Source organism: Catharus ustulatus, chromosome 5, assembly GCF_009819885.2.
Source record: "Catharus ustulatus isolate bCatUst1 chromosome 5, bCatUst1.pri.v2, whole genome shotgun sequence".
Lineage (NCBI taxonomy): Eukaryota > Metazoa > Chordata > Aves > Passeriformes > Turdidae > Catharus > Catharus ustulatus.
In genome coordinates, this window is record NC_046225.1 from 30,166,403 (window position 1) to 30,238,491 (window position 72,089).

A 72,089-nucleotide genomic window follows, 5' to 3' on the forward strand; every position below is an offset into this window, starting at 1 on the left:
GGCAGCGCCGACCTGGGGTGACCGAGCCCAGTGGCAGATGCGGCCAGCCCCGGGCCCAGTGGCAGCAGCGGGTGGCGCCGAGCCCAGTGGCAGCGGCGGGCAGCGCCGAGCGGCGGGTGGCCCCGAGCCCAGTGGCAGTGGCAGCCAACCCCGAACCCAGTGGCAGTGGCGGGTGGTGCCGAGCGGCGGGCAGCCCTGAGCCCAGTGGCAGCAGTGGCCGGCCCTGAGCGGCGGGCGGCCCCGAGCCCAGTGGCAGCGGCGGGCAGCGCCGAGCCCAGTGGCAGCGGCGGGCGGCACCCAGCAGCGGCCGGCCCCAAGCCCAGTGGCAGTGGCAGCCAGCCCCGAACCCAGTGGCAGTGGTGGGTGGTGCCGAGCGGCGGGCGACCCTGAGCCCAGTGGCAGCAGTGGCCGGCCCCGAGCGGCAGGCGGCCCCGAGCCCAGTGGCAGCGGCGGGCGGCACCCAGCGGCGGCCGGCCCCGAGCCCAGTGGCAGCGGCGGTGGCCCGCCTCGAGCGGCAGCGCTGGGCTGGGCCACCTGGCCCCGTCAGCAGCCCCTAGCGGGCCGAGCCTGCACAGCCTTAGCTCAGCCAGTAAACCCCGCCCTCCCGCGGTTCTGTTACTAATTGGCAACTTTGTTGCATGTGGGTCCTTGCTGCGAACAACAGAGCGGCTTATATTCGGGTGCGGCTTATTTATGGACAAAAACCGAAATGTTTACCAACACCCAGAGATGCGGCTTATACTCAGTGTGGCTTGTATTCGTGAATTTACTGTAATTATTGAGACCTGTGGGTTAATCTATTTGACTACACCAGTGGAAAGCACAGCATGACCAGCCAGGATAAGAGCATCACTTGCTTGCCTCTTCTATCTGTCACCTCTAGTATTTCCCTAACAGGAACTTCAGTGCTAAGCTTTTCTGCTTAGCTTCATCCAGTTTAGCTGACCCAGCTGGATTAACAGCTTGAATAATTTAAAAGCAAAGCCAGTTGCAAATCCAAATAACAACTTTCAGCTCCTCATCTTCACCAAGCCACAAGAAGACAGCCTTTCTCCAGTCATCCTGCGCAGGAGCTCACTGAGAGCAACCTCAGCATGTCTGTCTAACTCTGAAATGAGGAGCTAAAAGCTCTCAGGATATTTGCAATGACAGCAACCACAGCAGAAGGGTGAAGGCTGGGGTTTTTTTCCACGGAACTTAGGACAAAGCAGTAAACATTCAATCTTCTCATAGGAAGCTTTTCTTCACATGACTGTTGTTTTGTTCACCTTGGTGTGATCTTCCTGAGCAAACTGGATCGCAGCTCTATCTAACCCAGAAAATCTAGTTTTTTCAGAATACGTTTCCAAGTTCCAGCCACTTGTGGTTGGAGGATGTCCTGAAACAGAGCAATGTCTTTCTATGAAGATCTCTGAGCAGGGTTTTCTTCCACAAATTTTTGCAGGACCTTTTTAAACTTTTCGTACAAACACAGGCATATATATGTGGCACATTTTTGTTGCTACAGATACATTAGTTTAGAAGAGACTATGTATCATTGATTAGCAAAGTTATTGTTAGAATAGTTGCTTAGTAGGGGCCAAATGGTTACAAAAGCAAAATGAATCCAGTTAAAAGTCAATTTTTCTCCCAACCACAGTCTTCTGAATCACTCATTGTTCAGCTGAAGTTTTCCACGCCTAAAGAGAGAGGTTTTCTTATCCCCTTACAGTCAAACAAAATCCCTGCAAGCATTTTTAGGTTATGGAAGAGTGATTCTAACCAATTTTTTTCCAGAAGAACTACAGTAAAAACAGATGAAATTTGAGATTTGGCCATGACTGAGTAATCAATGAAAATTAGTGCCCTTGTATGCTTTGAAAGCAATTTCCTTTAATTTAGCAAAATTGTGGCTTTTCACAAACAGATCGCTGTGTACTCATGGCTAAGATGTTCTCTGTGGGTGGACATACTGCAGGGGTGAGTGAGCACATGCATTGATCCCAAAAAGATCTCTGTATTACTGCAAAGCTTACCATTCACTGAAGTCACCCTGTAGAAGAAATACAGTAATTTCACGACTATAAGGCGCACCAAATTATAAGGCGCACTTCCGAGTGCTGGCAAATTTCCAAACCTTTTCCATATATAAGGCGCACTGGTTTATAAGGCACACCATATTTTTTGCAGCGAGGATCCGTGTGCAACAAAGTAACCAATAAGTAATGGGATCATGTGAGCCCCGCCGAGCCCCGCCAAGCCACGCGGCTCCCCTCCCAGCCCCACTGAACCACGCGGCACCCCCATCTCCACCGAGCCACATGGCCCCTCCCAGCCCCGCCGAGCCGCGCGGCACCCCCATCTCCACCGAGCCACGTGGCCCCGCCCCAGCCCTGCCGAGCTACGTGGGACAGTGCGGCTCGACTCGCTGCTTGCACTTCCGGGTTGGCAAATTTCCAAACTTTGTCCATATATAAGGTGCACCGGATTATAAGGCACACTTCCAGGTTTCAATCAACATTTTAGGCTTTAAGGTGCACCTTATACTTGTGAAATTACTGTAATTTTCTTTTATGGGTATGGAGATCTGAGCTAATCCAGCCCTTGAATTTCTTCCAAACTCCACCAGGTGTGAAGGCCTTGTACTCAGAATGCAAGAATAGGGTAGCACAGGTAAAAGGGAAGAATCAATAAACCAACTATCTTTTCTAAGGGCTTTGCTGAGTTTGAAAAAATCTCCTTCTTACTCCCTCTGTTGTAAAGAAAATCCTTGCAGCAGCTCAGCTTCGGAGAAGGAAGAGTCCTCCCTCAGAAAAACCAGTGGTCCCCAGGCAGTCAGGGATGTCCCTGAGATAAAAATGTTGGTGGTTAGGACCCTTAACATAGGTCTTATCTCGTAATTCTTAGTTCTTGGATGACTGGTTTTACTCCTTTGCAGCCAGGTAACAGCAGGATTTCTGGGTGAACAGAAGCAATTGGAGATTCCTACTGTATTCTGTGCATTCCCTGAGACAGTGATGACAGCCAGGTGATCTTCTGAGCATGACTCTTTAGAAAGTCAACAAAGTTAAAAAGTGCTCATGGCACATGTCCAGAGGCACCTGTTGCCTCAGTAAGGAGTTCACTGAGTAAATAGTTCAGGATAGGCAAGAACCTTGACAAGGCCAAATGCTTAGAAAATTGATAAGCCAGTGACTAAGCTAGGCTACTTGAACCTCCCACTCTACTTTTGGAGGGAATATTTATTTTAATGGTGGTCACATCGGACTGTTTTTAAAGTTTCATTGTACTTGAAACAATATAAGAAATCACATAAGGCCACAACCAGTAAAGGAATAAACAAAAATCAGCCTCAGCTTCACCCAGCAACATTTTCTGAGAGTTCTTCTGAAATATCTCAATATCCCTATATCACTTTCAATATATCAATATCACTCAACTGTGTCTCTTTGTTTACATGAATAAATTATTCCCACAATGTCAGAAAGGTTTCAATTCTGGCATTAATCTTCAAAAAAATTCTTATTAAGCAATTTCCTCCATGCCTATTTTTAGCGCTTTAAAACAAGATTCCTCTTCAGGGAACTGTTTCCTTGGACAACTAATTACAAGAGAAACTCTTTCTTGACAGGATTTATAAATGCAAGAATAAAGAAAACACCATTCTGAGTAATCTGAAAATTACTGCTGTGTTCCTTCACCTATTCTTAAAGTCTTTAAAGCATTTGGATGATACATGACAAATTACTACTTTGAATTTATGCACTCATTGGGAAATGCCATTATCCACCAGGCAATACTGAAACACAGAACTCTAGAAGTTATTTATATGATTTATACCTCTTGTACATTCTTTTTTGTTTTTTTAATCAAGAGCTTATCAGTTTAATAAAATTACAGAAATTTCCCGAATACAAGCCGCACTGAGTATAAGCCGCATCGACAGGTGTTGGCAAACATTTTATTCTCTGTCTGTAAATAAGTTGCACCTGAGTATAAGCCGCTCTGTCATTCGCAGCAAGGACCCGCGTGCAACAAAGTTGCCAAATAGTAACAGAATCGTGGCAGGGTGGGGTTTACTGTCTCGGTTCTACCGAGACAGGGCTGGGTGGCCCAGCTCGGCACTGCCGCTCGGTGGCAGGGGGGCACAGAGCCCGCCAGCACCCACGGCGGCGGTGGCACGCGGGGAGGGGAGCCCCCTGAGCTGCGGAGCCAGCAGCACGGAGCCCCCCACCTTCCCCCTGGGCCGCGGGGCCAGCAGGAGAGAGCCCCTGCCTCCCCCCCCCAAGCTGCGGGGCCAGCAGGAGGGAGCTGCCCCATTTCCCCACCCCCTGTGCTGCCTGCACAAAGCAGCTCCACCCACCGCGCAACAGAGTAACAATTTGTAACAATCGCGTAAATGCAGGATTTTACTGGCAAGTGCTTGACTTTGCAGTTTGCACTGACTCGGTTTGCACTGCCGGGGTTGAAAATGTCACAAAATTATTCACATATTGGTTGCTCCTGAGTATTAGCCACATTTCCGGTGTGGGAGCAAAATTTCGGTCAAAACGGTGCGACTTGTACTCTTGAAATTACTGTATCTATTTTGTCCTTTGTCAAAGCACACAACACCAAGTTCCAAGCATTTCAGAAAATGAAGTGAACAAACAAGTTTGGCTGGGTAAAATCACATAGAAAATTATACAGAAAAATGATGCTAGAATCACTTTCAGTGCTGAAAACACTATCATGGATGACCAGGCAAGCATTAGATATGAAAAAAAAAAAATCTTCAATTTTGTAAAATCTTAGGTTTTCCCTGCTTTGCAAGTTTCAATCCATTTACAAAGTTGCAGCTATAACTGAATAAAACCTGCTACATAAAACCAAAAAAAAAACATTCCATGACAATTCCTATTTCTTGGTGTCCTGGTTTGAAAAAAAGACAGGTGTGTGCTAGGGAAAGCAGTGCCTTCCCTTAAAACAGAGAAAGTAAATTCCTCCCTCTGAATTACAGTGATTTCACTAATACAAGCCACACGGAGTATAAGCCGCACTTCCAGTGCATCGACAACGTTGATGTCTTTGTCAATAAAAAAGCCACACCCGAATATTAGCCGTGCTTTCTTTCGTAGTGAGGATCCGTGTGCAACTTTCACAAATTTGCCAATTAGTAACCGAATCATGGTATAGCAGGGTTTCCTGGCTTGGGGCGGGGCCAGGCAGGCTCAGCCCGCTCATGGTTGCCGATGGGGCCGGGTGGCCCAGCTCGGCGTCACGGCTCGGCGTGGCCACTCGGGGCCGACCAGGCATTGCTGCCACTACCAGGCTTGCTCGCCCCACCCTCCCGTCTGCACCCCCGCCGTCGCGTTTGCTTGCACTGGCTGGCACTGTAGGCCCCTGCGCTGCCGGGCTCCCCCACACTGCTGGCCCTGGTTCTGCTGGGCTCCCCTGCACTGCTAGCCCTGGTTCTGCTGGGCTTCCCCGTGCCCTCAGGCAGCCCCGCACTGCCGGGTTTCCCGCTTCTGCCATGCTCCCCTGTGCAGCCGGGCTCCCCCGCACTGCTACCCCCAGTTCTGCTGGGCTTCCCCGCTCTGCTGACTCGGGCTCTGCCGCCCGCCTCCTGCATGGCCCCGCCTCTGCCAGGCTTTCCCACCTCTGCTGGGGCTGGCTGGGCTCCAGCTTGGCTTGGGGCTGCCGAGGGCTCTCACTTCGGTGTTGGTAGCTTTTAGAATATTGTTAATATATTAGCCGCCCTGGAGTACTAGCCGCACTTCTGGGTTTCCACCAAAATTTTGATCAAAATGGTGCAATTTGTGTTCGTGAAATTACTGTACTATAATTTTGAAATTAAGAGGCTCTCAGGCAAAGATATGGGGATAGAAATAATAGTTCTTTACTAGTATATATAACAAAGCTAACAAGACAATGACTATGGAAATAACAACAAACAGAACAGCAACTCAGTTCCAGTCCTTCTCAGCCACAGGGACTTTCCCCTGTGGTGCAGTTACTGTTGGCAGTGAGCTCTGGCAGATTCCCAGTGGATTCCCAGTGCGACCATCCCGCGCAACTGCAGAGTGCTGGGGATGATGACGGCTGTGTCCCAGGTGGGAAGGAGATGGAGGAGAGACAGGACGCTCAAAACAGCAATCAAAAGCAGGAGGGCGTCCAAGTAGGGGTGCAAGCTCCAACAACAGAGGCAGCTCCTAGCATTGGGATGGTGGGGGTGGGTAGCAACGACCTTTCTTCTCCCAAGCCAAAAGCAAACAAGAGCCAACAACTGCCCCCCACCCTCCTTTACCTGCTTCTAATCTTGTGGTGTTCCCCCTTTCCCTCCCCCGCCAGCTTTCTGAGAGAAAGTTCCAAAAAAAACAGGGAGGCTCCCCCACCCTGTCACTAGCCATCAGTACTAGGACCTAGCCATCAGTGCTTCTTAGCATGCCAATGGGTAAAAATTCCACAGACAGAAAGGAAAGAAAAAGCCAACCCCCAACACTTTGAAAGCACAGAATTCTTTCCAGTTCCAATTTTAGCAGTATTTAAGACTGAAGTGTGAAAGGTATCTAATACAAAATAAGCAACTTACTGTATTTTCACGACCATAAGGTGCACCGGATTATAAGGCGCACTTTTTTTTTGCAGCGTTGATCCGCGCACAACTTTCTCAAACAAACAAATTACTAACGGAATCACGTGATCACAGGGTTTACTGGTAGGTGCTCAATTTGCAAACATTTTTAATGGATTGACGTAGCCTTTAAACACAGCCTAAAAAGAATCAAAACACTAAAAAAAATACAGAGAAAAATCACTCACTTTTATTAAACTTTTAAACAGCTTTATTTTACAGTCAGCTCTGTTCATCTTCCATGAAACCTTCGAACTCTTCGTCCTCCGTATCGGAAATCATCAATTGGGCGATGGCGGCATCCAGCAAACCCAAACCCATATTGCCTGTATCTTCATCATCAGAGTCATCAGTTTTGATATTCTTGATGCCGTCACTGGTCAGTCCAGGAATGATGTTGGCATTTGCGAACCCTTGGATGACAGTTCTGTAGGATACTTTATGCCAGGCATCCACTATCCACTGGCACACAGTGACACAACTGGCCCGGCGTAGCCTTCTGGTCTTCATGAAGGGGTGCTCTCTTTCCATCATCCAGTTTTCCCACCTGATTTGCAATTTCACCTTGAAGGAACGAATGACACTTACGCCAGTGGCTGCACTTCTTTGGTCAAAACACCCAGTATTACAGCAAGCTCCAAATTGATCTTTTTCACCAGGGCTTTCACAGTTTCTGTTTTGTGGGCATGCACGGAGTCGTACACCAGTAATGCTGGCAAAAAAATCCATCCGGTCTCCGAATGTAAACTTCTGATAGCCAATTCTTCATTATCTCTTCATCCATCCAGCTTTGAGGATTCACTTCAGCAATTATTGCAGCTGGAAATGTTTCTTTAGGCAACGTTTTTCTTGTAATTTCTACCCATTTGACAAAACACCAAGAACTACAGTAAACGATGCCTTTTTGTTTGCTGTGCTGCGAATTGATGCCATTGACGTTCTGGTTCTCTCAACAGTTCAGTTCAGTGGCATATCAAAGTTGAGGGAGACTTCGTCCATGTTGATAATGTGGTTGGCCTGTATATTTTCTTCAGAGATCTTGCTTTTGCAATGACTCCGGAAGGTGGCCAACTTTTCCTCATAATCTGCCAGCAACTGCTGAGACACCGTAGGCAAGAGCTTTTCTCTGATTGGTTTATCATGGTCAAAACACTCAAATTGTCAAAATCGCCACTCCCAAATAATGCCCTAGTCTAAACAAAGTAGGTGAATCCACTTCAACCCATTTTTGCTTGGGAAAGGTGTGGCACAGTATCAGTTCACGGTAAACTTTCAAACTATTTTCATATATAAGGTGCACCGGATTATAAGGCGCACTTCCAGGTTTTGATCAAATTTTAGGATTTTCAGTGTGCCTTATAGTCGTGAAAATATGGTATATGTTCTTTCCAAAACATCAAAGATATTTTATTGTTGGGTTAATCAGTTTCTAATAACCAGTGAAGGACTGACTGTAATACTCCAAAGCATCTCAGCACAGGCAAGCAAGAACTAAGTCAGACCTGAGAAAATAATAATTTTTAAAATCCTTTGGCAACAATGAAGTATTTTCTGTTATAAACCCTAAATTACCTTTTCTTTTACAGGTTCTCAATCCCACTATTTGAGTTTTTAATTTTTGTTACTTGCCCTGGAAAAACTTTGATCATGTGCTGTAAGTACAGTAAGTGGGCAGGACTGCAAGTAGCAAGATGCAGAATAAGGAATTTATCCTCAAGAGTTTCATTTTGATGGGTTGCATTTGATCCCACAAAGACCAGACCATAACTTTAAAATGCATCCTAGCAGTGAGGGGATCACCTCAGAAATCCACCAGAGAACAAAGCACATTCCAAACACAGGAATTGCAGGACTTGGATTAAAACTTCTGAGCTGCAATTCAGAGTCTTCCAAAAAAAGAAACCTGATACTTCTGCCAAGCAATCTAAAAACAGCAGAATTTGGGAGAGTGTTCACTTCACTTCCTTTTTTATCTGTTTGGCAAGTCTCCAGCTTTCCCCTTTAAGATCACCAGGTTTGTTCAAATTCAAAATTCTTCAAAACTACACAAGATGAAAAAAGTAAGAAAAGCATTCAGAACGTCTACAATAAAAGAAAGAGGAGAGAAAAGAAGTCTTGTTTTTCCTTTGGTGAAAGCGAGCCAGGAATTCTTTAAATTCTTCAAGTTACATTGAGCTACATCTTCTAGATCTAAATATTAGGATTTAAGCACATGCTTCCAATAGACTTTTCAACCACTGTTAATTTCTGCTTTGGCAGAAAGACTCTCTCTTATCTTATTGGGTCTTTACATCTTTTACAGCCTATTTGTTAAAGTTGCTTCTGATTCTTAGATTTGGTTTCTGAGTATTGAGTTTTGTAAAACTCATAAAGTGTTAGATTTAATGCAGAAGGAAGCATAAAAAATGTAATTTTTAATGCTGTGAGCACTTTTCCACAGATCTAAGAGATCTGTCCTGGATGAGAATTCCCACTGATGCCATGGGAAAGAACTGGATTCAAGTAAATCATTCCCAAACGGCTAAGTTACAGTCTTATACTTGCAGGTACTGAAAAGAGGGAAACCTTGCGGCTGATGTCAAGAAGTGGAAAAGACATTAGAGAGAAGAAAAGAAGTGGGACTTCTCTCTCCTGTGTCCCCTGATAGAAACGGCTTGAAGTCCATTCGAGAAAGGACTTTGTATTGCGTTTGAATAGAGCACTCTCACCAGGAGGAACATCCATAGGAAAAAAGAACTAATTAAACTACCAGCAATCCATTTAAAATAACAACAAAGCCGGTTGGGAAAGTTCCTGGGGAAGAGGTGCTAGTGTTGAATTTGGGGTATTTCCTCCAAGATATCCACATAAAATGATGCAATTATAGATTATAATACATAAAACCCAGTGATTGATTCAGCCTTTGAGCTACAGATGATGCTCTGTAGAGTATCTGCAGATAGGAACTTGGGATCCAGCTGTGGTAGTTTCATATTTCAGACACCAGTCCTGTGAGCAGGGTGATGCTCTTCCCAAGTTGACTCCTCTTCCCCCAAAATATGAATCTCACCCATGGAATTAGCCTGCTGTCTTGGGTTGCAACGAAGGAGGTAACCAAAAGTATGTATTCTGTCACCATCTGTTGAAACCAGGTGAGGCAGTGATCTTTATCTCTAGGAGGATATCTTCTGTTAATGGGCCATTTGTTAAAACCAGGTGGGGCAATGCTCTTTCTTTTCCACAACCCCTCATTCCTCCAGGGAGATATTTTCTGTTAATGGGCCATTGAGTCTCACTACATGATTGATAAAATTGCATCATACCATTAGGAGATGCTCCACCCAGGGGGAGGAGCCAAGCATTTCCCACCTAAATAAAAGCTGAGATTTGGAACATCAGACCAGCCTTTTCCCACTAGATTCCAGAGGAAAACCAGACCCTTCTACATCATCACTAGACCTTCGGAGGAAAACTGCAACCATCCACAGGATCACCACTTCAACAGACCCACATCTGTCACTCTAGAAGGACTGCAGCCACCATTTAATCAGACTACTACCAACACCCTGACTGATGGGGTGTCAGGTTGTATTCTGGCTCTGCCAGTGTTTTGGTTTTTTGTATTACTGTATTTTAGCTTCAATTTTCCTAGTAAAGAACTGCTATTCGTATTCCCATATCTTTGGCTGAGAGCTCCTTTATTTCAAAATTATACTAATAATTTGGAGGGAGGGAATTTACATTGTCCATTTCAAGAGAGGTTCCTGCCTTCTTTAGTAGACACCTGCTCAGAATAAAAACCCCTGATAAACCTAATGAACTCCTAGATTGCAAACAAAATATTTAGTTTAATTAAAGAAAACAGGAAGCAACATTTAATAGCAAAACATGCTTTCAGCAATCTGACTACAGTTCTCTGGTTTGAGTTCAAGTCCCAAAATAATTTTTGGCAGGAAGAGATATTGGAGGGGGGGGCGGTGGAGAGAATGAGAGGCAAGGAAACAGAAAAAGAAGAAAAAACAGGTAGATTTATGAAACTCAAAACTTAAGAAAAATGTACTTGCCTTTGAATTTTCATCCATTATTTATTAAATGTGAACATCTCCATTACATTTCAAAATACCTTGATGAGAACTCAAATAAAATATTTTTAAATATTTGAATCCCTGGCCAAATTTTGAAAAAAAATCAATTGGTCCCAAACTATAATCAAGAAACGGCAGTTCTAGATAGCTTAATGGAATTAACAGAGTTCGGTGAGTTATGGTACCCTGAAGAGGACTGAAACCCATGCCAATACACATACTCTCTTCTGTATTTGCATTCATGTTTTATGCAACCTATTCAAATGATAGTATTTTCTTTCTCTGCACAAATAAAGGCAAATTCTTTCTTCAAATGAAAGTGTGTGTGAAACACTGTTAATTCAGAAATGTTCAATACTTCTTTTTGGTTTGTTTTTTTGAAGGAACATGAAGAACCTCCAGCATTATTTACAGATAAGTATTATCCAGTCCATTAGTAAGTGAAGGAATGGTGATGTTACGAAGGTCAGAGAACACATAATAGGATGAATACGGCTGAGTCAGAAGGGGTACAGTAATTTCACGAATACAAGCCGCACCAATTTGACCAAAATTTTGGTGGAAACCCGGACGTGCGGCCAATATTCCGGGGCGGCTAATACATTAACAAAATTCTAAAAGCTGCCAACACGGAAGTGAGAGCCCGCGGCAGCCCCAAGCCAAGCTGGAGCCCGGCCGGCCCCGGCTGAGGTGGGAAAGCCTGGCAGAGGCGGGGCCAGCAGTGTTGGGGGCGGGCGGCAGAGCCTGAGCCAGCAGGGTGGGGCAGGGAGGGCGGCAGAGCCCGGGCCAGCAGGGCGGGGAAGCCCGGGAGAACTGGGGCTAGCAGTGCAGGGGAGCCCGACTGCGTAGGGGAAGATAGCAGAAGCAGGAAGCCCGGCGGCGGGGAAAAGCCCCCTAGAAGCAGGGCTGGCAGTGCACGGGAGCCACATTGCATAGGATAGGATAGTAGAAGCAGGAAGCCCGGCGGCGCGGGGCTGCCCGGCGGCAGGGAAAAGCCCCCTAGAAGCAGGGCTGGCAGTGCACGGGAGCCACATTGCATAGGATAGGATAGTAGAAGCAGGAAGCCCGGCGGCGCGGGGCTGCCCGGCGGCAGGGAAAAGCCCCCTAGAAGCAGGGCTGGCAGTGCACGGGAGCCACATTGCATAGGATAGGATAGTAGAAGCAGGAAGCCCGGCGGCGCGGGGCTGCCCGGCGGCAGGGAAAAGCCCCCTAGAAGCAGGGCTGGCAGTGCACGGGAGCCACATTGCATAGGATAGGATAGTAGAAGCAGGAAGCCCGGCGGCGCGGGGCTGCCCGGCGGCAGGGAAAAGCCCCCTAGAAGCAGGGCTGGCAGTGCACGGGAGCCACATTGCATAGGAGAGGACAGTTGAAGCAGGAAGCCCGGCGGCGCGGGGCTGCCTGGCGGCGGGGAAAAGCCCCCTAGAAGCAGGGCTGGCAGTGCACGGGAGCCCAGGGGAACCAGGGCTAGCAGCGTGGGGGAGCCCGGCGGTGCGGCGGCCAGCAGTGCCGGTCAGGGCGAGCCAACATGGCAGCGGCGGTGCAGACGGGAGCGGGGAGCCAGGGAGTCTGGCAGCGGCGGCGGCAGCAGCACCGCCCGCAGGGCAAGCAAACGCAGCAGTGGCAGTGCAGACGGGAGCAGGGAGCCTGGCGGCGGCGGCGGCAGCAACACCGCCCGGCCGACCCAGCCAAGCCGTAGCGCCGAGCCGGGCCATCCACCCCTATCGGCAACCATGAGCGGGCCGAGCCTGCCTGGCCCCGCCCCGAGCCAGTAAAGCCCGCTATGCTGCGATCCTGTTGCTAATTGGCCAATTTGTGAAAGCTGCGCACGGATTCTCGCGACGAACGAAAGTGCGGCTAATATTCGGGGTGCGGCTTATCTATTGACAAAGACAGCAACATTGTCGAGGCACCGGGGGTGCGGCTTATAATCCGTGCGGCTTGTATTCGTGAAACTACTGTACTTTGCATATAATGATCAAATAAAAAGTCATCTGCAAATACTTCAGGTCTAAAAATGTTAAGTTGCAATTATTTTTGATGTTTAAGAATATTAGTATAACAACTGAATTAAATGTATTTCAAGGTGTTGAAAAAGTGGATTCTGATGACAGACACAAAAATTTCTCAAGGACTAGAGAAAATGATGTATGGTGTGACAGTAGAAAAGGTTAAAGGGATTAAAATAGATGCAGTTACAATGAGCAATCATATCAGGTGTACCTTAACTTAAAGCAGAAAAAGATATTATACAGTTCAATGGACGGATGAAGTTGGTGGATGAAGTTTGGGCAATTCACATTTAAAATTAATCCAAATTCCATTTTTTAAATTGACCAAGCTCTGTTTCAATCAGGTTTGTTTCTGTCACAGGCTCTGCTCTATTAGAAAATATTAAGCAGTCCAGAAAAATCTGTCTCTACCAATGACCTTGCTCAAACTCTGATTTTCCCTGCCAATATACTCTACAATAAATGTATAGTGTTGCAGTTCTAGAATTAACTCTTACTTGGCACTGTATCAAATACCTTTCTGAAACTCAAATATGTTAATTCCATTGAATTTATGCATTGAGCCATCTTCTCAAAGAGTGAAGTGTTTGGGCACATGACCTACCCTGAAATTCATGCGCAATACCATTGCATCTGTGTGTCCTGATTTTACTCCAAAGCTGATTCCATTCCAGTGGAGGTAACTTTAGAGGACTGGGTGAATCCTTGTGTTTTCCCCTTCTTTTCTAGGGAGACTTCCAGTAGAATACTTTTATCCTTTCCTTGGTTAAAAACTGTTACAGCACAGCTGGTCAGCTGGTCTGTAGTCTAACAGATAAATCTGGCTGAAAACCCAATTCAGCTAGCCTTGTTTAATATAGAAGTAAACAAGTTCTTGGGTAAAGCCATGATTGGTTATACACAAACCCAAACAGGAGACCTCTGCCAACCCCATTCTATCCTAAATGCAGACCTATCATTAGCCAGAGAGCTGGGCAGTGTGGAAATCTTAACCAATCATGTGCTCAGGTATGGGAATTTTCAACCCCCTATGAAAAAGGAGCTCTCAACAATAAACTAGGCTGTTTGTTGCATGATCTCAGTGTGTGTTTTTGTTGTGCCGGTCTCCAACCATGACTCCTTATGCCATAAGTGGTGAAACCCAACGGGAGGACACAGCCATTTCTGTGTGCAGAGCAGGGGAGACAGAAGGTATGCAGAGCCTAACAAAAAACAGCGAGAAGAGCTGACCAAGACATGCAGAGCTTAACAAAAAATGGCAAGAAGAGTCAAAAATCCAGATTCCTTTGTAAATAACCCTGAAAAAAGAAGAAAACCACTACTGAAAAATGGGTGGATGGGTGAATCTCCATGATGGAACATCCAGTTATGAAGGTATGGAAACTCCTTTTACGAGACTGGGGGTTCAGTTGATGAGCAGGCTTGGTTAGCCCTACTAAAATGGGCTAAAATCCATGGGTTGGACACAACTAAAGAAGCCACCCTAGATATAATTACTTGCATGTGGACTGGGAGATCTATAATTGAAGCAGCTCCCAAAAGTGACAAAACCACCATGAAAATTACGAAACACAGGAAGCTCATTTTAGATTTGTTGAGGCAGTTAAATGCTGAGGCACAGGGTAAGAGCTGGGCACTGGACAAGATAGCAGGAGGTATAGGTACCAATCCCACGGAAGAAGATGCTGGATGAAACCACTGCACTGCCCTGAATGAGTGCCAAGAGGCTGCAACATGTTCTGCCATGCCAAACTGAGCCAGACCCCCAGCAGCGGCGCAAGCCACAGCAGCTGGTGGCACCGCGCTGAGCAGCGAATTCGCAGTGCATGTTGGAGCATGGTTGCTTGAGCCAAGGCTTGACCAGCCCCAAGGAACCATATCGCTGATGGATACACAAGACTCCCACAGAGGAAACCTGAGTTACCACCCTACTGCCAGCCCTGGAGAGGAAGCCGCCACAACACTGCCATCACCAGCTCCAGCCTCATTACTATTTCAGTCAGATGCCATCTCCACTTGTGACCTGGTTAGCTTTGCGAAGGAGGTAAAGTGAATGGCAGTTGCAAGTGAGGATATAGAGGGACTTCAGCAAATTTCTGTGCCCATGTCTTTGCCATCGTCAGATGTTTAGCGATGGGGCAGCAGCGGGGAGGGACGACAACTGCCGCATGCCCAGTTTTGCGAGGCAATGAGACAGCACCAGATAAACACGTCCCTTTCAATTGGCAAGTTCTCTCCAAGCTTCAGCAATTAGCTGCTAAACATGGACTGGGGTGTCCTGCAGTTGCAAATATGCTTCAATTTATAACTCAGTAAATTAACTCCTTTTGATATGAAGCAAATTGCAAAATTACTCTTCACTCTGGTGCAAGATATGATACTTGAATCAGCCTAGAGAAATTATGCAGAGGAGCAGGGACTGCTACACCCAGAAACTCCACAGCAGGACTCATTATTTGGGGCAGGGGGTTCTCAGCTCATGAGACTGCCCCCTATTTAGAGTCCACAAATGCAATCATGCCTGAATACCTCAATACTAGCCCAAGCAAAAGAATTAAGAATGTGAACCCTAATAAAAATCACAAGCATGTCTGTGCTGACCCAAGGACACTCAAGCGGAAGACAAAGCCCCAACAAATTATGTATGCAGCTCATAGAAAGTTTGCATGAGGCTATGGACAAACAAATAGCAAACAGTGATGCATGAAATCAATTAATACTACAATTAGCACAAGATAATGCTGATGAGGAGTGTAAAAAGGCTATAAACTCATTACCCAAAGATAATCCATTCTTGGAGGAAACAATTAATGCATGTACTAAAGTTGGAGCTAGATCATATAACACAGACATGTTAGCGAATTCTATTACAGCTGCTGTGAGACAAAGGCCCCATTGCTACAGTTGTGAACAACAAGGCCACATAAAGGTGACCTGTCCCCACAAATCCACCCCACCAGAGACTTTTCAAAGACAAAGGAGTACAAATGTAAACTGTAACCAATGTGGGAGGTCATGCGACCAAACTGTGCAAATCCAGATTTCATGTTAATGAGTAATTTCTCAAGAACCAAGGAAATGAGAGACCAGGCATAAAAGGAAAATGTGTGCAGAAGCAAGCATTTTCCCACTCTCTGGTGCAAGCCTGTGTAACTCACAGCAAAGACAAAAAGATCAGTTTGAATGAATGTTTCCACCTCAATCCCAATAACTATAAGCTCATTAAAGGCATATTAAGTCCCTCTCATGGCCCAGGAACCCATCAGGAAATAACTGAGTACACTGCTGATCAAGAGACCCAGTGCACTTTGCAAGGTATCTTTGTGCACCCAGGTCTTATAAACACCAACTTTTCAAGAAATATACATGCCATGGTATTGAGCCCTACTCCACCTGTAACTATTCCTTCAAAAATCTGAATTGCTCAATTCATTCTTTTAAAGTCTTTTGTTCCCAAAATAGATTCTAGAGAGCAAGGCGACTGAAGCTTCAGATCAACAAGAGAGCTCCAGGTGTACTGGACTCAAGTCGTTAGTGACCAAAGACCTAATATGGTTTGTACTGTTACGATGTTTCAGGCAAAGCTTTCACAGATAAAAGTCAGCAGGATAATTGACGCAGGGGTAGATGTCACTATCATCTCTGACAATACTTGGCCTATATCTTAGCCCACCACGTCTGCAGGATCTGCTGTTGTTGGCCTCTGAATGACCACACAGAGCTGCTTGAGGAGAAAATCCTGCGTTGGTTAAAAATCTGGAAGGTCAAACAGCTGCAATTTGGCCATATATCACTGCTGCACCACTTGACCTGTGGGGAAGAGATGTACTATCAGCATGGGGCAGATAGGGTAGGGACATGGGTAGGGACAGATTTTTAACAGGGACCACTGTATTAGAGGGCATGAAGTATCCCACATTAGCTTTAAAATGGCTTTACTACTCAGCCTGTGTGGGTACCACAGTAGTCCCTTGAGAGAGAAAAACTGGACGCCCTAAATTCCCTAGTATAAAAACAACTAGCTCAGGGGCAGATAGAACCATCTATGAGCCCTTGGAACACCCCAGTATTTGTTATAAAAACGAAGTCTTATAAATGGAGATTACTCCATAACTTGAGAAAAATCAGTGCTGTAATGGAAAGCATGGGCACTTTGCAACCTGGTATGCCATCTCCTACCATAATATCTGCCACCTGGGACATTCTAATTGTAGACTTAAAAAAATGTTTTTTCACTATTCCATTACACCCAAATGATACCCCAATGTTTGCTTTCACAGTGCCCTCCGTTAATAACGCGGCACCAACAGAGCATTATAGAAAGATTTACGGCAAGGCATGAAAAACAGCCCCATTTGTCAGTGGTACATTGCACAGGCACTCTCATTTCTAGGGGAATACTGTTACAACTACAGAGATGATATTTTAACAGCAACCCCAACCAAAAAGGGCCTTCCACAGATTCAACCAAGCCTGTTACAAGCCTGTTAAAAACATTTGGGCTGCAGGTAGCATAGAAGAAGTGCAGCAGCAACCACCACAGAAATACCTAAGACTCAAAACAATGGATCAAACTATACAGCCACAAATGATTCAACTTTCAACCAAAATTCAAACTCTAGATAATGCACAAAAACTATTTGGTACTAGATTAGATTAGATCAACTAGATTAGATCAACTAGATTAGACCTATCTAGGATTAACCAACTCACAATTAGCACCCTTATTTAAGCTCCTAAAAAGTGATCCTGAGTTAACTTCCCCCAGAAAATTAACCCAGAAGCAAAAGCCGCTATCAAAAAAGTTGTGCAGACTATCACAAACAAACAAGTTCACCAGATATGGCCAGAGGTGTATATCACTATATTTATTCTCATTGTTAATTTTCACCCTACTGGTATTATTAGACAGTGAGATACTCACTAGCCCGACCCTTTGTACATTCTAGAACGGATGTTTCTACCTCGTCAACCTAAAAAGATGGCACCTACTATCTTTGAACTGATTGCGCAATTACAGAAATTTCACAACTATAAGGTGCACTTAAAATCCTAAAATTTGATCAAAACCCGGAAATGCATTTTATAATTCGGTGCACCTTATATATGGAAAAAGTTTGGAAATTTACTGTTAACTGATACTGCGCTGCACCTTTCCCAAGCAAAAATGGATTGAAGTGGTGTTGGGGGTTGGGGGGGGTTTTGCTCTTTCCCTTGGTGGAGGTAAAGAATTTTTCCCATTACCATGCTAAGAAAGCTGGTTGGGTGACTCCCTTAGTTTTTAATTGCTCAAGATAAAAGGGATGGGTGGGGGGCTGTCTGGGGGGCATGTGATGGGGTGGCGGTGGGAGAGAGGGGAAGTGTAGAAATCTTAAACAATCATCTGCTCAGACATAGGAATTTTGACCCCATCAAAAGGAGCTCTCAAAAATATACTAGGCTGTTTGTTGCATGAGCTCAGCATGTGTTTTTATTGGGCCTGTCTCCAACCATGACTCCTAATATAACGAAAAGTCACACCGTTTCATGCCACACCATACCATGCTGTGGGGCAAGCTAACACTGCACCCACATACCCTTTTCCAGCCTTAGGACAAGGATTATTATTTCCCCTCTACTTGAACACAACTTCTTCGTCTTAGGTGTGGTCTCTTTTCCTTCCCTGCCTTACTATAACCTTTGTCCTGTCATTAATCCCATGTCCATCATTACCAGTAGTTTTACTTCAAATTAAGGTTAAAATGCCTTTACTTTAGCTAGAATATATTATTCTTAACTTCTACCTCAATTTTTAGGGTTCCTACTTCTTTCTTTCTATGAGCAAAAAACCTTTGGCAGTTTGCAGTAATATTCTTAAGTCTATTCACTGACTTTTTGCAATTGCTACACTTTGTCCCCTTTTAAACTTAAAAACTTCTTACTGACAGTCCATACCCCATGGGGTTTTTTTGCCCTGAATAATCTTTGTTATCCAGATAATTCCAACTAATGTCCATATCTTCGGCTTGATACAACTCTAAACCTCTCCATCATTCAGATTGCTGTGTCCCAATGCCTTCACCCCTATATTTATGAGTTTGTTCTTTGAAGTCAGTTATCCTAGAATTTAGCTTATGCAACACAGTAGGGAATACGATCAAAGCCTTCTTGGGTAGTGTAGCTGTATCAGTGTGATGTTCCACTTGAGCTAGCGAACTTTGAGTTTGTTAGTTGGAGCAAAGAATGTGGCAGTAATTTGGTTCTCTTTGCTGGATAGATAATGTCATGTAGACAAAATTCTTAGTTACAGATCTATTTCTTCCTTTCTTTGGAACAGGTTTTTTATTTTTTATTTTAGCAAAAGTAACTTTTGGTTGCAGATACAAGGTTGTTTTCTCCAGTAAAGTTTTCTATAGCGTGCTAATTTTTTATGAAAATAAAAATGAATACAGATCACCATTTGTCAATAACTCTGTAATTAAGTGTGTTAGCTCTATATAATTAGCAGTATCTATTTACCAGACATATATATATTATTACATCCCAGCAGTACAGTTACCAAAAATCCTATGTGTACACATAAAACTGTGCCTAAGCCAACCTTAGAGGTTACAGCAGGCTCTGTAACTAATCAAAGTCTCTACTTGGAGAGCGCACATTTTTTTAAAATGGAATAATTATAAATTAAACTCATCTCACATCCTCACCTGATTTTTCTCTTCCATGTAACCCAACCAGGCTTGAGAAATCATGTGTCTTCCCTGACCTTCTCCACACTGTCTTCCCCAATTCTTTCTCTCTTCTTGTCTGACCAGCAAAACTCTGCTGAAGGCCACTCTCATGGTTTAGGAATGGTGTTCTCCAATTTAGCGGTCTCTCGATGCTACTTGCTCCCCCTGTCCACCCTCACTCCTCTGTTGAGATGGAGAGAAGAATTGGAGGAACTAAAGGCAAAAATCACAAGTTGAGAAAAGAACAATTTACTGGAAAGGGTAATAAGACAAGAAAATGAACAGTAACACTACTAATGACAGAGGGTATAAGAAAAGAAATGACTCACATAGAAAAAAAAACAACCTGGCAACAGACAATAATGGATTGCTCCCCGCAAATGGAAGTGTCACATTGCATATTGCAGCTGGTTTAAAAGCTGCAGTCTGAAACCCAACCACCCTGTAAGCAGGTAGGTATCTGAGTGAATAATGACAAGATAGATTTGAACAAATACAGAGAATCCCAGCCAATCTATTGCATCCTAAGTGCAGATGTATCATTGGTCAAGGAAATGAGTGACTGAGACCATAACCAATCACACATGTGTGGCTGGGAAATTCAAACTCTCTATTTAAGGAGACGTCACAAGAATAGAGTGCTTAGTCTTTGTCACATGAAACACAGAGTGTCATGTCACTTGTCTCCAACCCGGCACCAGGCACCATTACATGGAAGGAAGTCCTGTTTCCCAGATAAAAGTCAAGAGATCCCTTTCCCTGCCCCCAGCAATGACATCAGGTGGTGTAGAATAGGCCATGGCCCCTCCTGGCTGCTGCCAAAGTTAACCTTGTCCTGGCTAGAACAAGAACAGTCATCCAGAGTGCAAGGTCCTGAAGTCCCAAATTGTCCTCACTATCCTTGACAGACTCCAGCATACAGTTTCTTTTGTCATGAGATTGTAGATAAGCAAAGAAGCTTTTTTTGTTCCTCAGAGATGATTTCTATTATTTTAAGGTCTTTAACATGTAATTCTGTCCCTGGCAGGCAGTACAACATTATTTTATGAAACACCTGAGCTGTCAAGTACTGAGTTCTTTTTAACAGGAAATGCTCACTAACAGAGATATACTCTTATGTATGTTATGTATCTTCGCTCTTCCTTTCAACTCCAGTTTATCCCATCTTCTCTATCATAAACCTTCATCTCTCCATTGCTGAGACTCACAACATCTCTGCTTGGGAGAGTCATCAAGTAAACAAATATATATACACATTTCAAAAGAAGGTGATCATCAGTCACTAGAAAGATTCTGCTCAGATTCATAACTAATTTCTCTCTTAGGAAGAATACCCCAAAGTATTTTTTTATTATTTATTTTAAGTAGGCTTTTTGTAAACTAAAAAGCTCAGTGAGTGATGAGTTTGATGGTGTTGTTTCAGTCCCCACCATTACCTTAATGTGTGGAGGCTGATAAGCTTGCCACAGATCTGCTGTGGAGGAATGTCCCTTGAATGGGCCAATAAGCGTACCTCAACCCTCCCCTGGAGAGATACCCCTTAGATGGGCACATCCTCCCTTGCCATAGTGAGCTATCCCAAGGGCTTCAGCTATCCCACCAGGCTTTGGCGCCCATTTTGATTCTTTGTAACCCTTTGTCTTTCCCCCTTTGGTACCACCCTTGCTTTCCCCATAAAAACCCCAGTTTTTCCCCAGTTCACCAAGCGAGTCGTTGTCACTGGTCCCCTTCCCAGAGCTGCTGACAATAAAGGCTACCTCTGTGGAACTGCGATACAATGCTTCTGTCTCTCTGTCCCTGAGTCGGCCTGGGATAACCTCACAAGGCAGAGCTGAAGTCACAGAGCTGAAATTCACTGGTAAGACCTGATCACTTGCAGCCACAGACTGCCCCCCGTCCCCTTGCTGAGGTTACCCAGTGGCCAAAGAGGTGCCGATGAGCCCCATAGATGGCTGTCTCTTGTGAGACCTCTCTCTAGGAAGGTTGCAGCATTCCAGGTCGGACCAATGGACCTCTGGCCACAATAATAAGGCATCACTAATTCTGCCATGGGATACAGTATCAGGAACTTTTGTTTATACCTATGACAATTACCATTTCTACAAAACAAAATAACTGTAATAAAGGACTAGCAGGCTTGCACTTTCCAAAGTACTACCTTGCAGCACTGATTGACACAAGATCCTCCTAAGGAGTCAAGGTCTCAAGTTCACTCTTGTGGGCACTGTCAGAGGCCTGGGAAAAATCCAGCCAGGACTTTTCCCAGGCTGTTATCAGTTCTGATTCTTTCCCAGGAGAAAGGTTTCAGAGAATTCAATAACATAGATAAACACCTGCTGAGGATGTGATGTTTTTCACAGAGCATGTTTTAAAGAGGTGTTCCTCCTCTGACCAATGAATCTTCTTTGATTAGTTTTGCTCAATGTCTATTATTTAAACCCATTATTTCCTTGAATAAATTGCTCTTTCCTGCTCTGTGCAAAACAGTTGCAATGTTACTGTCTCCATCCACCACTCCACAACATCGTAAAGTAACACACTCTCATGTGAGTGAACTGGATGGGCCTTATACTCACTGTCATGTTTTAAAATTACCAAGATGTCTTCATCTATCTTGCTTCATCATCTCATGTTTGTACTAGTTGCAGTAATCAAATTTCCTTGTTGCTTGCTGTCTTTGTGTTATAAATGTCATTACTTAACTCTGTAAATCACAGAAGACCTCATTAAACCCTACACAAAAACTATTGGTGAGAGGAGGCTTGTGTTACTAAATCCTATCTTGCTTGTAATTATAATGATAGAACACACCACATTCTTTTAACAGGAAATATTCACAACTTGGCTCCACACCTTAAGTGCTTAGGGATCAGAGTGCCCAATTTTCAGTTATTAAAACTAAGTCAAAAGAAGTATGTGAGGGATGAAAATTGTCAACAGTGAAATATTTTAACTATATATGGAAAAGATTGAAGGAAAAGTGGGGAGTTTGTATGAGACAAACATATCAGCAATCAAGCCTAGAGTTTGAGATACCTGGCAACAAAATTAAATACAGTTTACTGCAATTCTATTGCCAGAGAAAAAAGCAGGCTGCCAATCTCTACCCACTGAATATGTGAATATGTGCCAATGGCACAAGATGCTCCATTAGTGTTACAGAAGACAGATTTCAAAGTTCAAAAGCTAAATGATTTCAGCCTAAAACTTATAAAACCACATGCATGTCTCAAAAAAACCCAATCAAAAAACAATGCCACAAAGTCTCCCAGAACCCAAATAAACCTCTGAAGCTCAACAACCACTCAACAATTCCCAAATCCTTCCTGATTATCCTAATAACTGTTAGAAGATTAATTCTACCTGCACTTGACCTCAGGTACAAAAGTAGAGAAGAAAAGTACAGAAATCCATGTCTGAAGGTGTAATTATTCTGTGCATTCAGTAAAAGAAGTAGCAAACCAGGCAGCCAACTGTAGTTCATATAAAAGAAGAATAAGAAAATAGTACGTGATCTTTCCCTTATACACCTTCCCAGACTTCCAAAACAGTCACTTCAAAATAAGAATATAAAGCAAGGTTTGCATCAATCACCTGGAAGCACAGAGGAACCTTGTCTCCAAATCCCAGCCCCCTGCCCCATGCTGGTTCTACTCTTTTCTAGGCTCTCAGTTTCTCTTAATGCTCTCTCCTGCTGGTTTACAGTCGTGCACACTGGGGATCCAGGTCTCCGCTGTCACTGACTCTTGCAGGAACATCAGCAACACATATGTTGCCCATTTCTTCCAGGTGCATTTTTTATTCAAGTCTTGCTGAAATCAGTGGAAGAAGTCCTGGGATGCTGGATCAGAACCTAGTATTTTTTAAAAACTTTGAAATTAAATAAAGCCCACAGTTTGTTAAAGAAAGATGCTGGAAAGTAGTCTGCACCCAGCAAGATAGGGTTTAAGACAAAACTTTCAGGGGTCAATGCAAACAAGTTTGGCTTGCTATTTGTTTCTTTTGGTTATGGCACCAGTAACACCATTTTGGAAACTCTTTTGAGTTTTCCATTTGAAAGTTTCCAACAAAATGGTGGAGCTGGATACAGGCAACAGCCAGGTATGCCCCCAGGTTGAGCTAGTGAGTAGTACCATCTAGTCCCAACCACTCTGAAATGTCACTTCTATACAACAGCTACTGGTGGCCAAACAGCTTGCCTTCCATTTTCTGAGTTTTCAGAGAGCTTTTCATAGGCAATTAACATGCAGTTTTAGGGAAGGTGACCAGTATTATGTAAATACTTCCCAAAAAAGTGTCAAACCTAAGACTATTTTCAAGAGGATAAGGTTACACAGATGTGACTGACAGTTTGCAGGGCAGAAATCCCTTGTTTTAAACATGAAACTGAAGTTTTCTAATTGTAATGAGATTTCCATTTGAAGTTTTGAAAACCATGATAAATTCCTTCAGTTCTTTACTATGATATCTGCATTTTCAGGCATATGATTTGGCTCCTAATGCTTCATCCAGTACAAGACTTATTAGGGTCAATCAAGCATTTATATAGTAACAAGGCAGCAACTGTGACTTTGTGACTATCCTTTGTGACTAGCTAAAGGATTTGGTACTTTATTGCTCAAGTAACTCATACGTGTCAAGAAACAAAATCATTTTGCAATTCTAGCTTACCCTGCTGCCTCTCGGTATTCCTTACAGATACTCTTCTATTACTTTTTACACATTTTAGAAGAAAAGTATCTGGTATTTTATGAGGAATAGCCCTAGCAGCAATGCAAAGTACAAGTCTTAACCAGCAATATTTAGATCTTCATTTTTTCCCTTTAATAAGGCCCCTTTTCTTTTGCTTAGGCATCCACATTTTTTCCAATGTTTTTAAAATGCTGCATGTATTTACAGAAAAACTTTCAAAGTCACCAAGAGGATTTTGATGTCAGACTGCAGCTTTTTGAATGAGTTCTGAACATACAAATCCATGCACAGACTGAATATACATTAGGCTTTCCATACAGAACTAGAAACTATGAGGCACCCAAAACTATATTCACTTTGATACTGCAGCACTTTAGTTATTGCAACCAGATCATCTACAAGCATCTAAGTGCCACATTTTTGCCATGGTGAGTTGGTTCTGTTGTGACAGACATTAAGAACAAGAAATTTCAAAGTGATTTCTCTTGCCTAGCAAGCCAAATCCAAAATATAAACCTCCCACCACAGTATATTCAAATACGAAGTAACAACTGCTTCCTATTCCAATTAGTGTTTTTACAGGATTTTAGGGAACACATTTGCAGCCAACCAGTGCAATTCGCTTCGTGCAAGGATTCAATTCCTCTGTGTTCTTCACCCCCAGAGGGTTGGTTTTCAAGAAGCAATGTAGGCACCACCATTGGGAGGAGGTCTAATCCCAATGTAATCCAAATGGCCTCACACATGCCTATGGTTGCGAACTGGATTGGCAACTGGTGCTTGAGCTGGAGAAGTATAGAGCCATATGGGCACAATTGACAGTCTGGTGCTAGCTGATGTTCTAGTAACAATTTGTTTTTGTCAGGGCAGCATGTTTGCAGATTATAGATGTCCCAAAGAGAACAGTTAAATATAGTTTTCAGGAAGCTACATGTCAGTTATAGAAAAGAAGTGACATACAGCACACAGGATGGATGGCTACCAAATGTAAACAATACTAGAAATTGTCAGTACAATGCACTTAGCAACAAGGGTTCATTTTTATCACAACTATTTTTACCTAAAACCTCTTTAGGAATAATATTTGTCTTCAGCTGAAGATAAAATACAAATAAAATATGGACTTGTGTAGGTAACTCATGGTTTTAGTACCATTTTAGAAAACAGGTATACAAATTTTATAATCTGTAAATAACAGGTTCCCCAAAAATACGAAGGTTTTTTCTCTTTGCACAGAAATCTGCTTGAACATCAGTATAACAATTACTACCGGTAGATGGAATTTTTATATCCATTTGGTAGCAATTTACACGAGTGTTTTCAAGGTTGCCAACAAGCAAATCCAGAAGGCAGGCAGCCAAAATTCCAGAAGGGACAACTGTCTTTTATTGTATAGCTTTGCTTTTTGAGCTTAATATGCTTTTCCCCTAACAAGTCCTGTACCTTCTCCAAAGTGCTAAAACTGGTGTGCAAAATTGCAAAGTAACACAGCCTCTTCAAGGCAAGCTAATATTAAAATCATGGTAAATTATAGAAGTTATACTATTTATGCAGGGGAAAAAAAACAGTAAGGTTAAAAGAACTGTGCAAGATTTATTACAGACGCTTGTTTCAATGTTAAAGTTTTTGAATTTGACTATATATGACACAACAATATATCAGCTAAGTTTTGTTTCCCATTTGATAAAAAAAAGTCAAAAAATATGTTAGAGACAAGGAAAAGATTGCTGTAACACTGAATAGGAGCACAAAGTATGCACTGGTTATATCATGTGCTTGATAAATAGGAGGCAAATCATATCTAATCTTAAAAAGGCATCGAAACAAGCTGAATTTGAGGTGAGCTAAAAATGCACGAACAGAAACCGTTTTTTTTTTATTTTTCAAGAACTCTAGGAGGTGGGTACCCATTCACAAGGTGAGGTCCAAAATATATTGCCCTTAATATGATTACAGATGCTTTCTAATGGTATCTAATGCTAAAATCACTATAACATTTTTAAGAACCATATTAGCAAAGAAAAAACTATGCATCCATTAGGCTAGACTCTACACACAAAATGAAGATCTTGTTACCTGCTTCATATCCATCAATATGAAGGATGAAACCATTTTGCTGTGTAAAGCATGAATTCTTCCACTGATTCCATGCTGAAAAGGTGACCCCACTAAGGATGGCATGTGCTCATTGCTCACCAGAGCAATAGCTGCCACTTGTCCATGACCATCTGAAACTAAATTCAAATTAGCCAAGCCGTTGACTTCACGGAAAAGGTAGCTCTGTATGCCTTCTGATACTATAACTGTACAGAAATGAACACCCAAAGAATACTTTTCACTGTATTAGAAATTACTTTATAACTTCAGACATACAAGTTGAAGCCAATCAGGCTGCATATGACATAATGCCAACAGGCAGAGAATAACATTCATTCTGAAACAGTGTCCTTAATCTGAATCTCTGTGGTCAGATATGAACTGAGAATGACTCCTTTTTCTTGCTTTCTTCTCTCTGGCACAGTTTTTGCCTGACTACAAAACTTACCATCCCATCTTCTTAGTAAAATTTGTCTGTCCCAATGAATTCCTAGGCTATGCCCCATTTCCAACCTCATGGCAACTTTCAAAGAATCACTCTTGCATGGCATCACAGATCCTGTTGCATGTGCAGGGTGTACAGTGTCAGTGTAGCCTCAGAAACAGAATCTTATTAAAAGCCTGGTTATGAGCCCACAGGCTGCAACTGTTGACATGCATGCTTGAGGGAAAGCTGCCATTGCACAGGTGCTACTGATCCCACAAAATCATTCAGCCTAACCACACTGCATGCTTTCCTGCCACCTGTAAATATATACCTCTGTACACATCCAACTTGTAGCAGATTCCTAAGTACCAATTAAAAACTTCCTTATAGCGCAGTTTTAATACTTGCGATGCAAAGGACTTTTAAACATACAAGAAAACAACATTGAAGAAAAAACAGTTATTCTGGATGCATTTTCTGTATATTTTATTGATCAATATACAAGCATATACGGCGTGTGTATGTGTCTGGATATATATACTACACAAAATGCCATGTGTATGGTACATACAACAAATAAGGCCAGATTATCTGGTCTTGCAGAGATCGTTGGTCCAGCACAGAACTAAAGACCAGGATGGAGACATACATAACCTTCAGAATTGTAACACTGTCTGTTCTTACATGTGCCTGAGCACCAGGGCAGCCTCTGTAATAAGATAAAAAGACAATAGATATCTACTTGAGAAGACAGTTGCTTTTACCTTACCACTGGTGATTCTGTTTTCCAAAGGTTTTAGATTATTATTTAGGTTTTCAGATTATTGTGACCTACTGGCTTTAAACCAGGAGATATACAAAAGGTGCACAGAACCTGCTGAGTGGGTTCCATAGCACAAAGATAGCTAAGAAAGTCCACTGACGATCCGTTGCAGATGATGAAACAACACCAGGCCAAACACATCATTGGGACCTGGAAGCCAAGATGTGGGAAACCTGGGTAAACACTAGAGAAAGAACTCGGCAGGAATCCTTGTTATATACTTTGCACGCTCCCAAACCTGCTGTACTTACACATCCCTCCAGTACCCTCTTCTAATACCACCATAGAAGCAGTCAGAACCCAAAAGTATGCTAATGAATGTTTTTGCACAATAAAGAATTACAGTAATTCCACGGCTATAAGGCGCACCAGATTATAAGGTGCACCTCTGGGAGTCGGCAACTTTCCAAACTTTGTCCAAATATAAGGCGCACCGCACTATAAGGCGCACTTTGTTTTGCAGCAAGGATCCATGCGTAACAAATTAATGAACTAGTAACAATCATGCCAACCATGCTGTTTTGGGTTACAATACAGGATGTGATCAAAGTATCTATTCTATCACCATCTGTTGTGACCAAGTGGGGCAGTGATCCTTATCTCCGTGTGAGATACTCTGCTAATGGGCCGTCCATTGAAACCAGTAGGGCATTGTTCGTCATCTTTGCACCCCGCATCCTTCCTCCAAGGAGTTATCTTCTGCTAATGGCCCATGGAGTCCCACTGTGTGACTGAAAAAATTACTTTATCCCATTGAGAGTTGTTCCAGCCAAGGTGGAGAGCCCAGCCTTTCCTACCTAGATAAAAACTGAAATTCTGGGACACCAAGTCACCCTCTTTTCCCTGGACTCCAGAGGAAAACCGGACTTTTTTTTCTTATCATCGCTGGGCCTTCGGAGGGAGGCTGCACCCTTCTACAAGACCACTGCTTCAACTGAACCACATCTGTCACTGCAGGAGGACTGTAGCCACCATTTAATGGGACTGCTACCAACACCCTGACTGACGGGTGTTGCCCTGACGGAGTGTCAGGTTGTGCTCTGACTTTGTATCTTAGTTTGGAGGACAGGTGTCTGCTAAGAAAGGCAGGAGCCTCTCTTTGAAATGGAGAATGTAAACCCCCTCCCTCCAAATTATTATAATTCTGAAATCAAGGGGCTCTCAGGTAAAGATATGGGAATTAGAAATAACAGTTCTTTACTAGGGAAATTAAAATAGAAATACAGTACTACAAAGAAACAAACTCCAAACCCTGACAAAGTCAGAGTACAGCCTGATACCCCATCAGGTAGGGTGTTGGTAGCAGTTTGATTAAATAGTGGCTGCAGTCTTCTTGCCGTGACAGATGCGGTTTAGCTGAAGCAGTGGTCTTGTAGAAGGTGCAGTTTCCTTCTAGAGGTCTTGTGATGTGGAGAAATCTCGTTCTTTTCTGGAGTCCAGTAGAGAAAGGGCTACTTGGTGTCCTAGAACGTCAGTTTTTATCTAGGTGAGAAAGGCTCGGCTCTCCCCCCTGGCTAGAGCAACTCTCAGTGGGATAAAGTAATTTTATCAGTCACACAGTGGGACTCCATGGGCCATTAGTGGAAGGTAACTCCCTGGAGGAAGAATGGGTTGTGCAACTATAAAGAACAATGCCCTACTGGTTTCAATGGATGGTCCATTAGCAGAGTATCTCCCAGAGAGATAAAGATCACTGTCCCCACTCGGTCACAACAGATGGCGACAGAATAGATACTTTGATCACATCCTGTATTGTAACACAAGACACTTTGTCAGTGTTTGGGGTTTGTTTGAGTTATGGTTCGGCTCACAGGTTGCACTTCCGGGTTGGCAAATTTCTGAACTTTGTCCATATATAAGGTGCTCCGGAGTATAAGGTGCACTTCCGGGTTCAGACCAAAATTTTAGTCAAAAGGGTGCGCCTTATAGTCGTGAAATTACTGTAATTTCACAACTATAAGGCACATCCTTTTGCCAAAATTTTCCTCCAAACCCAGAAGTGTACCTTATAGTCCGGTGCGCCCTATCTGATAGAAATTTGCCTTCCCAGAAGTGAGCGCTGTGAGCCGCGGGGGGAGCCAGCATGGCCATGGTCGCTAGATGGAAGCGGGGCGGAACAGCAGCGGGCACACCCCGGCCCTGTGGAGGCGGAACGGCCCCTCCACAGGCTTAGTCCGGCCCTGTGCAGGTGGTATGGCCCCTCCAGGGGTACACCCCGGCCTCGTGGAGGCAGGATGGCCCCTCCACAGGCACTCCCTGGCCCCGTGGAGGAAGGATGGCCCCTCCACAGGCATGCCCTGGCCCCGTGCAGATGGGATGGCCCCTCTACAGGCATGCCCCTGCCCCGTGCTGGCGGAACATCCCCCCCACAGGCATAATCTGGTCCCGTGGAGGTGGGACGGCCCCTCCACAGGCATGCCCTGGCCCCGTGCAGGCAGGATGGTCCCTACACAGGCATAGCCCGGCCCCATGCAGGCGGGACAGCCCCTACACAGGCACACCCCGGCCCCGTGCAGGCAGGATGGCCCCTCTACAGGCATGCCCCTGCCCTGTGGAGGGGGCATGGAGGGGCGGTGGCCATAGCCCAGGCACGGAGGGGCGGTGTCCATAGCCCAGCCCCGGAGAGGCGGCATGGAGCAGCGGCGGGCATGCTCCGGCCCTGCCGGGTACAGGCGGGCCTGGGGGCCCATGGTGCCATCCCTGCCACGTACAGGCAGGCCTGGGGGCCAATGGCTGCCGGGTTGAGGCGGGGCCTCGGCCAGCAACCATGCAGGGGGAGATGGGGGCGGAGCCTGGTTGCAAAAAAACGTGCGCCTTATAGTCCAGTGCGCCTTATCTGATCTACAAAGTTGCGAATTTTGCCGACTCTCCGGGGGTGCGCCTTATAGTCCAGTGAGCCTTATGGTCGTGAAATTACTGTACTGTACTTCCATTTATTTGTTATTAATGTATTTTATAAGAAAAAGGGTAAAATTGGTAAAATTGGCTGTCAGGCACTTGGTTGTGTGTTTTGCTTAGGAAACCACAGTTGTGAGCTGAAAGAGAAGCCTCACGCTCTCACTGTATTGTGGGAAAAAGAGGTGTAGTGCCATGGTCTGGGGGTCCAGTGGTGGTCTTCTTGGGGTGCTGAGACCTTCCTGGAGAGCTGTCCAGCAGGGGATGTCCCAAGGGGCACAGGCACATCTCTTGGCAGCAACTGATTTGAGCTCAAGTGGTTTCTAGCTCTCCTGTGAAGTCACTGTCGTGTGACATGGCGATAAAGGACAGGAGCCTTGTATAACGTTCCACAGAAAACAAAGCCTTTATTATAGGAGGCCACTGTGAAGGGTGCCAGCGATGAAAACTCCCCTGAACTGGGGAGAAACAAGGGATTATATGGGGAAGGCAGGGGACAGAGTAGAGCAACAGGGCTATTAACTAGAAGAAATAGAGCACAATGGGGGATAGTTTTCTTCTTGCCATCAACTATAAGAAGGGAACTCACTTGGGAGCCCTGTCTCTGGGGAGTCTTTTAGATCCTTTTGGCCCTCAGGCCTTGCTCCTCCATGGGAGCGTAGGGTGTTCCTGTGCTGAGGGTTTATTGCCCTCCACAGTATAGTTACCAAATTTCTGCCTATTTTACATTCTAACTTTGTAGGCTCATGAAAACAGAAAGAATACTGGTGATATAGATCAGACAGGCATATTTTGCTCTTAAAAAGTAACAAAATACATTTTAACCCATATTTTTTACCATAAAATACTGTCAGTTAATAACCTATACCTGAATTTCTTCCTCTGTTGCAAGTTCATAGCTTGGATCAATATGACATGTTCCTATCATTTTCCCATCAGACACTACTGGAGAAGCAGAAGGTATCTGCGTGATAAGTAAAGACAGAGTAGGAGAAAATCTGGAGGTCATGATTGGTGGAGGGTATTCATGATTATGGATAATGGGAGGATAAGTGTATTTATTAAAAGCTTGCCCTGATGCTATATTTGGCATTCTTGGTGGCACTGTCCTTATGCCAGGCTGTGCTACTGACATTATCAAGGGAGGAGGAAAACCAAGAGATTTCTTCTCCTTACAGAAGCTGTGCATGTGAACATTTTCATCTTTCAGTTCTGCAATATCATTAAACACTGAGGCAAGAGGTTGAAATCTGGGTTCACAGTTGAGCACATAATCCCAGTTATAACCACCTCTGAGATCCTCATCAGCGGTGCCAACAGTTGCAAGCAAATCATATCCGGAGTCTTTCCAATCTGACACCAGGACATGGTCTCTTGTGAAGTCTGTCATTATGTCTTCCTCTTTTATTCCAATTTCTGTAAGTGTTTGAGAAAAAATTTTATATGCATAGGCTGTGTCAAAGGTTTCTTCTCTGCTTTTTCCTTTAACGGTCTGCACATTCTCCATGCTTTGCATGGTAGCTGTGACATGTGTTTCTCCAGACTGATAGGAAAACTGATTAGACTCTCCTGGGATCCCTGAATCTGGCATCTGCAAGCCGTGCTTTCTCAGTGCTGAGCCAATGCTTTTTCTGCAAGGATACTCATAGATCCGTTTGATTTCCTTGTCCTCTGCAGCCTCTCCTTCAGCAGAACCATGGCCACTGGAGTCTGAATGCCTGCAGGAGACATCATCATCCTTCCCCTCTCCGAGTCCTGCTAGGCTCAGCCATTTTGCCATACCACCCATGGGAAGCATACTGCTCTCAGTAATTTGGATTTTCTGGCAGTCCTCATCTTCTCTTATTGAATTCACATCAGCAGCCGAGGAGGATACTGGGGTTTTTTTCACACAAGCATTCATCACATCCTTCTGCTTAAGTCTCAGAGTAAGTGTGGTAAGACTGACGGCAAGCAGCAGCAACACTATCAGTGAGATGAAAATACTCACTGTCAGCCTGTGTGCTGACACTGTGAAATCACTCTCAGGAGAATTGGAAGCATTTACAAAAACAGTGCATACTGTCAACTTGATATAATTTTGAGGCTATGAGCTTTTACCAATAATTTCAGAGTATCATCATTCCCTTTGATGCCATTTTTCCTTCTATGAACAGTCTGAGTTAAATAAATATTGCCACTGGTTTGATTCACAGAAAAGAATGGAGAAGGTTTTAGAAGGGAGTAATGAACAACTCTATCCAGTCCACCATCACTGTCTGATGCTCTCACTCTGTCAATCAACTGATCTACTCTATTCTTCTCAGAGAGATTAAAGAAATAATGTTCTTGTGTAAACACTGGGTCAAATTCATCTTTCCCCTCAATATCTACCTGAACTGTAGTGGTAGCCAGCAAACCACCTTTGTGTTTTGCTTGGATTATGAGACAGTACCTATTTTGACTTTCATAGTCAAACATTTGCTTTGTAGGAATATCTCTTGTTAAAGGATCAATGAAGAACATGTCATGGTCTCTAGCAGCTTCACAATGAGCCAAACAGGAAGACTGAATGGAGTAGGTGAGGTGCCCATAGGAGCCTTCATCAAAATCCAATGCACAAACAGCACACACAAAAGAAAAGGTAGGCAGATTTTCACTAACCGTACAGCTCAGACTAGGAAACAAAAAAAGCAGGGTATAATCATTGTCATCTAGGACACTAACAAGAACAAGAGCAAAAGCCATATTTTTTACATCAGTTCCTCCATCTGTGGCTTGGATAACCAAAGTGAATTTCATGGTATCCTCATAATCATCATTCTCATAAAATTTACAGATCCTGTTCTACCATCTAAGCAAAAATGCCCTCTGTCATTTCCAGAGGTGATAGTGTAAGTGATCTCTGCATTAGTGCCATCACAGTCTTTTGCTGAAACTTCAATGATGTGACTGCCTATGGGGATTCTTTCTTTGACATGAACATGATACTCTGGGCTGCTAAATACTGGAGGATTATCATTAACATCCAGCACAGTTATTAGCACTGTAGCAGTTGAATTCAAGGAGGGTGTTCCACAATCAGAGGCAACGAGATCCAACTGGTAAGAAGTAGCGGTTTCCCTGTCAAGAGCACTGCTCAAAACAAGACTGCCAAAAAGTTTGTAGGATGTTTTTGACTCCATGACGCTTATTTCTACAGAGAATAAATTCACAGCATTGCCACCAATAATAGAGTATTCAATAAACATGTTTTCATGTGTCCAATCTCAGTCAATGGCTGAGAATAGAAGGACACTTTCTCCAGCTGAGGTATCCTCACTCACACTGAGATTGTACAGAACCTTTCTGAAGCGAGTAGCACAGTTATTTACATCTTCTACATGCACCTCTATGGAGGTAACCGCACTCAGAGGGGGACTGCCACCATCTGTGACCTCTATCAGGAGATGAATAATGGAAATATTTTTCAGCAGTGTAATTGGTTCCGTGGCAAACAGTGAACCTAAAAATAAACCAAAATTAACAGAAGTCCACACTTCACAGGCAAGCAAATGTGATTCCAAAAGCTGATTCTAAACAGTCACATTTGAAAATGACCTAGCTGTAACAGCTGTACACAACAAAATAATTCTCTTGCATCTGCAGAGTAGTGAGTCAATGTCTGAAAGGACAGTCAGTGACAGGTAGCATCCCCCAGGGACCAGTACTGAGATCAATACTGTTTAATACCTTCCTCAGTGTCATAGACAGCGGGACTGAGAATCAGGTGCACCCTCAACAAGTTTGCAGATGACACCAAACTGAGTGCTGCAGTTCACAAGTCTGAGGGATGGGATGCCATCCAGGTAGATCTGGACAAGCTCAAGAAGTAGGTTCATGGGAACCTCATGAAACTTAACAAAGATGAGTGCAAGGTCCTGCACATGATTCAGGGCAACTTCTGCTATCAATAGTGGTGGGGGAGGAAGGGATCAAGAGTAACCACATAAAGAAGGACTTGGAGGTACAAGTAGATGAAAAATTGGACATGACCCATCGATGCACACTTACAGCCCAGAAAGCCAATTGTATCCCGGGCTGCACTAAAAGTAGCATGGGCAGCAGAGAGAGGGACATGATTCACTCCCTCTACTCTTGTTAGAGTCCACCTGGAGTGTTGCATCCAACTCTGGAGTTCCGCACAAAGAAAACATATGGACCTGTTGGAGCAAGCCCAGAGGAGAGTCATAAAATTGATAGAGGACTGGAGGGCCTCTCCTATAGGGAAGGCTGAGATAGCTTAGTCCAGACAAGGCTACGGGGAGACCTTATTTTGGTACTAAAGGGGGTTCATAAGGATGGGGATACACATTTTAGCACGGCCTTTTGTGATAGGACAAGGGGTAATGGTTTTCAACCAAAACAGGGTAAATTCAGATCAGATATGAGGAAAAATTTTTTCAATGAGGGTGGTGAAACACTGGAACACATTACTCAGAAAAGTGGTGGGTGCCCATCCCCTGAAACATTCAAGGTCAGATTGCACAGCACACTGAACAACCTGACTTGTTTGAAGATGTCTCTGCTCACTGCAGAGGAGTTGGACTAGATGACCACTAAAGATGCCATCCAAACTATTCCATTATTCTAAAGAAATCATGGTTAATACTGTGAAGGCAAGATCTCCTCTCGATGATGCAGTATCAAATACAGTATTTTCACGTGTATAAGGTGCACCATTCTAATAAATTTTGGTCTGAACCCGGAAGTGCGCCTTATACTCCGGAGCATCTTATATATGGACAAAGTTTGGAAATTTGCCAACCCGGAAGTGTGAGCTCAACACGTGTCCTGGTTTGGAGGACAGGTGTCTGCTAAGAAAGGTAGGACCCTCTCTTCAAAATGGAGAATGTAAACCCCCTCCCTCCAAATTATTATAATTTTGAAATTAAGGGGCTCTCAGGCAAAGATATGGGAACTAGGAATAACAGTTCTTTACGAGGAAAATTATGATAGAAATACAGTACCACAAAGAAACAAACCCCAAACACTGACAAAGTGTCTTGTGTTACAATACAGGATGTGATCAAAGTATCTATTCTGTCACCATCTGTTGTGACCAAGTGGGGACAGTGATCTTTATCTCTCTGGGAGATACTCTGCTAATGGACCATCCATTGAAACCAGTAGGGCATTGTTCTTTATAGTTGCACAACCCATTCTTCCTCCAGGGAGTTACCTTTCACTAATGGCCCATGGAGTCCCACTGTGTGACTGATAAAATTACTTTATCCCACTGAGAGTTGCTCTAGCCAGGGGGGAGAGCCGAGCCTTTCTCACCTAGATAAAAACTGACGTTCTAGGACACCAAGTAGTCCTTTCTCTACTGGACTCCAGAAAAGAACGAGATTTCTCCACATCACAAGACCTCTAGAAGGAAACTGCACCTTCTACAAGACCACTGCTTCAGCTAAACCGCATCTGTCACGGCAAGAAGACTGCAGCCACTATTTAATCAAACTGCTACCAACACCCTACCTGATGGGGTATCAGGCTGTACTCTGACTTTGTCAGGGTTTGGAGTTTGTTTCTTTGTAGTACTGTATTTCTATTTTAATTTCCCTAGTAAAGAGCTGTTATTTCTAATTCCCATATCTTTACCTGAGAGCCCCTTGATTTCAAAATTATAATAATTTGGAGGGAGGGGGTTTACATTCTCCATTTCAAAGAGAGGCTCCTGCCTTTCTTAGCAGACACCTGTCCTCCAAACTAAGACACAAAGTCAGAGTACAACCTGACACTCCGTCAGGGCAACACCCGTCAGTCAGGGTGTTGGTAACAGTCCCATTAAATGGTGGCTACAGTCCTCCTGCAGTGACAGATGTGGTTCAGTTGAAGCAGTGGTCTTGTAGAAGGGTGCAGCTTCCCTCCGAAGGTCCAGCGATGATAAGAAAAAAAAGTCCAGTTTTCCTCTGGAGTCCAGGGAAAAGAGGGTGACTTGGTGTCCCAGAATTTCAGTTTTTATCTAGGTAGGAAAGGCTGGGCTCTCCACCTTGGCTGGAACAACTCTCAATGGGATGAAGTAATTTTTTCAGTCACACAGTGGGACTCCATGGGCCATTAGCAGAAGATAACTCCTTGGAGGAAGGATGGGGGATGCAAAGATGACGAACAATGCCCTACTGGTTTCAATGGACGGCCCATTAGCAGAGTATCTCACACGGAGATAAGGATCACTGCCCCACTTGGTCACAACAGATGGTGATAGAATAGATACTTTGATCACATCCTGTATTGTAACCCAAGACAGCACAGCTGGTGCGATTGTTACTATTTGGTTACTTTGTTGCACATGGATGCTTGCTGCAAAAAAAAAAAAAAGTACGCCTTATGTTCCAGTGCACCTTATATACGGACAAAGTTCGGAAAGTTGCCGACACCCGGAAGTGCGCCTTATACTCCAGTGCGCCTTATACTCGTGCAATTACTGTACACGTACTGTACTTAGACCCGAAAAAATATGTGTGGCTTGGGGACAAACTGAGAACTCCAGTCTTAATGCAGCAGTTCCCCTCTGATAATGGCAGATTTAGCAAAAACACAATGGACTTTGGCTATCACAAATTTACAGAACTCAAGTTATCACTGGCAACAGCTGAGAAAGCAATAGGACTCTTCGATTTATACTTAAAAAGTTGAAATAAAAAATACACGGAAACTCACCATTCTTGTGATCTATGGAAAATCCCTCAGAGGAAGAGAGGATTTTGTAGGAAATCATTCCATTATGTTCAGAATCCCTATCTACGGCAGAGAGTGTCAGAACAGTGGTAACCATAAAATCAGCTCTGGCAAGTTCACCTGACAAATAAAGTAAAATAGAGCTTAATAAAAGATTTTAGACATTAAAAAATTTGCCTTTATTTGATCTTATTAGTAAAACCCCAGAATTCCCAGCTTTGGAAAAAGTTTTACCTACCCATTTTCTTCTGGGACAAAACCAGAAAGAGTTGAGATATTGAAAAGTATGCCTTCAATATGGCCAAAATTCATACAAAGCTTTAATCAATAGTAAAATCCATCTAGCTCATTATGACAGCAAGTTTAGAGAATACATGAATCACTTTTCTCAAGAGTACACTTATGGACTGCAACTTAAGACTTTTCTCCTTGCTTTCAAAAACCACTTCATTTCCATACATGGAATACAGTCTGCAGTCTCTGTCTAGAGTATATGATCAAACACTAAAAAAGCGAACACATGCACCCTAAAAATTTCAGCACTAGGGCACTTAATCACCACTGAATTATTCCTAGAATTTAACTTCTCAAAATGCTCCCATTTTTTCTTCTAGTAAACCAAGAAAGTCCATTTCCTTTTTAGGAATTTTCATTGTTTAAACTCCAGATACAGTACTTTTGTGACCAAAGTTTCCTTCCATCTTTTAAATCCAATTTTAAGTGAACAGTATGAAAAAGCAGCTACCTCTGTCATAACTTGAAGTGTTAGTTTAAATAATTTAAACAGAGAGATTATATGTTTATAATAACCACATACATGTATTAAATTATATATGAGAAGTATAAATATGAAAACAATTGAAATAACAATAAGAGGGTAAAAATGTAGGATGATGAATAGGGAATTATACATATCATCAACCAAAAAGAAGCAGTATGTCTTAATTGCTAAGGAACACATCAAAACATCAGGATTGTGGAAAGAGAAGCTCAGTTGTTTACATTAAATTAGTAAATAAAGCTACACTGTTTTCAAACAATTAATAAAATTCCCTATAATGTCTGCTCCAATCTACAAAAAAATTCTAGCACTTGCACATGCAAGTACTTGCCTAAACTACTCTCCAAAATCAGACATGTATGAGGGTTGAGGAAAATTAAGGTCTAAAAATCACTTGAGTATTAACAGTGCATTTTTTTCCAGAATGTAGATTTATGATTTTAAGTGGGAAATTTACACTAATTCTGTCGACTCAGGCACCCAAAAGTTTCACAGGTTCCTACAGCTTGTCTCAGAGGTATTTAAGTGACTGAACTACTGTGCCTGCACATGCTCAGAGATGGGCAATTCTTTAGTAAGCCAAATGTTTAGATTCATTTCTTTACTAAAACTGTCTGAGACTTACAAATGGAGTATTACTAAATTCAAGTCTTCTGTGGTGTCTCACATGTTTAGCTCTGAGGACATCTACCACACACAAAAAGTCAAGTCAAACAGCCCAGTTCACAGGATTGCAGAATGGCTGCAGCTGTTGGGCATCTCCAAGGTCCAATCCTTGGTCACCCTAAAACAGAGTGCCAAAACTGCATACTGTTGGGTTCTGACTATCTCCAGAGACAGAGACTACCCAGCCTCTCTGGACAACCTGTGCCAATATTTAGTCACTGTTAGAGTCTGAACTAAAAAAAAGTGTTTCCTGATGTTTAAACAGAATTTCTTGTACATTCATTTGTGCCCACTGCCTCCTGTCTTGTCACTGGACACAACAGAGAAGACTTTGTTTTGCCCATCTCTACTTGCCCATACACTAGTATTTACTCTGATAAGACTGAGCCTTCTCTTCCCTAGGCTGAAATATCCATGCTGTAGGCTCTCCTGGGCCTTAGCCCAAAGCTGCATAACCCCACACCAAGAAGTGCTAAGGAAACAAAACCTCTGGTAGTTTACTTTTCCTGTGGCAATTTTATTAAGGCACAGACTGGACATTCAGAAACATTTCTTTATGTAGAGGGTGGTCAAACACAGGAACAGACTTCCTCAAGAGGTGGTCAATGCTCCAAGCCTGTTCATGTTTAACAAGCATTTGGCCAACGCCCTTAACAACATGCATTAGCTTTAGGTAAGTCCTGAAGTGGTCAGGCACTTGGACTAGGTGATGTTTGTAGACTCCATGCAAGCCAAACTGTTCTATGATTCAATGATGCTATTTTTTATATACTCCACTTTTCTTAATCTCCGCTTTTCTTTATGTTCCACAGCTGTCCATAGTGACTAGAAGAGATTTGTTTTCACTGTTGCACAACTTCATTTCTACAGCAATCCAGCAGTTCAAATGCTTGTCCAGGAGTCCAAAAGCTGAGCTGTGTACCCTCCTCAGTCTCAGGGGATGTTGGGGACGTCAAAACTCATATCCTTCACTTCCTAGGTGAATGCCATTGCCATAAGGCAGCATTATACACCGCATACATTATGTGCATCTACCACAGGGGCATTTGTTACACCTTTGTGGGGTAGTGTAACTAAAAATGAAGTATTTCATGCCATAGAAACAGGGTCAGTATAAAGGTACCAACTTGTTTAGCATTCTCTCAGAAGAAACAAGTTCTGAACACTGGACCCTGCTCCCCAAACTGGACTGGATTGTATCCAGTAACACCTAGTGATGAACGCATGGTTTATGGAATAGAGCTAGCATTCACACCAATTGCCTGCTGAAGACAGTAACCACAAACACTGAAACTGAACAGTTTCCTCAGTCCTTTTAACAGAATTCTTAGGAAGGGGCTAGAGGTCCCTAGAAGAGCTCTGCTCTGTTTCTGCTCAAAAAGCGTTTGCAGACACCTTTCTTTTCAGTGCTCACATGATTTAAATTCAAATATGAACAAGCACCCCTATTATTTATCATCCTACATGGAAAGATATCACATGCTGATTGTCCATTTGCTGTGTTCCCACCTTATAAAAATCTTGAGTAAACACTGGAGGGTTATCGCTGATGTCCAAAATAAGGATTGTGAGTTCTGCTTCTGTTTGAATCTGAAACTATGATATGCAGTGTATACACTGCAGTTTCTTCAAAATCCAATGGTTCCACCACTATGATGACACCAGTATGTTGATCAATGGCAAATTTCATTTCAGGATTATTATCATAAATAAAACCAAACTGAAGTGCTGATCTGGAGTCTGCTTCACTTGCTGACACTTGAGTCACTATAAAACCTGGCAGGGCATCTGAAACAAAAATTTTGAGAATAAGTCAGAATAAAAAGATAATGTCACAATTTCTGAAGATTTTGCCTATTTTGTAATATTAGATCTTGGATATATGTAATCTTTCTGTATAGTTTTGATGTATTTAGATGTTGTGTTTTACAATAATCACAATATTCAGAAAAACAATGGAAATGGTAGTGGATTTCTTCAAAGGTATGTGCTGTATCCCAATTTTAATTTGGGTTTTCTTTAGACTTTCCCAGATCCAGTGTAGTCATAACAGTTTCTTCACCAGCAAGAGGAACTTACATGGTTTTCCACAAGCATTTAGGAGACATGTATTTACTGAACAATGCCACAAGAATATTGAACTGAGGCAGAGACCCCAAACTGTGTAGAACGAGCAAATGCAATTCTGGAGCTTTTCCAAAAGAGAAGAAGGCTACTAAAGAGAAACAAGGTCTTCAGACAGACCTACATGACAGAAAAATATGAAGAGATCAAGGTATGAGCCTATGAAATCGAGAAACTGGATACAGGCAGCTTTTGTCATGGGCAAATTTGAAAGTACCAGAGATTGCAAACTGAACCTATCAGTGATCATTTTACAAAGCCTGGAACTAACAGAAGCTAAACCTTTTCTTGTTTGCATGCCTGGGGCATGAAGCCACAAAAACACTGTGCCATGTCCTAAAGTAATGTTCTTAAATGGAATTCAAAAAACTGATTAAGTAACCAGTACCTTACAGCTGCTGTGCATCTGTGAATTTTGTACTTGTCATTATCAGTGGCAGGTAAATTTAGGAAAGACTAAAGCATATCAGAAAAGACAAACTTGATCTCTTTTTTAAACAGGAGTACTGGTGTTAATTTTTCTGCTGTGTATCTTAGTGCTTTCACATTAATCATGCCTGCATTTGAAAAATACAGGCTTAGAACGCAAGCTGTGCAAATGTTGAGCTAATGCACATAACACACAAGATGTATGCTGGGATGAGAACTCAAGAGGTCCTGAGCCCTTCCCTTAATGATCATCAACTGGATCTAGCTATAGTGTTTGATTAACACTCCATTCAAATTTATAGGAAGTATTTCTTTCATCACAATGAAGTTCAAAATGTCTCATTTCTAGCAATGCTTGTTTTAACACCAAACATTTTTACTGGAGAAGACCAGAAATTGAAGACGTATGAAGGGTACAATACTTAAAATGAACAGATCAAAGTTATACTTCTGCATATTTTTTCCGTCCTTCTGAAATGCCTGTGGTTTTATTCCAAGCTATTCTTAAACAAAATGTCTAAAGATCAAAAAAAATGCCTCTGAGAATGAGATCATAATTTGCATTGATATTTCAGCTTTAATGTTATCCATTATAATTTTTACTAGAGTTGTTTGGTTATACAAATGACCAAAAGCACTAAATCATTATCTGAGAATTCCTAGCCTTAACAAAACTTAGCTTAACACACTTACTTTCTGGACCTCCACTTCACCAAGTGGTTGGACAACTGGAGCATTGTCATTAACACTAACACTTGTATCCTCACAACACTTGTAGCAGAGAGTCTGGGGTTTCCTTTATCAGTAGCTTGTACAACCAATCCACAATTAAAGGAGAAGTGACAATTACAGTAAATTCACGAATACAAGCCACACTGAGTATAAGCCGCATCTCTGGGTGTTGGCAAATATTTCGTTTTTTGTCCATAAATAAGCCGCACCTGAATACAAGCCGCTCTGTCGTTCGCAGAGAGGACCCGCATGCAACAAAGTTACCAAATAGTAACAGAACGGTGGCAGGGCGGGGTTTACTGGCTCAGCTAAGGCTGTGCAAGTTCGGCCTGCTAGGGGCTGCTGACGGGGCCAGGTAGCCCAGCCCGGCGCTGCCACTCGGCGGGGCCACTGGGGGCCAGCCGCCGCTACCGCTGGGCTTGGTCACCACGGCCCGGCGCTGCCCTGTGGTGGCAGGCAGGGACGGAGCCCCCCGCCGTCTCCCCGAGCCGCAGCAGTGGCGGCCCGGGTCCCCCGCCACCTCCCAGAGCCGCGGCAGGGGCGGCCCAGGTCCCCCGCCGCCTCCCAGAGCCGCAGCAGGGGCGGTCCGGGTCCCCCCGCTCCTCCCCTGGCCGTGGCAGTGGTGGCCTGGGTCCCCCCCCCCTCCTCCCCGGGCCGCGGCAATGGCAGCCCGGGTCGCCCCTCTCCTCCCCGAGCTGTGGCAATGGCGGCGTGGGGCCCCCCCGTCTCTCCCCCGAGCTGCGGCAGAGGAGGGAAGTAAAAGCTCCCCCTCCTCTCTCCCCGCCCCCCGTGCTGCCTGCAGGGAGCCAGGCTCCACCCGCGGTGCAACAGAGTAGCAATTTGTAACAATCGCAAAATGCCGACTTTGCAGCTGCTCGCCTCGGCACTCTGGCTGGCACTTCTGAGGTTGTAAATGTCAGAAAATTATTCACATATTAGCCGCTCCTGAGTATTAGCCGTATTTCCGGTTTAGGAGCAAAATCTTAGTCAAATTGGTGCGGCTTGTATTCATGAAATTACTGTAAATTGTCTCTTTTGACCAGAAATCACTAAATTATACACCACTATTATCAACAGGAAAAGTTTTAAACCAACAAAGATTAGCCATTTCTGTTCCTCATTACAACTCATAAATTCTATCTCTCATTCTGTAAGGTTGATTGTGCACAGTTTTACTCTTTGGTTTTGCAGGAAAGATGTCCAAGAGATTCTACATGGCAAAAGAATAGTAAAATCATACAAAGAAAAGGAAGTGTTCATCTGTACTCATTTAATCCAATTTCATACCAAATGGAAGTGGTTAAACAACTCTTTCAAATAAGAGACAGCTCTCCTGTTGGTGATTCAAAGCAGGAAGTAAAACTTTAATATTAAATTATCATTTCCAGGAGCCTGACTCTCCTCACTGTTTATAAAGGGACAAAAGGGATGTGGAAATCAGAAAATATAAAAACATCCAAAATGGTATTCAACCAGAATGCCTGCAGACACAGAGTAGCCCTTCTATTACATTATAAATGCAAGTGATAAAGTGAAAATTCTGAATATATGCACCATTTGACAATGGCAAAGTTCCCACTGATTTTAGAGGGATCAGAATCTTGCTGTCAGATTAGATTCATTCCATTTCACATTTGCATAAGGATGGGTTGTAAATTCTGTAAACAACCTTTTCTTTTCCACAAACAATGTAGCAAAGAAAATGGTAAGCAGCAACATGATAAACACAAATAAAAGTATTACTCTTTGTGGGAAGCAGTTTCTGAACAATAAAAAGCAAATGTAAACTGAGATTGTTCGGAAGACTACTACTTTCCAGTAAGGAAGATTCCAGGAATTCAAAATTAAAAAACCACTTAGTGCAAGACAGGTTATACATGGAAACAGTTTAAAAACAGTCTTTATCACATTATCGAGTAGAAACTTTGAACTATCTACCAATTAAAAGTGGAAACATATCTCTATTTCTTGGATTTTATTTGAGTGTTTTCACTGTGTCTTTACAAAGAACATTTCCTGGGAGAGAATAGCTATACAGTTATTAATAAACTAAAATCCAGGAACTGTCATTGTTCCTATAGTGAATAATCACACTTAAATCAATTAGAGTTGTCATTGATTAAACTAGAATACATTTCTTTCTCTAAATTTGAGACTAGTATAAAATAGTACAAATGGGCAGTTTTAGAGCTGTTCTCAGTGTTGTCTGGCTTGCATCCAGGTTCTGTGGGTAACGGGTATCAACAGGAAACTATGAAATGTGTAAAATGAATATTCTCAAGTTAAACTGGACAAAAAGAATACATTTTTATGAGAAGCTTACATACAAACCTGTAAGATGAAGTGCTTTCATAATCTAGGCCTGTATTAGTTGCTAGAATTCCTTGTACTGAATCAATTAGAAATGTTGCATTTTCATTACCAGATAAAACTGAATATTCAATTTCTCCATTCAGCCCACTGTCAAGGTCACTTGCAAATACCTGTTTGTGAACAAACCTGAGGCTTAATTAAAAACAGCAGAATGTGATTTCTCTAAGAAAACCCTTACACTACAGTCAGATATTTCTGATTACTTTCCTTTCAAATGCATGTATGTAAATAAATCACCATCATTGTTTCCAGCTTGGGTGTCAGGTAAGGTCACAAATTCTGCTCATGAACTGTAATGGGCTGCACATGAAAGAATAATTTGAAATTCAGCTACATAAAACATTAAGGCTGAATGTAATAATTTTACTATTAGGTTGCTGTTAGAATGCTCTCCCTTTTGAGCAAACAAAAATGCACTTTCTCAGGGGTACAAGACTGATCTTTAAAGTATTGCTGCTATACAGACAGACAAAGGATAAAATAATTAAACTACTAGGCTTTCAGAGCTTTCATGGAATAGTTCATTAATTACTTTTAAAAAATACCAACCAGAAAATGTAAAAAGAGTAGAGACAATCTGTAAAGATTTGCCAACAAAATAAAGAACATTCAGCAGCAGTGAACAGATTTCTCAAAGAGTCCTCTTACTCTTTGAAGAGTCATCTTTGTATTTTTTTGGTTGCTGAACAAGCATTATCATGAATCTTGGATTCAAAACATAGCAGAGGCAACTAGACATTGAATAAAGGAAATATAACATAATGTATTCTGCCATAAAATTTTGATTACACATCTGGCTTGACTGCCTTCTGATTTTTCTCCATTCCTGGACATATGTTTCTCTAAATACAATGTCCATCAGTTTCTAATCACTTTGCCCTGGAGGCATTTTTTTCTTTTATTTATTTATTCTCTAGAGAAGGAATATATTTTGTACCTAACATGACCCTCACTGTGACCTAATTTGCAATGCAAGAACATATACTGAGGATATTATGTGTTCTTCTAGTCCAGCTGATGTATTCTTTTGTTCTTACATGGACAGCTGGAAACATTTTGGGAGAATGGTTCCATTCAGAAGAAGAAGTGTTTGCCATTTTAATTAAGACAAGCTGCTCTTTAGGCATCAGATTTTAAATTGAACACTTGGGTTAGACTCAACTAGTCTGATGAGTAGAAAGTATTCTTTTTATTCCCACAGTCCTTTCAGTAGAGGCATTAATACAAGACCCAGCCTATATTGTAACCAGAAGCACAGATTTGAATGGTATTTTTCAATTGCTTGAAGATACAAACAGAATTTTTTTAAAAAAGAGAATTTAAATTCCATGTTAAAAGTTATTAAGACACAGAATTCTCTTTTAACTTAACAGACCTGAATGAATGATCTCATCTGAAATGTGGTCTAGAAAAAAAAAATCATTTCATATTTTAGATATCCAAGTAGGGTAGTAGCAACACCAAGAACCCCACTCCCAGTTTTTAACACAGTGGGCCAGAACAAACTGACCCGCTGGCAAGATTGTAGTGATGGACAGATCAGCCAAACATCTTTTTAACTACAGCACAGTGCTTGGGAAGATATACTTCCACTTACCTGTATGATGTCTGTTTTAGGACTCTGGTCTTCCCATACTGATGCTTTGTAATAGCTTTGCTCAAATTTAGGTGCATTGTCATTCAGATCTTGAATCGAAACTGTTACTCTACCAGAATTGAAGCTGTTTTCAGCCACAACTGTAAGTTGCACTTTACACTGAACTTCATAGTCAAGGTAGTTTTGCGCTCTTACTGTGATTGTGCCTGGTTTATTACAAGAAAAAAATTCTCAAGATGTGACACACACACTCTCATTCAGGAAAAGGCGTGTACAAAATGCAGTTATGAAATTCCTAACATACATGGTCACCTCCATTGAACATGACAGAATTCCAGCAAGCTCACCATTGTGTCCTTTTTCTACCTATCATCACCCCAACATGCTGGTTACTGAATAAATCCTGGAGGGCTAAGTTTTGACCAACCACCACTACACTGGCAATGTCCTAAAACTAAGCCAAGAGGAATAGAGACAAAGTGTCTGCATGATGTCTCCTCCTCAGCACATGATAGTGAGATAGCCATGTTGGAAGAGACTCTTGTCCCTCATCTGATAGTGGCTACACCTACCCCTCCATCAAAATCCACATCAGGCAACAGATGCAGCAATTTCTGTATCTGACTGTCACACAGGCAAAGCACTCACTCCTTCTGATGCAGCGAGCCCCCTCCTCTGAGCTGTTATTCTATCAAAAATAAAATACTGAGATGACAGGCACCACTGGCCACCTCCACATTAGACGTGAAATGTCCTTGGAAATCTGTATGTTCTAGGAACATACTCATAATTCTCTGTTACATCTAAGCATAAAACATACTTGATTTGTATATTAATTTTCATTAGAATTCAAATCCTGTTTTGTATGGACTTTTAAGTAACGATGTCATGAATCTCGTTATCCCAAACTTGGCCTATCACAAGAACATCTCAACTGTGGCTCTCCAAACTAGTGCTTTTCATGTTTTATTTTCTATGATAAGCAAACACTAACTACTGTTTATGGACCTGTGTCTTGAATATAAAGATTTCAAAGATTTTTTATTTTCAGCATAATACTTAAAACATCACATTCTGTTTACAGAGAAAAGAAAACAGACAGTGGCAGAAGAAACACACTTCTAGATGACAGGGAGCAACCTGAAAGGCTCTAGTGTAGAGTGAAACAAATAATCAAGTTGAGGTACACCACCTAGGAGGAACATGGAAAGAGCCAGAGCTGCTCATTCTTAAGAAGTGCACTTGAAGGAAAAACAGGATAACAGTCTTCAAACATGTAAAAAATAGGGGGTTGCCTTTGTCTTGTCTACTCTTATTAGATTAAGAAATAATACATTTAAAACATTTCAGCAAACACTCAGATAAATATGAATAAAAACTTTCCAACTGCCAAGACCTGCACAGACTTTTGAGAGGATTTGCAGAATCACTGTCCCTGATGGTTTTTAAGGACAGTACAAATTTCTATCAAATTTTGGCACAATTGATTCCTCTCCTACATCAAAGGAGAGACTAATTCATGTCTTTGAGCCACCTCTTATTCTACTTTCTACAATTCTACAGTATAATAAAAAATTACAGTGGAAGATCATCGTCTCCAAAGTGTGGTTAATTAGCATCAGTGCTTGAAAAGGCACGTAGAGCTGACCTTTGTCTGTTCAGGACAGGTATTACAGATAGGGCATTGATACGGCTCAAAATACTCCTGCTGTAGAAGCAATGGGTAGAGAATTACTGGTGTCAGAATTATGTTGATGTAAGCACTGCTCTTAAAAAGTCCCTAATGGCTGGTCTTGATTAATGTTTTCTAAGAAACACAAGAAAGGCTTCAGAGGAAAGGAAAGACAAGAAATCACAATGGATCAAATGTCTCAAAAGAAGACTTGTGACATGTTTACTGCTATAGAAATTCAATTCCTCTGTTTGTGAAGAGAGCAATTATAAGACTCTTCAAAGCATCATGTAACAATTTTTCAGCCTAGTTTGATAAAAAATAAAATCCCAATTGAATTTTCTTTTTTTTTTTCTTTTTTTTCCTTTTTTTCTTTTTTTGGTTTTTTTTGGTTTGTTTTTGGGTGGCTTTTGGGTTTTTTTAAGGTGATATTGGAGAAGATTCACCTCCTCAGCAAAAAACCTGTCTGGGTCTAACATGTTTTCTAAGACTAATCTTTCTATTTTTATTTCAGTGAAATAAGAAGAACTTGAAAATCAAAAGTATGCACTTCAAGCACCCCTCATATAAAAAAATTGTTTTAGTGGTATGCCATTTGATGCCTGGAGAAATCAGGATAATCAGAGGTTAAGCCTTCAGAAACTCAGTGATAAAGCTATTTATTAAGAGTACTAGCTATTTGCACTGTTTCTGAAGAAAACTGCTTACATTGTCTATATGCCATTCCAAAAAAGAGAGACTGCAGCTATTCAGAAGGCAAGCTTATTGCAGGCATTTAGAAGCTGAGATGTAACCAGAGTAGCCATGCTGTCTTACAGGAGGAGAGCTGTGCTCTCCTCTCTTAGAGGAGAACATGTAAATGTACACAGGAACATTCCTTTCTCCTGCACCTGAAATTCCTGACTGAAAGCAGAACTGCTGCAGAAAACAAATACAATCACAAAAAACCCCAAAAAAACCCCAAACTTAACTTTAAAACGTGTTGAGGTTTGCCTGAAACAAAAATCATTAAAATCAACAAGTCTAATGCATCTACATTAGAAGTGTTTTGAGGGATTTTGTTTATTGAGTTTTTATGAAACTATATGATGAGAAGGAAGATGGAATCTCACCTTGGATCACAAAGCAGTAGTTCATCAACTCCCAACACATGGTGATTAAATCAGAACTGTTTTAAACCAGTATACTGGTGTTCAATTTCTTTTTACCTCAAGTTCATGATAGTGCCTGGATTTACTAATGATCTGCTCATCGTAACAGAATTATTACTAGGGAGTACTCTTAAGATATCTAGCCCTTGTTCTTGTGGTAGGAACTTTCTAATGCTCCAATGTACACACAAAGACACTTGAAAGAAATTATAAAATGTACCTGTAACAGAGGGTGTATGGAGAATATTTCCTGATCACTGAAGATGCTGTATTTTATGTCTTCTCCTGTAAATTTGTGTTCATAGACTTCTACTATTAGAAGTGATTTACCTATGGAAGCAATAAGACATTTTCATCATGTCCACCCTAGAGGGTTTTGTTCTAATTTTAGGGTATTAATATTAATATTGGTATTAATTATTAATATTGGTATTAATAGCAGATGCACAACTATGTACTAGGGTAGGTGTTCATTCATTAGTTTAGTACACAATAATTCTCCATGATTTTTCCTATATTACAAATTCATAGACAAAGAACTGTACAGTAAATTCACGAATACAAGCCACACTGAGTATAAGCCGCATCTCTGGGTGTTGGCAAATATTTCATTTTTTGTCCATAAATAAGACGCACCCGAGTATAAGCCGCTCTGTCGTTCGCAGCGAGGACCCGCATGCAACAAAGTTGCCAAATAGTAACAGAACGGCGGCAGGGTGGGGTTTACTGGCTCAGCTCGGACTGTGCAGGCTCGGTCTGCTAGGGGCTGCTGACGGGGCCAGGTAGCCCAGCCCGGTGGTGCCGCTCGACGGGGCCACTGGGGGCCAGCCGCTGCTGCCACTGGGCTCAGTCACCATGGCCCGGCGCTGCCCTGTGGTGACAGGCAGGGACGGAGCCCCCCACCGCCTCCCAGAGCCGCGGCAGTGGCGGCCCGGGTCCCCCCCCCTCCTCCCTGGGCCGCGGCAGGGGCGGCCCAGGTCCCCTGCCACCTCCCAGAGCTGCAGCAGTGATGGCCCGGGTCCCCTGCCATCTCCCAGAGCCACGGTAGTGGCAACCCGGGTCCCCCCCCTCCTCCTCGGGCCGCGGCAATGGCGGCGCGGGGCCCCCCCGTCTCTTCCTCGGGCTGCGACAGAGGAGGGAAGGAAAGAGCTCTCCCTCCTCTCTCCCCGCCCCCCGTGCTGCCTGCAGGCAGCCAGGCTCCACCCGCGGTGCAACAGAGTAGCAATTTGTAACAATTGCAAAATGTCGACTTTGCAGCTGCTCAGCTGGGCACTCTGGCTGGCACTTCTGAGGTTGTAAATGTCAGAAAATTATTCACATATTAGCCGCTCCTGAGTATTAGCCGCATTTCCGGTTTAGGAGTAAAATCTTAGTCAAATTGGTGCAGCTTGTATTCGTGAAATTACTGTATATCCCTCTTTCCTCAGTAAATTACACATCTGATAACAACTTTACCTGCCTAAATAAAATTACGAGATTTAACCTTTCCTAATTATAAACTCACAAGAATCATTGGAATCCTTTATCATGTGAAGTCATATCCAATTTTTCTGATTTTTTGTGTATCATGTCACCCACAAATGAACAGAAAGAGTTTATTTTTTCTCCATTTATCAGGATTCAATTTGAGTTTTTGCACAGTACCTTAAATTAAATATCCTTCAGAATTATAATTACAGCAATTTCACAACCATAAGGCACACCAGACTATAAGGTGCACCCCTCGGGAGTTGGCAAATTTCACAACTTTGTAGATCATATAAGGCGCACTGGACTATAAGGCGCAATTATTTTTTGCAGCGAGGAACCGCATGGTGCACAACAAAGTAACGAATAACTGGCAGGTGCTCAATTTGCAAACATTTTTCAAAGATCAGTGTAGCCTTTAAATGCAGCCCCAGGCGCCCTCCCCGTGCAGCGGGCCCAGGCACTCCCGCCCGCCCCCAGCGCTGGCTGGCATGGCTCACGGCTCCCGACTCCCACTGTGCTGCCCCACTGCATCCCGGCTTCCTCCCAACTGGCAGCAGAGGCACTTGTCACCGCTTCCCTGTGGTTGCACCACTTGTCATGGCTTTTCAACCGCCGCAGGGGCTTCGCCGCCACCGCCGCTTTTTGGCAGCCGCAGGGGCTGGGCCAGCGCCACTTTTTGGTAGCCGCAGGGGCTGGGCCAGCGCCACTTTTCGGCGGCTGCAGGGGCTGGGCCAGTGCCGTTTTTCGGCAGGTGCAGGGGTTCCAGCGCCGCCACTTTCCCGCGGCCACACGGGCCATGCTGCTGCTTCTCCGATGCCGCCGCCAGGCAGGCTCTGCTTGGGGCGGTTGCGGGCTTGCACTTCTCATCCCCCTGCACCCAGGTCAGGGTCACCTGGGTTCTCATTTCCCCCACGCCCGGGCCGGGGCTGGCATCGCCTGGCTTCTCATTCCCTCCACTCCCGCGCCTGGGGTGGCGCCACCTGGCTTCCTGTTCTACCCGCACCTGGGCCCGGGTCGGCAGCAGCTCCCTCCCTGCCCGTGACCACTCGCTCCCGCCCCTGCCTTGCGACTCGCACTTCCGGTTTGGCAAATTTCCAAACTTTGTCCATTATATAAGGCGCACTGGACTATAAGGCACACTTCTGGGTTCGGGGGAAAAATTTAGTCAAAAGGGTGCGCCTTATACTCGTGAAATTACTGTAGTCATCTTTTGACAAAGATAAAGAAAAGATGAAACTATGTGCATAGCTATGTGTCGATTCACATAGAATTCAAACTCCATGAAAAGATCAATAATTTAATATAGAATGCAGGAGACATGAAATAAAAATCCTATTTGGAATAAAATAAAAGGGGAAATGTGGAACTCAATAAATTATTCTGCTCATCACATTTAACAAAAATATAGCAAGTTTAAAAGGCATTATCAAAACCTCCAAGTAATTATTCTTTTCAAGTGACTTAGGAAACCATCTAGCATATATGGACATTGATTTTAATTTTTTAAATAATTTAATTAAATCATAATTGATTCCATGCAGCTAGGATGGAATGAGGCAATCTGAGCTCTTTCAAACAGCACTAGGGGCAATTAGTTATTTTATTATATCACAAAGGACATACTGCTCATACTCAGTGTCCTAGATGCCACATGAAAAGTCTTTAGTACAAAAAAATGAAAGGAAACATTGCTATTGCAACTATCCAATACCTTTTTTATTTTAGCACTTACACATTATTTTTTAAAAAACAGACTTTTTCTAAGGGTTTACTATTTGCTCTCAAAATCTGTCTGTCAATAGCAAAAGTATGCCAGTTTTGACATGTGATTTTCTGTAATTGTCAATATACTTGTAAGATATTTACTAGAAAAGCTCTGGAATCAAGATCCATCTGTCCAATATGTAAAGATATAAGAATGCTGAATTTTTTAGGAATTAAAATAAGGGGCTGTAGCTTGAATTTTCATTGCCAAGCAACTTTGATTTGCTAATGAAAACTGCAAGGGCAATTATTCACAGAATCCTCAGAGCAGAATTAAAAATAAGAAAAAGAAACAAGGTCTGAAGAATATCCCTATTTATCTTTTAACACTGTCTGCATCTTTTTGTTTGTTTGCTTGAATATTTAAGAAGAAAAACTACCAGAAATAAAGTAAACAGCATAATTTCTACTTGAATCTTTATTCAGAGGTTAGGTTAAACTGTTGTTCTGAGTCTTCATAGCCTAATCCTTTAAGCTCCACATTTTTCACACAGATAGAATTGTTTATAACTTCCTTTTGGCAGTGAAAAAAATCTCTTGTGTTCTGATACCTTTCACAGAAAATGATTCCTCCAAAGAGTGAATTTTTGTAAAAAAAATATAAGCAAAGTGTGAGGTCATTTGTGACTTAAATAGATAAAGAGCAACAGAAAATGTTCATCTGCTGGAAATCGCCATTTTGATCACAAGCAATTCAGACGTTGCCTCAAGCAGAGGTCACATTATGTAGCTCTTAAGAGAGAAAAATCAGGGAAAGGGAGCTTTCTCCCTGCAAAACACACCGAGGCTGAGATCAGCACTGAAGATAGAGCAAGGTAGCAGTGTGATCAGGTTCAAGCAGAAAGAAGTCAGATTACAGTAAATTCACGAATACAAGCCGCACGGAGTATAAGCCGCATATCCGGTGTGTTGGCAACATTGATGTCTCTGTCAATAGATAAGCCGCACCCGGAATATTAGCCGCACTTTAGTTCGCCGCGAACTTTCACGAAATCGTCATTTAGTAACACAATCACGGGATCGCCGGGGCTTACTGGCTTAGTGCCAACCTCGGAAACATTGTTTCCAAGTGAAAAAAGACACACCCTTTAATTACAAGCCGAAAAAGACAGGAACAATAGTGTGGTCATTTTGCGAGCATTCCCAATGGATCCGCGTTGCCTTTAAACAGCCGCTCAGCCGCGCGGGCAGGCAGCTGAGCTCCGAGCGGAGCCACATCTCCGTGCTGGCACAGGAGCGGCCGCTCTAGCCCTCGTGGCCCGCGGGGCAAGCGGCCCCGTTGTAGCCCTCGCGGCCTGCCGGGCGAGTGCCGCTCTGGCCCTCGCAGCCCTGTGGGGCGAGCGCCGCTCTGGCCCTCGCAGCCTCGTGGGGGGAGCGGCCGTTGTAGCCCTCGCAGCCCCGCGGGGGGAGCGGCCGTTGTAGCCCTCGCGGCCCGCGGGGGGAGCGGCCGTTGTAGCCCTCGCGGTCCACGGGGCGAGCGCCGCTCTGGCCCTCGCAGCCCCACGGGGGGAGCGGCTGTTGTAGCCCTCGCAGCCCCACGGGGGGAGCGGCCGTTGTAGCCCCCGCGGCCCGCGGGGCGAGCGCAGCTCTGGCCCTCGCAGCCCCGTGGGGGGAGTGGCCATTGTAGCCCTCGCGGCCCGTGGGGGGAGCGGCCGTTGTAGCCCTCGCAGCCCCGCGGGGGCAGCGGCCGTTGTAGCCCTCTCCCTGCGAGCCGAGTGGCTGTTCTACCCCTCTCCCTGCGGGCTGAGCGGCTCCCCCAGCCCTCTCCCTGCGAGCCGATTGCCCACTTCATCCCTCTCCCTGCGGGGAGAGAGGCTCCCCCAGGCCTCTCCCTGCGAGCCCAGCCAGCCCCGTAGCCGCACAAGACTGAAAACACTTTAAAAAGTACAGAGAAATATCACACACTTTTATCGAACTGCCGAGGTAACTCACCCCGATATCAACCCCCGCCCCTCAGTAACGCCACCATCCACAGGCAGGCAATAAGCTGTTCTCTGATTGGTTCATTGTCAGAACAATGGGAAACCATGGATTTCAGACTGTTTTGGCTCGGGACTGGACCAGCATGATACTAGGTAAGGGTAGATATCACATTTTTGTCCATAGATTAGCCGCACCAGAATATTGGCCGCATTTCCGGGTTTCCACCAAAATTTTAGTCTTCTTGCTGCGGCTTGTATTCGTGAAATTACTGTAGCTTGTAATGCTAGGCAATTGACCTCTGAATTACAGTAATTTCAAGACCATAACACGCGCCGGATTACAAGGCGCACCTCCAGGAGCCAGCAAATTTTGCAACTTTGTACATTATATAAGGCGCACCAGACTATGAGGCGCACTTCTTTTTTTGCAGTGAGGAGCTGTGCCATGCTCAACAAAGTAAAGAAATAGTAATGGAATCGCACAATCAAAGGGTTTACTGGCAGGTGCTCAAATTGCAAACATTTTTCACAGATTGGTGTAGCCTTTAAATGCAGCCCCAGGCACACTCCCTGTGCTGGGGACCTCAGCACTCTTGCCTGCCTGCAATGCTGGCTGGCAAGGCGCAGCTCAGGGTGGCCGCAGCTCGCACTGGGCTGGCGACTCCCTCCCTCCTTCCCTGTGCGGCTTATGTTGGGCCGGAGCCGGCAGCGGTGGCTCCCTCTCTCCCTCCCTCCCCGTGCAGCTCGCGCCGGGCCAGCGGCGGTAGCTTCCTCCATCCCTGCACAGTTAGCACCGGTCTGGAGCTGGCGGAGGCAGCTCCCTCCCTCCCTCCCCGCGCAAATCGTGCCGGGCTGGAGCTGGTGGCTCCCTCTGTCCCCATGCGGTTAGTGCCAGTCCGGAGCCAGCGGCAGCAGCTCCCTCCCTCCGTTCCCACGCAGCTTGCACCGGGCCAACAGTGGCGGCTCCCTCCTTCCCCGCACGGCCCAGACCGACGGCGGTGGCTCCCTCCATCCCTCCCCACACAATTCACGCCAGGTTGGAGCCGAGGGCTCCCTCCGTGCCTGCGCAGTTAGTGCCGGTCCGGAGCCACTGGTGACAGCTCCCTCCCTGCCTCCCCACGTGGTTAGCTCTGGGACAGTGGCGGCGGCGGGTCCCTCCTTCCCCACTTCTCCCCAGTCAAAGGCCACCGCGTCGCTTCTCCCCGCTTCTCCCTGCTTCGGTAGCCACCACGCCACTTTTCCCCGCTTCTCCCCGGCTGGCAGCTGCCATGCCACTTCTCCCCACTTCTCCCCATGTCCCCTCGGCCAGCAGCCACACCGCGTCCCTCCGGCCAGTGGCCACGCAGCTTCTCTCTGCTTCTCCCCGGCAGGAGGCTGCGCAGCGTCCCCCCCAGCCTGCAGCTGCACCGCGGCGTCCCCCTGCCCGGCAGCGGCACCGGTTCCTGGTTTCCCCCGCCCAGTGGCTGCGGCTCCCACAGTCCCAGCTCCCCCCACACGGCCGCAGTTTCCACGGGTCCTGGCTCGGCTCGCAGCTCGCACTTCCGGGTTGGCAAATTTCCAAACTTTGTCCATATATAGGCTGCATCTGGACTATAAGGTGCACTACCAGGTTGGACCAAAATTTTAGTCAAAAGGGTGCACCTTATAGTCGTGAAATTACTGTAGTTAAAAATATTGAAAGACATGAAGAGTGATGTAAAATATGTAAATTTAGGGTTTTTTCAGTTTAATCACAGACAGTCTGACTGCATATGGAAGTATCTCAAACTGTTTTATACAACCTAGATCCCAACATTATGCCTACAGACCCAAAACCAAAACATGGCAGAGTGAAAAGCGTTTGCCTTCCTGGCCAAATCAGCTCAAAAACATTTGCTGAATTCTGTTAGGACATATATGTTTTATATATGTAGGGGTTTTTTAATACATATGTCCTATATATAGATGTCCACATTGAGTTGCTGTATCACTGTAGCATTTTCTTCTTTCTTCAGCCCTCATTATAGTAGTCTCTTTTACCTATCCTCTGCCATCTAACTTGTGTTCATCTCTGCCATTATTTTTTCAGACCACTTAATTATCACGAAAGCAAAAGCTGAGCACAGAGATAATGATTCAAGAATGTCTGTCCTGTGCTGTGTGCTCTGTGATGACCCTGCTTGAGCAGGGAGGTGGGACCAGATGACCCTTTTGGTCCCTTCCAATCTCACTCACATTGTGATTCTGTGACTTAAAGAATGAGGGGATACATATTTGATACCTAATAGAAACAGAAAATAGAAGAGTCAAGAAGTTTTACTGGTGCATCTCTCTCCAAGGAACTGTTAAGAAAACAACTCTTCAACTAAAAGTTGGGTAAAAAATTCGGATTTCTTACCCTCTGAAGAGCACAGTCACTTGATTATTTAGTAATACAGTTTATAATATTTAAAGACATTAAATATTCAATATTAAATTTTTTAAAAATAGAAAAATGGGGTTTTCTGAAGGTCATTAAACTTGGAGGTCAAACACTTAAAGAAAATGTGACCACAAGGACCAGTTCCTGAGGCACTTACCCATTTGATGGGTTTAGACTAAATTGAAACTAAACACCCTTGGCTTTGGTTTTTTGTCATTTATATTATTCACATTTTTTATTCTTTTAAAAATAAACATAACATTTTTCCCCTCAGTCAGTTAAGGAAGAAATAAAATTATGAAGAGAAGCCACAGTTATTAATACCAGCTCTACAAATAATCAGTATGTAATGTAAATCTTCCCTGGACTGAATACACTGGTATCATTCACATTCATAGGGGTCCCAGGACCACATCTATCCTATAAGCTAACTTCTATGAGAATTTTAATTACAATCATGCTTTTTTTCCCCCAATGAAATGCAAAATATTTGATATTTATTTATGCTTATGAAAAAAGGAAAATAGTATAAATAGAGAAAAACTGTACTAGTATCTGGTAAAATCTCTTATATTCTTAAAATAATTTAATCTTCTTAGGAAATAGAAGTATTATTAAAACACAAGCTAACATTTTGTAATCAAACCCTCCTGTTTACCCTGAAGCTTTGCTGAATTTCCTTTAATCAAAACAACTTAAATTGAATCTTAATTATATTTCTATAGATGAATGGGAGAACACAACAGCATTCTGATACCATGGTTCCTTGGGGCATTTCTGTAATTTCAGGCTGGCTTTTCTAGCCTGAGTAAGCAACACATCTACACTTAAAAAAATCTACAATCAGAGCAGTTTGTCTATTGCCATAAAGTCTGATCTTTATTCTCTTTTGTTAAGTGAGACAGATTGAAAATTTAGCTTGTAATCCCAAACAAGCACAAAGGAATGGCTGAATAACCACAGTCGTAATTACTTCAACAGCCATCTTTACCCTTCATTTTCTCTTCTGTTTGCAATCATCCAAGAATATTGATTGGTTTTCCAAAATTACTAACACATTTCCTATTTAGTGATTCATAATCCAATACACAGGTTGCTACTCAATATCTATGAATTCACTAGTCTCATAAAACCATTAGGATATAAAGGAACACTGTTTGTGTTTTACTGAGGGAAGTTTGAATTATAACAAATATTAATTACTTGTTCAAGGTGAACCTCATGAGTTGTTTGAATTGAGAATATAGTGCAGGTCAGATCTCTAAATACATCTGGTCAATTAAATAGTGAGATCTGTGGACAGAAATATGTAAAAGGCATTCCTTTCTTCCCCTTGTCAGGACAAAACCAATTCCTGATGCAGGAGAAGATACGACATCTAATTGGCTGGAGGGATAACTGCTAACGTTTTTTGAATGATAAAAAGTAGGGCAGTAATTCTCATAAATACCCAGAACAAATCCAAATAAATCTGTAATCACCTTGTAACTGAAGCTGGTTTGTTTACAAGTAGAATTCCATAGTGCAGTCTCTACCTAGAGAGACCCTGCAGAAACCTGTCCAAGTCACCATGTACCAACAGCCTCCAACCTTCTCTACCCCATCCCACTCCCCTTTGTCCATATTCTGTGAAGTCCAAAACTTCAGTAAGGTATTTATGAAAGCTACTACAGTTTGTGAAGGGTATTTTGAAAACAAGAAATGCCAGGTTGCAACTGGTTCCCAACACTCAACTCATCTGAGCTTGTGTGCACTGCCCAGTGAAACAACAAGTAAATGCTGTCCATTCATCATTAAAGTTATTTTGCTAAATGAGTGAACCCACTGAAGACAATGTCTCCTCCATTGCATCTTTTTCATGCAGGTGCACTGGAAAGGGGCAAATGGGTATTGGCTACATCCACATTAGCTTTTCCTACTGTTGCACAGAAAAAAAAAAGGTTTCCCTATACTATTCATTACAATTACCATTCCAAAAGGAGAGGAGATTAGCGACTCCAAGAAGAGGGATTTCATGCCCACCTGCTGCACTGTTCTCAGGCACACTTGTTTCATACAAGCTATGGCTGAATGAGACCATCTCGTCTTGCTCTTCTGTAAAGATAGTGACCACAGCTGTGGTTGTTCAAGGTGCAATGCCTTGATCTGATGACGTCTCTAGCAGCTGGGTACTGAAGTCCTTGGAACCCAAAGGCTCCCGAAGAGTGAGGTCACCTGTCTTCACATTGATCTGAAATAGAGTTTCTGCCATCATCAAATTAAAAACGATAGATCCATTTGATCCCAGATCCACATCCTCTGCTCTCAGTGGCTACTGTCTCATTCACAGCAGTTTCAGCAGGCATAAAGACCCTTATAGGATTCTGCACAAAAAATGGGATCATTGTCATTGACATCATCAACATGCACCACCACACTGACAGTGGTGCTCCTTGGAAAATAGGTGCTACAGTCACTTGCCACAGCCCTAATGTGTACTGGGACTTGGTCTCCTGGTCCAGTGCCTTTGTAGCAATGATAGATCCTGTGACACTGTTGATTGCAACTGCTCCATAGGTGTCATCAATGAGGGAGCACATAACTTCACCATTCAGGCCAGTATCTTTGTTAAAAGCAGAGAGATCCAGGATGGTTGAGCCTTCCTCCAGGTCTTCTGTCACAGAGATTTGATACTGGGTCTCTGCAAACAATGAGCTGTGGTCATTTTTATCCAAGGCTGTTACACAGAGCTGTGCAGTGAAGCTTCTTGAGGGACTACCTAGGTCATGGCACTCAACTACAAGTGTGAAATTGCTGATGTCTTCTCTGTCTAAGCTACGAGTGACCAGTAGCTTGCCTGACGTGTTATTTAGAGTGAAGTATTCTCCAACATTTCCACCTTTCAAACACATAAAAAATGAAATTATCGCAAACAACTACTTTTAAAAAAGAACCCCTTGTGAATGCTCTCTGCTAATTTCAATAACAAGGTCCAATTGCTCATACAGCTGGTGTGATCATGTACCTTTCAGATATTTTATTTCTCATACAAATTAAAACCTGTATTTCATTAAAATCAGTCAGTGGCAAGGAGAGCAAATGCAGAATGTTGTATCAATTTACAGACTGACTATTTGGCCAAATGCATATCTTTTTTCCCAAACCAGCCCACCTTATAAAAGCTAATGCATCTATGCTGCTGCATGATGTGACCTCTTCCCAATCTTAGTTACAAATTCCACAAATCTATAAAGCATTGCTGACAACTGTAATTGCTTGCTCCTTGGTTCTCTTCTCTTCCATCTCTCGGAATTCAAGAGTTGTGCAACGTCATGATTTGGAGGCACTGGGAATAAATATGAAGCAGTCAACAGAAAAGTCAGTATTTTTAGTAACAGTGAATGGCATACATACTTTATAACATGTAGAAAGACCAAAGGTAACTAAATTAAATGGCATAGAAGATCACAACATTAAAACCAAGAAAAGAAAGGAATTCATAACTGTTTCTTCAAAGAAAAATGTGTTGGTTTTTCACCTCTACCTACATTTGAGCTATTGTTGAGAGCCCCAAACCAAAGAAAGCACAGCAAAGATACTACAGGAGGCTTTGAACAGCTATGGAGCTTATATTGGCATAGTGGACACAGAGAGAGTTTGGCAAGATGGAAGCCAAGTATGACACTACTAATTGCTGGGTGAAAGAAGTCCTCAGTAAATAAAATTTAATAAATAGCATTAAAGAAACAAAATTCAATTAATTCTTGGGTATATTTTCAAGGGCATATTTACATTCAGACTTCTACAACTATAACAAAAAGGAGAAAGTTATACCTTCATGATTAATACCTCATTCTAGCACTTGGTTATTTTTTTTGTTTTTCTCTTCTGCACTATTTCAAATCCAGAAAGTAGAATGAAAGTATGCCTGGCAAGTGCTTATTAGTGCTGACAAAAGGATGAAAGATCTCTTTTCTTTTCCCCACACTAGAAGCATATGGACAAGATGGGAGCTAGGGAGACCTAGTAAAGTCAAGACTAGTCTAAAACTTGGATGTTGCTGCTTATATATTCCCTGATTTATACTAACAAAATGATGGAATGTAACTTACCAATTATTTTGTATCTTAGAGCTCCATTATTGCCAGAATCCATATCTACAGCCTGAATAATGTAAACAACAGAAGGCTGTTGGTTCTCTGGAATAAAGATCTCAGAGGGAGGAAAAAGAAACATGGGAGAGTGATCATTTTTATCCAGCACTGTGAAGATTACTGTCACTGTGCTTGACAGCAATGGCGTTTTACTGTCCCAAACCAAAACTAAGATCAATAAAAAGAAAACAAATTTCATTCAGTGGTTTTGTGTAGCTTCTGTTTGCTGCTTGGGGTCATAGCAAGTAAAGAATGCAGGAAGGGACTTTGCAGGGGTTTCACAGAGATGTTTATTTCAGCCACACATGTGCATCGTCCATGGTTCAGAGAACAAAGGCAAGGTACTTTGTGATGGTCCAGGTTAAGTACATGGGATGAGCAGGACAGGGAAAAAGCATCAGAGACCAATTACCAGGGGACATGGGGGTGTTACAAGGGTAGGTTTAGGGCAAAGGACCAACAGGGAAACAGGGTGGGAGTGACCAGAGACTGAGGGACAGGGAGAGGGGCACTGGGTTGACCCAGGGAACAGAACAGGAGTTGCTTTGGCCGGATAGAACAGGACTGCTATCAAGAGAGGGCAGTGAGAGAGGCATCTCATTTTCCCAATTGGGATGCCTTTCAGAGTTTCCAAGTTTTGGGTGTAACAATAGATGTTCTTTAATAATATCAGAGTAAGAGAGTTATTTGTGCTATGCAAAAAGCATATGCTCTTCTGTGCTGGAAAATCTTCTCACTTGCATCTAATTCAGAAGGCATGAAAAAAGTAATGTTGATAGTAACATGACTCACTCTCACTTCCCACTCTAGAGGCGTTCACAGTTATTTTACACTACTACCTTTAATACTGAAAACCTCCTGGGCTTCCCTGTCCAGTGATGTAGCTGTTACAAGTTCTCCACTGTCCGAGTTCATCCTGAATTTCTCATAACCAGCTCCTGGCAAGATTTCATAGTGAAGCAAGGAATCCTGCCATTAAAAACAGAATGGCAGTCTTAGTAAAACAGAGTCTCTCTTCTCACATTCAGGTCTACTTATTTGTCTATTTCTTCTCCCACTGAGTTTTTCTGAATGACAATTCCATACAGTTCCTGATCAGACCTACCATTTGTATATAATGCAGGGATATCAGCCTTCCCATCTTTCTCTAGGAAATAGGGAAAAACTGTCAAGTTTTTAAAAACCTTTCTTTCAAAGTTGCCCACCTTAGATGAACAAGAAATGAGACTCAACATTCTTACCTATTATGGTTGTAAGATAATTCCTGTCATATTTCTTCTAATTTTAACATCCTCTCAAGGAAAGTATAATGCCATCTCCATCACACTTATATTATTACCTTTACTGAGGCTTTAATTACCTTTAAACCTACATTATACTTGAAAGGTTTGAATATTGTGTCCTTATTTTTTTGAAAATTTTCCACATTCCATTCAACCCTTCTGTGTTTTTCCCACCCAGAATTAGTCCTTTAGTAGGGCAGGGACAGTTGGTACACCTGAAAAATTACATGACACATCTAGTCACATGAAAACTCCTATTCGATGTCAAACACTGTCTGCTTGTTCTCATTTGTTGCAGTCAAGCACAAGACAATATGCACTAGAGTAGGTGGAGAAACACCCATGCATGAGAAAAAACAGAGCCTAGAGTTTTTAACATATTCGACTTTATCTGCCTTTGAATAGCTTTGTTAAGTGGTTGACAGCGTTACTGAAATTTGCCGAAGAGAATTACTACTGTTAATGCATTCGCATCTAAACTAAGTCAAGGGAAGACCATATTCATACAATACACAGCAGAAGGAGAAATGACTTAAAGAAATCCTTTCAGCCTTACAGAAGAAGGAAGAAAAATCACTTCAGTGAAGACAAATCAAGGTGAATGTTTTCAAAGGCTACAAACATATATTTATCTGATCTGCCCATATGAGATAACATTCAACTAAATTTTAAAAGCTATTCACAGTTCTGCCTGCATTTACCTATCCTTTATCACCAATATGCTACAGATGGGAAAAAAAAACAACAAAAAAAATACCACAAAACTGCAGGTCTGAAACTATTAGCTTCTTGCCTCCTGCAATTGAGCTGTTTCAGCCCAGTGCCTTCCCTGGCAGATTCCACAAGGGACACTATTCACAACCAGTGCTGAAAAAAATGGGTGCCATCCAAGTTGACTATTCACACAATGCTGAAGTTAAAACTTTGAACCCTTAAAGAACACAGATAAGTGACATCTTAATTACATTTATTTTCCAAGCATTTACTGACTCCTTTCCCATATGCAACTGCTAGGAGTGTGAAGTAGCATTAGGAAAAAGCTGCACACCCTGCCCAGGAGAGGAGCATGCTGACTCTACACATTCACACACCACAGCAGAGCAGCTAGCACATCTGCACTCAATCCAGCCTGTTGGTTAATTTTTCAGTAGCACTGATCACATTTTAGGGTCTGAAATTACAAACTGAAATAAAAAATGTCCCCCCTGCCCCAAATCCAGATTCAAGTCTCATCTTTATAGGACTTTACAATAATGTCTAATGAATGGCAATAAGCCCTGTCTCATAACTTGAAGTTCCTATTAACCTTAATCCTAATTAACCATAATCCTATGGTTCCTATTAACCTTTTAAGATTTCTCTCCTAAGGCTCCAGACATAAGTATTGTACTGCAAAGGTGCCCATCGGCTTAAAAGGAGACCTTGCCAAATGCTAGTTCAATTCTTCCGCAAAGACCTACCTCAAGAAAAAAACCTGACTTATCTTAATTATGCAGCTTGCTTTCCAATGCATATTTTTCTGACATGCATAGTTTCCAATGTTAAAATTTTTTACACTTGCATTTACTGATGTTGAGCTGTCAGATGCCAGCTGGGTGGGGGCGAGGGCATGGAGGGTTCCCTAAAGGCTCCCACAGTCAAGCAACATGAGATGCAGTAAGTGCAGGTGTCATAATGTGGAGGAGGGAGGTAGTTGAACAAAAGGTTTCAGGGATATTCATTTGAAAGAAAGCCATTCCAAAGTCAGAAATTCTACTTGTGATTTCCCCCCAAAAAGACACTCTTCCAGTCACAGAGAATGAAATACAATGGAAATAAAACAAAATAAAATAAAATAAAATAAAATAAAATAAAATAAAATAAAATAAAATAAAATAAAACAAAAGGTTGATAATAACTGGTTCCTCCCAGTGGTGACTCAGGGAACATATGAAGTGAACAAAAAAGTGTGATGGGAGAAAGTCCTCCACTGAGACTATGAAAATGTTACTGGGAGGTGAACTGCAATTTAAAGAGCATGTAAAAACAAATATATGATGTAAAAACAAAAAAACAAAAAAAAGAACACCATGACAGGAGTCATCTTACTTAAAAATTGTGTTCCAAAAACATAAGAAAAGAGAGGAGCATTATATTTATGACTCCTATATAAATCAAATTTTCTTACATTTATGAATATCATTTCAATATTAATTTGAAACAATACTATTACACGCCTATGACATAGGGCTAAATCATGTAAATGTGAGAAAAAGACCCGATAGAAGGACTTTGGTTACTGGAAAATGTACTTTAAAAAAGCAGCAGGAAGGAACCATAAACCACACCAGTGCCCCAGCCCAAAGTGTTTGCACAGGCAGGCACACACTGTGCCTCCAGAATACTTGGAATGCCCTTCCTCTCCACCCTACCAAGCCATCCCAACTCCCTCCCACTAACTGCTCTGGACATTTCCTTTCTTCTGTATTTCTCACAGGATGTGAAAAAAATACAAGTGATAGAAAAGGAGGGGAAAGGACTCAAGCAAATTCTCAGTTGTCTCCTTTATCCTCCAAACATTTTTTCAAGTATCATCTTCTTTTGCGATCCACAAAAGAAATAAAATATTTGGAAGCGTGAGATACAGAGGTAGACTGCAGTACAGAGATCACAACAGACATAACATAGCCATTCATAATTTCCAAATACTTTACATACTTGTAGGGAAATGTCTTTTCTATATAATACCTCTATTGACCTCACATCAGCCTTTTGTAATCAATATGGGCTCTACATTAAAATTACAAATCTTACTGAATAGAGAAGATTATTTTGCTAACAAGTTACATTATCTGCTTTAAGAATAGCACAGTCTTACACAATTCTAAAGAAAGTACAGAAAGTGAAGTCACAGCAAAAATTAAGTCATTCACAGAGTTGAGACTACCTTTGGACCAAAGATGGCAGTATTGTAATATTTAACTCTCTTTCCAGATTTTATTATTTATTACACAGACGTTGTGTAACTGCTCCAGCATATGGACTACCTGAAATATCATATGCTGTGCATTTTAGACAGTTCAAAAGAGCAGGTAGTTGAAGATCTGGAGGGATTTTTTTTGTAGCTTAGCTTAGACTGTCTCAGGTTTAGTCCTTATATGTGATTCACTAAAGAGATGAACCAGCCACACATCCTATTCATCCATTCTGTGTATTTTTGAAAAGCAATGCATTAACACTCTTTAGCATGAAAAAGCCTACTTAAAATCCAGGACAGCTTCCACTAGCCCTTCACAGCTCAACCAACTGGAAAATCTTGGATGAGAGTGCCCCTCTCTGGTCAGAAAAGATGAGTGCATCTTTGCTGGTTCTTTTACAAACTCAGGCCTCTTGACTAGTGAACTGCTTTAAAACTACCCAAAATGCTCTGACTGAGAGCAACAAAATGTTCAGATATTAACTTTGAGTTGAATACTGTATGTTTATTTATAACCAGAACACGTTGGCTTTCTTCATGAGAAACCTACAATATGCTGTGTCACACAAGAACATTTAATATTTAATACATCCATCAGAGCTGCAAGTCAGAATACCTCCAAGCTCCAATTAAAGACTGAGAGTCTGAACCAAAACTTGTATTTTGAAACTCAGAAGTCATACATTACCTTGCGAAAAGCACAACAGCTTCACACACAAGGCATCAAGATTGTATTGGTCCACAGTTACAAGCAAAAGGATACAAATTACCTGCATCTCGGACCACAGCCTCCACTCCTACAACAAACTCCCCTGGATCTCAGTTTTCACGAATTGCAGTCTCATAAAGTTGCTTCAGAAATACTGGGGTCTCATCATTCACATCAAGAACAATGATGGTTAGAACTTGTGTGGCAAACAAAGCCGGGTTGCCATCATCAAGAGCTATGACTGTCAAACTGTAGCACTCCTGAACCTCACAGTCTAGAACTTGGGCTGTAGTTAAGAGTCCTAATTTAAAGAAAAAAGGTTTTTTTAAAAGTATCCTGGTCCAGGTTAGGATCCTAGTTGTTCCAGCACTCACAGCTTCAATGTAACATCACCATGTCACTGCTGCAAGGCTTACGGACTTCGCCATCACTCATTATCTGTGATTCCCTCTACAGCGCTAAATGGCCCAGAAATAGTGCCTTTGGCATCCAGGGAAATTGGGATTCATGGAAAATTCAAGTGAAGTTGAGAGACTGTTTTTTATCTAACTTTGGGTTTAACTTTTAAACTTGATTTAACTTATATATTTGTCTTTTTTTACACATAAGTTATGCAGTTAGGAGCTCTACAAATCAGTTCAGCTGCATCATCTAATGAATTCAAAATCGGAATAAGAACCAGAAAATATTACAACTATTCAGGTGGTATTTGCAATTGTGAGAACATAGTATGATAGTCAGAAACCAGAAAATTTCAGAGGGCTGAAGAATGAAATTCATCAACACTTTGAGCCTCCATTGAACACATTGCACCCACAGTGTAATGTAGACTCCTTGATTTCAACTTTGCCTTTCCTCATGTGTATATATCATAACATACACGTGTACACATGTTTTAAGTATGCATCATGCCAAAATCAGAATGAAGTATTTCACTGCACGTGTTTTCTTCCTGCCTTCCTTAGTGCAATGTCCCAGTACATCTTCACAACACAGTAACAGTATTATGCCAAAATTTTTGAGCTGAGTCTCACAGAGCTTGACCGCTATGTGCTATACTGCCCTGCCTGCATGGGGCTCTGCCCAAGACAATCACCGCTGGGACTGGGCAGAGTGCCACACTAATGTGATATTTCACTATTCCATGGTATGCACTCCAAATGTTATTATAAGAATCACAATACAAGAAACCCCAGAGAAGAGAAGTTACAGTACCTGTGATTTTACCCAGTACAAATGCTTTGTTTTCATTGCTTGAAAGAATGTGATAAGTAACTTGTCCATTTCTTCCCTCATCAGGATTCTTTGAAATTACATAGTGCGCAAGGAAGCTCACCTCCACATCTTCCATGATATAGGAAAGAGGTGAAGACATAAAACTGGGACTGTAGTCATTGATATCTAAAATAATTTTCACAGCCAGGGAATCTAGCTGACGATCAGTCAGATTTATTGCCTGGTCTTCTGCAAGCACTGTAAACATCACAGAACAAGTAACCTCCCTGTCTAGTGGAGAAGCTGTGGTCAAGGTGTCACACAAAGGATGAATAAGAAATTGATTTTCACCCATGTTATTCATTTCTAAGGCATACTCGATTTTGCTGTTCAGAAAACTGCCATCTTCATCCTTTGCATTGAATGTGTAAACTAGAGTGCCAACAGGTACATTTTCCTCTATGCCAATCACTACAAAGTCATCTTGAAAATATGGAGAATGATCATTCTTATCTTCTACATCAATACTTAGGAAGACAGCGCTATTTTTTGAGGGATTATTATAATCCTTCATAATAACTTGCAAAAGAAAGCGTGAGTCTGTCTCAGTCTCCTTGGAAAGATACAGTTGTCATGTCCTGTCAACATGTCTAATTAAAAATGAACATTATCATCTTCAGTAATACTGAAATGCAGTTTCCTGTTAAGTGCTAGATGGTTACTCGGTGCCTTCAGAGAATCCAGCACTTGTGCAGGCTTAAAATTTCCAGGTACGACAAAGTGCTTGAAGTCTTGAGAGAAGCCAGATCTCCTGTTGGGAAGTGGGATCACCTGCAACCAAAACACAAAGACTGCAATATTTTTTCACTGCTATTATGAATATTGTAAAGTGTAGTGGGCTGACCCTGGCTGCCAGGTACCAGCAAAGCTGCTTTATCACTCCACTTTGCCACTGGACTGGAGACAGAAAACATAATGAAGGTTCATGAGCTGAGATAAGGACTAGGAGAGATCACTCAGCAAATACCATCACAGCCAGAACAGACTAGAATTAGAGATATTAACTGAATTTATCACTAACAAAATCAGAGCAGGATAATGAGAAGTAAAATAAGACCTTAAAAACACATCTTCCCCCGCCACTCATCCCTCCTTCCCAGCTCTACCTCCCTCTCCAGGGATCCTGGGAGACAGGGAATGGGGGTTATGGACTGTTCATCATCCGTAGTTTCTCCCATTGCTTAGGGAGAGGAGTCTTTTAACTCTCTTTAACTGTGGGAACAGCATTTACCTTGCCTGTACCGAAGCATGTTACTACCATCTATCCAAAATTAACCAACTTTAGGGTGACTTGAAAATAGCAGCCTCAATGACATACAGCCTCTGATAGAGGAGAGCACAGATGGTGGGGCAAAGCAGCCCCACTGTAGCTCGATGAACAACACGTGGCTGGCTATGGAATGAGCACATGCTGCATTTCACACTCCCATGAAGAGCAGACCTGTATAAACCAGCATAAAGAATGACATATCTTTATACAAGGTTATACAGACAGAATTTAGAAAAGAAAGCAAATTAACAGAGAAAACAAAAAAGTCTACTCTCTTCCTCATTTTCAGTCCCACTTGATATTTGGGTTTTTTTTCTGCCTATCTGGATATTTTCCTCCTATTTCCAGTGTTTCCATGATCTCCTACTAAATCACAAGCATTGTCTACTTGCAAGATGATCCAGAATGCTCTTGTGCATTCTTAACAAATCAAAATTAGTCTGCCCTCTCATTTCCTCTCTCAACAGAAAAATGGCTAAGGAAAATTACTATAAGACAAGGTGCTTACAGTTTTGAACTTCTTTGTTTTTTCAGTTTATTTCCCAACCTTCTTCCAAAATTGCTTTTTTTCTTCAAAGAAACTAAGCATTTAACATAATCGTTCTATCTGTACAAGGTAAACAAGTATAGTAATTTCACTATTATAAGCCACACCTGATTATAAGCCACATGTCCGGGTGTTGGCAATTGTCTATTCTATCACCATCTGTTGAGGGTGGGAGCAGTGATCCTTATCTCCGTGGGAGATATTCTGCTAATGGGCCATCCACTGAAACCAGGCAGGGCATTCTTCTTTATCTTTTTCACAACCCATCCTTCCTCCAGAGAGTCGTTTTCTGCTAATGGACCATTGAGTCCCACTGTGTGACTGATAAAATTACTTCATCCCACTGGAAGTTGCTCCAGCCAAGGGGGAAGAGTCCAACATTTCTTACCGAGATAAAAACAGAGGTTTTGGGACACTAAGGTAGCCCTTTCTCCACTGGACTCCACAGGAAAACCAGATTTCTCCACATCACCACTGGACCTCCAGAGGGAAACTGCACTCTTCTACAGGAGCACTGCTTCAACTGAACCACATCTGTCACTGCAAGAGGACTGCAACCACCATTTAATCAAACTGCTACCAACACCCTGCCTGACAGGGTGTCAGGTTGTACTCTGACTTTGTCAGGGTTCAGAGTTCGTTTCTTTGTAGTACTGTATTTCTATTTTAATTTCCCTAGTAAAGAACTGTTATTCGTAATTCCCATATCTTTGCCTGAAAGCCCCTTGATTTGAAAATTATAATAATTTGGAGGGAGGAGGTTTACATTCTCCATTTCAAAGATAAGCTCCTGCCTTTCTTAGCAGACACCTGTCCTCCAAACTAAAACAGCAACTTTTTGTTCTTTGTCCATGTATAAACCGCACCTGATTATAAGCTGCACTTCCAGGTTCGGACCAAAATTTTAGTCAAAATGGTGCAGCTTATAATCATGAAATTATTGTACCTGGATGTACAGTAATTTCACGAATACAAGCCGCACCGTTTTGACCAAAATTTTGCTCCCATACCAGGAATGCGGCTAATATTCAGGTGCAGCCAATATGGGAATAATTTTCTGACATTTTCAACCCTGGGAGTGCAAACCAAGTCAGTGCAAACTGCAAAGTCGAGCTCCTGCCAGTAAAACCCTGCATTTACGCGATTGTTACAAATTGTTACTCTGTTGCGCGGCGGATGGAGCTGCTCTGTGCAGGCAGCACAGGGGGTGGGGAAGGCGGGGCAGCTCTCTCCTGCTTGGCTCTGCGGCTCGGGGAAAGCAGGGGCAGCTCTCTCCTGCTGGCCCCACGGCTCGGGGGAAGGCGGGCAGCTCTCTCCTGCTTGTCCCCGTGGCTCGGGGGAAGACGGGCAGCTCCCTCCTGCTGGCCCCGCAGTTTGGGGGAAGGCGGGCAGCTCTCTCCTGCTTGGCCCTGCGGCTCGGAGGAGGCAGGGTTCTCTCCTGCCTGGCCCCGCGGCTTGGGGGAAAGTGGGGCAGCTCTCTCCACTTGGCCCCGCGGCTCGGGGAGCTCCCGTCCCCGCATGCCGCTGCCACAGGAGCAGGCAGGCTACATCCCCGGCTCCCATTGCTGCCACAGGTGCCGGTGGGCTCTGTGCTCCCCCTGCCACCGCGGGACAGCGCTGGGCCGGGGCGACCGAACCCGGCAGTGGCAGCGGCCGGCCCCGAGCGGTCCTGCCGAGTGACAGCACCGAGCTGGGCCACCCAGCCCTGTTGGCAGCCCCGAGCCCTCATGGCCCGAGCCGAGCCAGTAAACCCTGCCCTGCTGCGATTGTGTTACTATTTGGTAACTTTGCTGCACGCTGGTCCTTGCTGCAAACACAGAGCGGCTTATACTCCGGTGCAGCTTATTTATGGACAAAAACCAAAATGTTTGCCAACACCCAGCGATGCGGCTTATACTCAATGCGGCTTGTATTCGTGAATTTACTGTAAGCAGTAGCATGTCCTTGAAGCGAAGGCATCCCTTGGTCCTTGGCTGTAATAATCACTCTTTAGTTGGGTCTTTCAGCATATGACAGAGGTCTCCATTGACAGCATCAATCTGGAAGTATCCTATATCCTCTTCTGTGTGGTAAAAATGGATACATGTTATTGCAAATCGGTAACAGCTTGCCTCCACAGTACTGAACATTGTAATGAACAGTGAAAAAGAGCATGACCCAGAGGAAAGGAACCTACTGCACTCATTTGGATCTCTCTGGTTTATTTGGTTTACCTCCTCTTCTTTCATTGAGTACACAGTTACTATAAATCACTTAATGCGGATTTAGAAAGATATGGAAAGAAACCCCACAGAGTACTAAAGTAACTGCCCAGTTTTGTACCAGCTTTTCTCACACCAATGGTGTGTTTATTAGGAGGGTAACAGATAACCCAGGAGTGGTCCTCCTACTTCTAACCTGGACAGACAGGGCCAGAGAAAGAATTAAGTCTTAGTCTCCAAACTGGCACGAAGGGTCAAGTATCTTCTGTGACTCACAGATTATGGGGCCAGCAAAGAACACTGTTGATTCCTACAATACATTGTGACTGCTGTGATGCCACATGCCCTGCTTGTGCTCTGTACCAGAAGCCAGTTGAGGGTAGCTACAATCTTACAGTAAGCTGTTGCAGAACCACATGTGAATATTGGAAATTATGTTTATATCTTTTATCAATGACTGTTGGCACTCTAATAATAAGTGGCTTTTATTTTAAGTTATTACTCGCAGCCACATCATTTATTTGAGAGTTATTGCAAACAATAACTTTACCACAGATGAATAAATAGCTCTTCATGACTAAGAATTATAGAATCATTTAAGTTGAAAAGTATCCCAAGATCATCAAGTGGAACCTTTAACCTAACACTGCCAAGTTCACCATGTCTTTAAGTACCATGTCTACATGTCTTTTAAATGCTTCCAGGGATGGTGACTCCATCACCTCCCTAGGCAACCTGTTCCAACACTTGACAAAACATTAAGTAAATAAATTTTTCCTAATATCCAATCTAAACCTCCGCTGGGAAAATAGATCGACACATTGCTCCCCCATTTTCAAGAAATGGAATAAAAATTACTTTCAAATTTTAGTAAAATGGGAAAGTATCTATTACTTTGTATGCATCACCAGAAACAGAAAATCACAATTGTTGTAAGTACTTCTCTCTTAGAATACTATCCAAACAGCTTTCTGTTATGTGAATTTTTAATAAGGTGTGCTAGTGGGTTAAATAAAGTCATGCAGCATAACAGCTGCTGTTATAGCAAGCAACTGTGGTAAAAATAAATTCTGTGCAGATGTAGTACACAAAACACACATAAAGAACTATATTTGCATTGGCACCTAAATGAACATGAAGCTGTTTACATTCTTCAAATCTGCACATTCAAATTAGTTAACTACACATATAGATGTTCACTTTTGTATCCAATTATATCATCTGTAACTGTAAAATATTTGCAACTGTAGCATTTGAAGAAAAAAACCACTTAGCGAACTAGTTGGAGAACTGGGTTTTCACAACCAACAAATAGGAGGTTTTTTCAATATTGATCTGCTATTTTTTGTGTGAATATAGCTTTCTAATTCTCAATCACACCCTTATGGGAAGGGTCTTGCTGTCTGGAACACTAACAAGGCAATTGCCAACAATAGGAAACAATATATAGAGACAATTATATTGAATGAGACAGTCTTGCATTTTGCATTTTTCGTGGTAGTTTCAAATATTAATGCTGCTATATTATTGTTTTCATAAATAGCTTTTGGTTTACTTTTCTGGTGTGGGTTCCAACAGTATGTCTACAGTCACAGATCTGCTATTTTGTTCCATATAATGTT